Here is a 72,089-nt window from a genome sequence, read left to right on the forward strand (position 1 = left end):
CCCAGGAGAAAATCATTTCCCCACTGAGGCAGCAGTAAAATAAATCTTCTTTGCAATCAGCACTGCCCACAGAAGAGGTGCAAACTTTGCAAGCAATACTTGCCCACTTATAAAAATTGGACAAATATGCCAAACGTGCCTTCAAAATCCTGGGGAAAAGAATTCAGCTTGCAGAACACCTTTGTATACCCCTCAGTACATTACTGCAACCCACCTGCAGCATCTTCTTCCTACCTACCAAGATTTGTTCTTGAAGTATGGAGGTGTCAAGTGCTCACGTTCAAAAAAAAAAAAGCTCTCAGATCAGGATGCCAAGAAGTTTTACACCAAAAAGGTGTCATTGATTCTCAATAGCACAGAAGGATAAGAGAAAACAGTGAATTTAGGGTGTGTCTTGGTGTTGGATTGGGCTCTATTTTCTCACGCTCTCACTCTTGATGCGGTTTCAACCCCCTTTGATTAACCAGAGTCTGAACAGGAGAAAGGTCCCGTGCTCCTCTGATGGTCCATAGCTATTGGACTGGCAATGACCCAAACTCATCTCCCTCCTATTCTTGATAAATAGCTCTGGCTGCTGGGTGCAAACATACTGCTCTCCAGCTGTTTGTGGTGATGGAGAAGAAACAAAGGAAAGGCTGTTGTTAGTTCCCAAGTGGGTTCCTTGATTCGTTGTGTTTTTAATAATGTTTTACCACATTAAAAATAACAAATGATATTTACATTAACTACATTTTAAATTTTCCAGGTAACAAATGATATTTACATTAACTACATTTTAAATTTTCCAGGGGCTCAGGAGTCAGAAAAATAGTCAGAACTGAATTTGAGGCCACAAACAAACTAAAATCAGACCGAACAACTTGACGTATGGACCGTGTTTGGCACTAATGTAAATCTGACTGTAAACGTGGCGTCTTACTGGGATAAATACGAGTTACATTATAATTCTGTGTCCAAAGATGAGTCAAGATGATGAAGCCAACACCCAAAGTGATTTGAGACAAGGCTTTACAGACAACAAAGATGCAGACAGACATAAAATCTAAATGTTGGATTGAGGAGTTTATTCTCATCTACTACTAACAATGAAGTCAGTGGCCTCTCTGCGGCTTTAAATGTTTAATCATGGTTCTTGTTTCACGGTGATATAGTGGAGGCCGCTGGGTAAACGTTTGCTCTCAAGCTGTAAAATAGACCACGGACATTCACACAAACAGTGAAGGCAACAGGAGAACAAAAGAGTAAGAAAGAAGCTTTGATTCATACGGCAACAAAGATCATTTCCACTGGGACCCATTACTTCATAAACAAACAAACAAAAAACGAATGAAATGATCATAAAAATTTAAGTAAAACAGAATCCAGATAAATGCCCAAAACTATAAATTCACTGACTCCTCAGTAAAGTGACAACACTAAGAGAGAATACAGAGTATTGTCATTTTACATGAATCTGTGTGTGATTTAAGAAAACACAAACACTGAATAAATAAAATAGTATTTTTTTCTTTCTGTACAAAAAGAGAAATTACTAATAATTGTCATGGTATAATACTTAAAATAATAGTTTAATTTACAGACAGTGTCTGTAATTTTACAGAATTTTGTATATAAATAAAAAAACAACAACAGAAAACTACTGTAAAGAATGGGAGTTATTATTCACACTGTTTCCAACTTGCAAATGTTCATATTATTGTTTTTATCCTTGCGAGCCGCTCCGTCTGTAAAGCAACTTCTGTTGTTTTTAATTTATGTATAGTTTGCTTTATAATATATTTTTATTTTTTGTTGTCACTTGTCACTTTGTGTAATGCTGCTGCTGCACTATAATTTCCCAGCTTGGGATAAATAAAGTATATCTATCTATCTATCTATCTATCTATCTATCTATCTATCTATCTATCTATCTATCTATCTATCTATCTATCTATCTATCTATCTATCTACATGTGCTATATAAATAAAATTGACTTGACTTGACATTAGAAAAGCAAAACTTATTTTTTAAACTTAATAATGATCAGAATTGTTGCTCCACTTGTGATGAACTCTTCAAAGTCCTGCAGTGATGAAGAGTGAAACAAAGAGAGAGCGCCCTCTGTGAGTCAATCCTGAAACTGCACCATGATACAGATTTAAACTTCAACTGAAACTCTATAAATAAACGCATCACACCTGTGTGCGCCGTGCATTTCAAGTGTGACATTTGCAGTCCAGCCTGACATCAATGTGGAGTCTGAAAGAACTCTTTTATACTCTGAGACAAAGAGACAACATAACCTGAATTTACTAAATAAATAATAATTTTAGTCTTTCTTTAGTTTATTCTGGGATAAATAATGATCGAAACTTCAAATATCTGTCTGCTGTCGGTTTTCTTGCTGTGCTCTGATTTGGCAATGTGCGGCATGAGTGTCCCATGCAGAGAGAGAGAGAGAGAGAGAGAGAGAGAGCATGAGTGTCCCATGCAGAGAGAGAGAGAGAGAGAGAGAGAGAGAGCATTCCTCTGCAGCTCCAGGGTGATGAAGAGGTTAAGCCAGCCCCTCTTCTCTGCGCTCTCTCTGCTGCAGCTTTATATCACTCCCGCGTTGCCACCTCCAGCAGCTCCAAACTTTTACGCAGCGCAGCTCAGCTCAGACATGGACTCATCCAAACTTTGACTCCCAGCTCTTCTTCCTCCCGCTGAGGTCCCACATGAGAAGCAGCGGCCGCATGGAGATCTAATTTTTCTTTTTCTGTTTTCTGGCTTCAGTCTGTGGAGGTTGTTGTTGTTTTGCTGCTCCCTTTGGTTTTGGTTTTTAATGGTCTGCTCATGCGTCGGGAATGCCATGGCCACTCCGAGCGCACAGCAGCAGCACCAGGATTATTTCAGATCGGTGAGCAGCGAGTCCACCACCTACATGATGGTCCCGGCCGGCGCCCCGAACGGGACGAGGCGCCGGGAAGCGCCGTCCAAGATGTGGTTGGCGATGGTGGTGATAGTGGTGGTGGTGTTGCAGATTGCCTCCACCACGGGGCTCTTTCTCTACCTGAACATGTCCATATCGCAGGTAAGAGCTGGCCAACACTCACTTTAAAAGCTATTGCGCATTACTTTGCGCCACATGTGGGAAGTCTGTGCAGAAATGTGCACAGTGTGAAGCTTCGCTGTATCTGCTGGGTTATTCAAAGCTGCAGCAGCAACAGAAATATTAAAGGTTTATATTTTCAGTTTTTTAAAAGAGTTGGAGTCAAACTTTGCGTTATTTCTGGAGAATGCGTAACTTCGCCCCCGCTTCTGTCTCGCCTTTGGAAAACAAGCGCACTGGCTGAACAATGCAAACCCCAAATTTACCAAGCAAGTCAAGGCACAAGTCTGTCTGCCTGTCCCGGCAGCTTTCACCGAGCTTCACGGTTTAAATGGCGTGACTAAAAGGAACATGTTGTCGCCGTTTGTGGGGACGCGGGCTTGAGGTTAAACATGCGCACAGGCGGTGTCACTGGTGGTGGCGCTGGGCTTTGTTTGATCCGCTTTAATCCCCCTGATGATCACATCTGATGTAAGGAATGTGTCAGCTACATCAGTCTGTCTTAAATCATCTGCGGAGGGTTTGATCCTCGCAGTCAGCAGAGCTGCTGTCACTGTTGGTGAAAGTGAAAACTAATCTTTGTTATTACCCTGCAGCACATACACATGGATCTGTTAAACTGACTGACTCTTGAGGTTCCTCATTTGGCTCATGGACTTGTAGAAGATGTGAGACTTTCTAAAAGCCAATCACACACAAAGGGTTCATAGATGTGGAGCGGTCTTGGAGTGATGGGCTGCCACGTAGCAGCAGCAGCGCCCGTGTGAACCGGGTCAACTCCTGATACAGGCTGTGGTCACCTCACAGCTCCATTACTGCAGCAGAACGTAGCAATCAACCCAGAAGGTTCTCATCGAGCTCCACTGGACACCGAGTAGTCTCCGGGTTCTCGTCTGTTGTTCCCCATTGGTGGAACCGTCTTACCAGTTCCTACCAGATCAGGGGCGTCCATCTCTACCTTCAAAAACCTCCTGAAGACCTCCAGCTCTTCAGAGAGGACCTCCTGTCCAACACTACCAACAACTGGACATGATGAACACATCCTTGTTGCACTGTACCTCGATTGTAATGTGCATGAGCTGGCACCTCTTGAGTTACCGGTCCACGATCCGTACTGAGGTCCAAGCTGGACTTCTACCGTCCACCCTCCACTGAGCTGCTGCCGCCTCATGAAAAGAGGACGACATGCAGGTTTTTAATATGTGGCCAACAGAGAGAGGTGTTCCATGCGGCTTCATGGGAACTTTATCTATTGGTCTTTTTGAAAGATGAAGTGTGTGAAGCTCAGCAAGAGGCCGGTTTAGACTGTGACGCCTCTCTGTGAGCCAGAGGGAAGAGTTCACGCCTGTAACAAGGTGAGAAACCTCTCTGGAGGTTCACCGTACGAACCAAGGCGATGACCTACAGAGGTGTGCGTTTGTTAAAAACCTTTGAATCCAGGAACAGCGCTGTAATCGCTCTGACACGCACACACTGGGACTGCGAGGTGACGTGGAAACAAAAAAAACTGTTAATTTTCCAACATCTCCTCTTGAAAATAAGCAAGAACGGATGTTTTCTTTGCGCCTTTTGATTCGAAACAGGTGAAACTATTCACAAGACTTTTAGCCGCTGCCTTTTATCCGAAGTGACGCACGGTAAAGTGGGCCGTACGTTTATTCGAGAGGATCGAATCTGGGATTCGTTGGTGAGCCCGCGTAGATGAAATGTAACACAGGTTATGAAGTTTTGGTTTTTTATGTTGAGGTGAGGAAATCCTCGCCTTAAACGGCTAAACGCAGCACGATGGAGTCTTTTTCTACGCTAACGAGTCACGTCTGTCTGTCAAAAACTGGATTTCGCACTGCTTTGTGGTGTTGAGCAATAGCGGGGTAACATCTGGCTTAGAGAGCGACCAGTTTTCAGCCTTTTGTAGCAGTCAGAGAGACAAATTTGTGCAGGAAAGGTGAGAAATATTGTGTTTTCGTGTCAGGAGTCCTTGTACTTTTCTTGTATTTTTACCAAATTTTGGTACATTTAGTCCTTGTACTTTTCTTGTATTTTTACCAAATTTTGGTACATTTAATCTTCATGGCCTCCTCGTTCTCTGAGGAAAATAATATAAAGGCAAATATATGAGAGTTTTCTTCCAGTTGACTCGCTGGCATGAAAGCAACAGTCCTATATCAGCACTCGAATGTCTTCATAGACTGTGCTGATTAGATAGTGAGGAGATATAGACGGGTTAATTTACAAGTTCAAGTTTCAAAGTTTCTCATCTGACACGTTGGGGATAGTTTGGAGAAGATACTGGACAGAGAGGAAAATGAAAAACACAGAGCAATGCATCTCGCACGCGGGGAATCCCCCGGTTCTCATGCGAAGGCCAGCTATTTTTAATCTGGAAACAGGCCCGTCTTTGAATGCGCGCACACACGCTGGAGTTACACCCCAATGCCAGCCTGGGTAAGACAAAAGACACTTTGGAAAACAATGAGCGGCGCACAATGAGGAACGCACCAGCGTCGCCTCAGCGCTGCGGCATTCAGGACACAAACAAACACATGGAAACACAGGAGCGCTCGGCTGTATGAGCATTATGAGTTTGAAATGGACGAGCATATGAGGCAGAAATAAGCTGAGTCACAGTTTGTAATATTAATGATCAATGTCCAATTATTTCCATTTACTTATTGTTCCAAGTAAGAACGGAAACAGAATTGGCAACTTTTCTGATAACTGATTAATTATTTGAGTAATTTTTTAATCAAAAACTCAAAACTTTCTTTCATCCCATTCTTCTAAATTGAAGGATTTGCTCCTTTTATCCATTTTATGTTATAATAAAACAAACATTCTTGGGGTTTTGGGAACTCTTTTCTTCTTTTTTCCCACCAAATTAATTAAATATGAACCAAAGAAACACTCAGTAGATTAACTGCCACATAAATTTAATTTTTTGCATCTTTTATAGGAAAACAAGCTGAAAAAATAATTATTTCTAGTTTCGCCCATGTCGAAAACTGTTACCAACAACGTGTGGGATCCTCCGGCGCCTTCGCAGTCGAGACTTTCCGATCCCGAGTTGATACGTGTTCAAGAACATGTCTAAGATTAGAAATTACACTTCAGTTCATCGGGGATTTGGTGCTTTTGAGCGTTTGTTTTTGAAGTAATGGTTTGTTATATCAGGACGCATCTCTTTCTAATAATTAATATGATATGTTTAATGTACGATTTAATATGCTGTATTTATAGCTCACTGCTTATCCAAAGGTACATCTTATAATAACCCCAACACTGAATCAGATCTGCTCTTTGCACATTAAATAACTGTGATCAAGCATGTTAAACATCCTTTAATGTATTTCTTAAGCTCTTTAAATTTTAATATCTTTGTGGTTCATCCAGTTTCAGCATTAAAACTTGATTAAATTTCACATGTTTTATGACTTCCCCTGGGTTATATATGCGTACATAGATGTGTAACAGTTACAGTATTTTATTAAAACTATAATCCGTGTGAGTCTTTTATGAGTCGGTGTGTGGCGTGTCTGCACACGTGACTGTCGGAGATTTTAAGTTCTCGTGTCATTTGTGTTGATTTGTGTGAAATTTAGGGGGTTTTCTGTGAGTGTGTGTGTGATTGGCATTCCATTCCTTGCAACTCATTGGTCCACTTTATTATTGTTTGGGTTCACTGATAGGCTCTGAGTCACCCTTACATGCAACAATACACCCGGTGTGTGTGTGTGTGTGTGGTCTGATTCACACAGAAGAAGTTTGAGCTTTAAAGTTGATGTTTGTTAGGGTGTGTGTAGATGTGTGTGTGTGTGTGTGTGTGGTCTGCTTAGTCCCCCTCAAAAAATGCCAACTTTTGTCTTTTCACTTGTCTTTCGCTTTTTGTGTGTGTGTGTCTTATCTGTGTTTGTGCGATTTAAGTGTGTGTTTTTGTGTGTCTTTTATCTGTGTGATGACAAGATGACCTTCGGGGGCGTAGACAGAAAGAAAATCCTGAAAAATATTGACGTTTTTCTGACAAACAAAGGAATTATTTTGGGTTTTCGGTTTTGAATTGGGTTGGATTAGGTGTTACAGTTCGGCTACAGTCAGTTAACACTTAAAGTTACAAGACTTTGAAGTAGGTCGGGTAATCAGGGCCATATTCGAGGCCTTTATAACACGTCTTTAAATTTGTAAGTTTACTGTCAACAGGACTCAACTGACATGGATCATTTGTGCAGTTTTTCAGTAGAAACTGGTACATCTGCAAGCAGTCTGCTGCAGTTTTCTATAGGTAGAGCTGCAGTCAATCAATAGACAATTAATCTGCAACCATTGGGTAATCCAATTTCAGTCAAAATCGTTGGTTCCAGATTGCTAAATGTGAAAAATTTATTCCTTTGTGGTACATGATCAGAAACAGAATATCTTTGGGTTTTGGACAAAACATTTGAAGACGTTTCTTCATTAATCAAACAAGTGGCAGACTCATTTCTAATCAAATTGATGGTTATTTGGAGCCATAGATAGTGGTGCACATGGCGACTGTTTGGCAACTCAACTCTGTTGTTTAGGTTACCGAAGTTTTAAATATCCATTCTCCCTCCAGATTCCACCGATAGTTTGTTTAAAAAAACTCCAGGTAGCATCACATATCTACTCTATCTGTACGTCTAACAGTCGAAACAACACAAAACATTGTGATTTAAATGATTTCATAGCTGAGAGAAGAAAAAGAATCCGTACATATGCCAATAGTGCTTGTTTTTTTGTGGGATTTTCCTTAAATGTGGAGATAGAGAAGTCTTGCCACGATCATTTCTGTTTGAGATCCCTTCATCCAATTGTCGATTGACCACGCCATGGGTTTTATGGATTTTCTGACCAGTGTCAGTGGTCTGTAGTGTTTAGTGTCGACTCAGTTCACTTGGCACCTCACCCAAGGTGATACCAAACAAAACTACCAGAGCCGCAGACAGTCCGACAGTTGTTGACCCAAGTCCTTGGATAAACTTCCACCAAGAGCTGCTGTGCAGGAATTCTTTCCAAATTTGGAGCAGAAAAGGAGGTGGAGGACGCCCGGCATTTTTACGAGCTCCTCAACGAATCTTCCAATTAGCCACCACGTGGACCAACCACATGCCCTGACCAACTTCAACCACCAAAACGAGCCTGCCGGGTGGCATTCTGTGCCCTTTTGCGACATTTACCAGTATTTACTAGTATTTCTTTTCTTCTTGTTACATAAAGAACTCAAATTTTGACAACTGAAAACCAAAAAAGGCTGAGTTGAGCCGTTCAACGCAATGGGTCGACTGACTGGCTGCATACAAAATAGCGTTGGTAGGCTGTTGAAATCAGTCATCACAGACGGTTTGTCAGTCTAGCCGCCCTGTGTGGCCTCAGCTGTTGTTCCCAAGACATTTCTGACACAACCTATAGCGGCGTACAGAACAGTACAGTTGTTCCATGACTGCATACGTCTGCTGTATATTTACACCAGAGCTTCACACCGGATCGGGTTTTATTGGTGAAGGTCGAGTTACCATTGGAGAATCAATGAACGGGTTGTTTTGGGGTGAACATGCAACATGTGTGCTTTACAGTGGGCAAGTGTGTGTTCTGACGTTTGACACTGCCGCACACACACACACACACACACAAACAAAAACACACATAGGTGAACACACACAGACACACGTTCGTCATCGGTAACTAATTTGAAGTCAAATTGAATCCATCGCTCCAAATGTTTTGATTTAATTCAGAGCTACTAATATAAACCTCCCACACCAAGTCCACTGCCAAAATACACATCTCTCTCTCTCTCTCTATCACACCTTCCTTCTGCCTCTCTCTCTCTCTTTTACCCCTGCAGTCTCTGTGTGTTATGGTTCAAGTCCACGTCGGAGAATCGAGTTACAGTCAGTTTTAGGGCTCGAGGGGGGGAACGAATTTTTCAGAAGTGACACAAGCAGTTTTTTTTTTTTTTTCTTCCAACCCTTTTCTTTTATGAGGTAGAAGTTTAGAAATGAAGTGATTCTTTGGCAGTGGATACATGAGTGTGTGTGTGTGTGTGTGAGTGCATCCAAACAGGCCTTGGGCTCATCTCCAATATGGGTGTAACACACACAAAAAAAAGAACAAGAGAGAAAACAAGAGGCTTCAATGTGCAACACGCACATGGTTGATGGAAGAAGATATATTTGGCCTTGCTTTTCGACTCGTGTCTTCAGGAGTAAATGAAGATGACAAGGCCAGAATTACGTCAGCGGGGTAATCTCTTGAAGGTTTGCACGGTGCCCTTTTTCTGTCAAGAACGTGATGAAAACAAGCTTCCTGATTTGATTTCTTGTTAAGCCAAAAAAACAAAACAGAAAAAAGAAGCTCTCTTTCACTTGATTGGCCAGATTATGTCCACAGAAGTGCTCGCACATGTATCGCTGAGACTTGTATTTGCACAGACCTGCATGCGTGCGTGCTCTGTGTTTTCGTGGCCAGGTCATTTGGATGGAGATGAAAAGGAAAGCGAAGGATCACAGGGGAAGAGGAGAAAGTGGGTATGAGTTGAAAGAGATAAAGGTGAAGGGAGACGACGACGATGATGATACACGGACATAAAAGAGATTTTAGCATCGCCAAATATTCACAAATCCTTCGACTTACTGTTAACAAAGCTTATCTTTTATGCTACAACAAGAAAGTCCTGTGCAGCCGTGACGACCTCAGAAAACAGATGAAACAGATATGTAAAGACTTAGAGAGCATAATGGGTGCCCTTCAGTCTTTTCTGCTTTCTCTGAACCCCGGTTACATTGCCTGCTTACCCAGCTCCTGTTCTGGCACGACACCGGCTCTGCATCCAGTCAGCACTCCCCTGCGACCCTGGCCTGAAAACTTCTTCTTACCAGTGGTTCCAAAACGCCTCTGGTCCAAACACTACTAACAACATTTTCTCCATTCTCTCCAAAATCAGTGAAATAGTTGGTTGTGTGATGCCCAAAAAACCCAATTTTATTACAGAAAATACATCCGGTTGTGTTCTGAATATCAGGTTCTGGTTCCTGTTGTGTGTTTGAACCTCTCTTCCTGTTCATACCTGCTGATAACAGAAAGGCACTGCAAAGAAAAACTCTCCACCGCAGCCGTCACCCACTGCAGTACGACGAATGAGGGATCACGTATTTAGCAGTTAAGCTGTTATCAAACATGTCACGTGTCCTCACCACAAAGAGAGACAAAGTGTCTCAAAAGACACATCGATCGTTGGAAATGAGGAAAGAGAGCGGCAGAACAAGACGAACAGAACAGGAGTCTATACATTTCTGATATATGGTGTTTATATACAGACCCACCACCCACACACACACACACACACACACACACACACACACACACACACGTCCTTGGTTTAACAGCTTGACACGTGAAAACAGGATATTTGCGTTCCAATGTTGGAATGCTCATTAGGACGTGGCTACAGCTGTGTGTGTGTGTGTGTGTGTGTGTGTGTGTGTGTGTGTGTGTGCCAACAGCTGGTGCTGTGTGTTATCACTTTGTTTGCCCAGTCAACATGGCTATAAAGTGCTGATAAATGCTGTTCATATGATCTGGTGAGGGAATAAAACTCTTAAATAATAAACCTCTGCTGCATCTAGTGACTGATATCAGCTAAGTGTTCTATACACCTGGTAACAATATAATGTTTTCAGTTTGTGTATCTCTGGAGTCAGCTGGAACTGATAACACACCAGTAATTTGACGTTCTGTATACTCAATTATTTCTGATCTAAAAGGAAATTATCCTTTATTATCTTTTATTTTTCAGAAATGGAGCGACAACTAATGATTTCTCAGTCGATACATTGTCAGAGAATTGTGAAAAAAAGTCTTATTTTGTCCGACAGCAATCCAAAACTGAAAGATGCTTCATTTACTGCTAGAGAAAGTTCAAAAACTGCAGATACTAAAGCTAAAACACATTTCTGCATAAAAAATCTCTGAATTGATTACTTACATTGTTCATTTTTATCCTCTGTTGATCAACTAAACAATTAATCAAGTGCTCTAGTGAGAAAGTTGAGGTTCAAAAATTACAATGATTGATTAAAACACATGAAAATGAGGAAATAAAACAAACAAGAACACAGAAATATGTATTCAGTTAGCACGAGCAGTGATGGCCACCATGGCTGAACATCCAATAAAAAGAGCTTCCAAGCAACCAAGGAAAACATGCAAACATGTTCGATATTTGCCAGCTCTTACAACAATGCACCAGTCCAACAACTTGTAATTAGATGAATTAAATGTGGTATAATACCTCCTCCAACCATCAGTCCAGTCTTTAAGTACTTGAAACTGGACACGGTGGTGTTGTAGGCTTTTTTAGTGATGCGATGGAGCCAACGGGTTGTTCCCCTATAAAGTCTGAAAATCCCCCCCAAAAAACGATGCCTGCTCCAGAAACTATTTTACAATTTATAGAGTTACTCGGAAACAGATGGTTAAAGATGTAATGTACATAAATTTGAGACTGGAAGCTCACCTCCGTGTTGACCTCCTACGACGAAACGTCCTTTCCTCTCGTCTATCCATCTTCCCTCATTTCCGATCTCCACTGTAAGGGCACCATATGGCTCCCATCATTTGGAAACAAAATCCCTCCCAAACTTTCTATACATGTATCATATCAAAGGGACGGAGCGGAAAAGAAGCTGCTTTGCCCCGTTGGAACATGTCCAATGGAACCACGGCTAAACCTTGAGTTTGGTGGGGGGTGACATAAGAAGGAAAATGGGGTGAAATGGAGATATTTGAAGAGGAAAGTATAGAAAACGGGCTTTTCCAAAGCAGCTATGTGTTCTTAACATGCCTTACAAGCATCCTGGATGACTAAAAGCAATGTAAAGATTTTAGACAGAAGTAACCGATGGCAGATATTATACCAAGTGTCTTCAAATGTGACAATTTTCTTTCCAGAAGAAGAAACATCATTGGATTCTATTGAAATTCCTTCATGTTTAGCATCTCCAAGGCAACGCATACACACTCAGGATCCTATTCAACACTAGAGAAAGTAAACTAAACATGCACTTCCCACACATCCTGTAAAACTTGGAATCGCCTGAGTGCAGCACTCTAGGAACGAGAAACAGTTGCCTTGAGAAAATGTCTTATCGCAAAGTCCCTGAATTAATTTCTCTCTAACTGTTCCCACTAGTAAGTTGGTGAACAGATCATTTGGCTCGTCCTGGACCCAAAAATGACAAACTTACAGATTCCAACCAGTTTTCTGATTCTTTCTGTATTGTGAAAGCAAATTGGACCTCTTGGAAATGTTGGACTGTAAGTACAAAACAATGACATCACATTTGGTTCAAAAGCTGTGATGGTTATTTTTTAACTATTTCCGATGCTATGTGGACCAAACTATTAACCAATTAACAGAGGAACAAAATTCTGCAGATTAATCACTAATGGGAATACAGTCATTGATGGTTGCAGATCACCACAACAAGTTTAAATCTTGGAAAGTCAAATGAAACCTCTACTGCATGCAATATGATTGGCTGATATCCAGAATTTGCTAATGAGGTTCATTAAATTGGCAAACCAGCTCGTATGTTCAACCAACAGACAGTTTAAAACATGGACATCGTATCAGTGACGTCACTCAAAGGTTTCTAAAGAGCTGTTTTGTGAAGCTTAGATTGGCAGCACCTACCAATCAAAGCGTCCACACTCTTAATCCTGCATAACTTTAAGCCTTAATATAATGTGAACAGGTGAGTTGTATATAAATTCACCCTCAGTACAGTTGTCATGAACGGGGAAATTAGCTACAGAGACCAAAACTGTTTTTTGTACCAGGCTGTAAACATGTTTATTTCTGCTGTGAAACATGGGGACTTATGGAGACTGACTCACTTCTGGAGCCAGCCTCAAGTGGACGTTTGAGAAACTGCAGTTTTTTCCATTTCCACATTGGCCACTTAGTCCACCTCCTATATGTACCATAGGTGTGTACATTATATCTGATTGTGTGTGTTGATCAACCAGTGGTTGATTGGATGGAAAGTACTCAGTTAGTGTTACATGAGCTAACCCTGGGAATGGGCAGAAATCTGTGTCCTGGCACAAAGAGGAAGGCTTGTTAGTGTCAGCCGAAAATCCGTCTACTCCAGTGTTTTCCTGTCTTGAACACACACACACACTCTTGTTCTCTGTCTGATATCAGCATTGTGACTCGGTAACAAGACTCTCCCGTCCCTCCATCAGCTCTCATTTCTGTACCAATTAAACAACCCGTGAACTCTTTCTTAGCCGATGTCTGATCTCAAATAATCTTTTCTATCTTTCCGCCCACTCATGTTCCACTTCCACAACAGTTGTCTCCTGCGTAAACCTTAGTGTTGGCGGTCACTTGGTCTTTCATGACTCACTGACTGTGAAGAACACTGTGGTTTTGGCTTTTAATGAAAGCCCATCGTAAACCATCATCATTGCTTTTGTAGATGAAGAACAGCAAAGACATTATCACTGATGTTCCACTTCCTCAGCTTCATCCCGAGCTCCAGAATAAAGCTAATTTTTGGCTTAGTGTCTCACAACCTAACACTAGCTCATTAGCAGCTCGTGAGATCTCAGGTCATCCATGAATCAATGAATGAGCCGCTGAGCGTGGATTTGGCTTCGTCTGCCGCTGCTGAATGGAAAACCTTATTAAGAAAAGCTCTGGGGAAAGGGCTGAAATCATGAATCTGTCAGACAGGCAATCACTTTTAAATAATGTTGTCGTTTTTTGGTTGTAGTTTTGTCTGCTAAAAGTTGGAGGTGAGCTTAAGAGAGCAGATGTTGGCTCAACTGCTCGATTATGGCAGCGTAACAGTTATTTTAGCTGTCTAGGAAATTAACCTTTGGATGAACGGATCATGAAATTGATTGTGTTTACATCTGCATTAGAGCAAGATATCGTTTTATAAGATGTCAAAGCTTGGCTCTTGTCTGTTTTAATATCTTAGATGCCTGGAATTCAGCGTCTTAATTCAAGGCTCTGTTGTCTCTTGCAAGGATCTAAATCAAATACACTGAGACTCTCTAAAGAAATGCTGACATACCATAAGTACAAAAAAGCATAAATTTCCAGAAATAGCTCCCTGGATGTCTTGGACTCTCTCGTAAAGGAGATAGAAATCTTGCATGAATGTTGTGAAAATGTGTCTAGGATTGTGTTTCTCTGCTGATCTCACAGTTTTGCTGCTTCCAAAATATTATCATAACGAAGGACCATCGAGATTGTGACTGGGACGGTTTATTTTAGACTGAAACCACAAAGGCTGAATTTTAATTTCTTATCATTTCATGTTTTTGTCTCGAAAATTTCAATGTTTGTGCAGAAATATCAAGACAAAAAGATCCCTCTTGTATAAATGCTTACACCAGCATGCTTAACAAAGTTAACATCACAATATTTAGCAGGTTTTCACACAGGTTTTTTATGTATTTGACTGGGGAACATGAATGTCTGTACACAATTTTATGGCAATCCATCTGATGTCTCATTCTGGACCAAAGTCCATTGCCATCCAAAATTTCAGTGTTCCTCAAAACATTCAATGAAATGACACAAAGGCCTTTTTAAAATCTGAGAGCACATTTCCGTAACCCTGAGCTTAAATCACAACCGTGACCTTCTCATATGAAGGAAGGAGTTTAGTTGTCAGTAAGAGCTAGAATAGTTTTACTTTCCTGCTTTAGATTCTCGGAAAGGTGAAGGTATTTGGAAATAACATAATAGTAGTAAAGAATCCCATCAGTTTAGATCCCAAACAGGTTCTCTGGCCTTTAACAGTTGGCAAACGCGTTAGCTGGCAAGCGGAGGCGGCATGCAACGCTTCCCATGAGATGTTCAAGATGTTTCTCAACACGCTCCTCAAATGCATGGTGATGGCTTCAACTGAAGGTTGAAATTTGAGCACATTAACAAACAGCAGCCGCAGAGACGGCCGTTAGCAGTGTCATGCTGGTGTGGTTTTACTTGCAATTCATGCAGTGAATGTGGTTTTACCAAATAAGACAAAACTGATCCAAGTCATGACTGAAATGGGAAACACATTGCAAATAAAAATTTAAATTCTGATGGAAACCTGCAGGATCCATTCTTGAGAGAACTTTCCATCATCAGGAAATGCTAACGAATGCTGAACCAACTGCACACATGCTGAACTCTTAATTACGCATTTACCGACCTTAATGTGTTGTGTACTGCATCGATTCGTTGTAACACAAGTAAGCACATCAAAGCTAAGTAGACATTTTAACATTCCTGCCCTACCAGAGTCATTAAACCTGTTTGTGTGCTGTTATCAGGATTTAAAGCACACGTCTCAGTCAGCAATCTTCCTATGGGGCCTCTTATCAATCACAGTATTAGTAGTGACCGCTCATGATAACCTTTGACCTTGACATCAAGGAAAGAAAATAGTAATAATAATAATAAGCAGAGAGTCTGGTTGAAGATAAACTAGAGATAAAGTTCACATGTGTTTATTGTAAGTGTTATTTCCTAATATTGGCACGCTTGATAAAATGTACCTTTCCTTCTATTAAGACTTCAATTATCTGAGAAAATTTGGTAAAGAAAAGCAGATAAAGGTCTACAAAGTCATAACTGAACAACCAATGATGATAGAAATCCTTCAACACCAATGTTTCAGTAGGTGACCAGGTAGTCCATGTGCTCCATGTATCCACGTGCTACAGGGGCCAGGGTTTGATTCTGGTCTAGGCCCTTTGCTGCATTTAGAGGCAGAAGTCTTACATATGACAAGATATTGCAAGGAAGCACACACATAGACACAAAGGACTTGTGCTTCGTCTGAGAAAGGGTAGCGAGAACATTCCCAGAAGTCAACAGTGTGTTTATTGTGGTAGCTGCTGGTGACAACATCGAGTATTCATCTTCCAGAACGGTAGCTTCACTGGCAGACACACAAGAATTTATTACAGGAGTTACGGGCACGTCCACCTCAGTTTAAATCTGTAGTTTTTAAGAAAAGACGAAAGAATATCATTTTCCATGTTCAGCATTATATAAAAAGAAAGTGCTGTGGTTTGCGTTTGGGTTTTTCCCCTTCTTGTTCAGCCATATTTCTAACAATAACCTTTTAAATACTCCACCTTACCTAATCTAAATAACCTTTTCAACCATTCAAAGTGCCCACTTTCCTTGTTTCTTCATTCTTGTGGGGACCCCACCAGAGAAAACACAGATCAGCTACAGCTATTTGTACCAGTACAATAACACTTGTGAAGACTCCTACTGAGTCAGACTTACCCACACACACACACACACACACACATAAAAAAAAACACATTCACACACTTGCCCACCCATGCTGGATCTGCCCACCCACAGACACTCAAATAGCCCTACAGCTGCCTGCTGACCCAAACTTTGCTTCATTTATCAACTTCATTGTGCGTTCTTTGGTCGAGCATTTATCATTTTCCCGAATGCAATCCATATCGCAGTTATGGAGACATCATCATCTTGAATGCAAGCTGTAGCAGACATGCAAAGCTAAAACCAGCTGTTTAACCTGTCAGAACTATGGCAGAACTGAGGCTTCTTCGGGGTTAAAAGTATAGACCAGGACTACAGATTGTATCCAGCTGTCTAATTTAGATTGGTTGTCACGTAGCAACCAGTAGGCTCATTTTCAATTGCATCCCAATTTGGGGTTGGCATAGATACCCACGTCTAGACAGATTACATCAACAAATGCAGCTTTCTGTTGTCTGAATTTGGCCGACACAACAGATGTTTGTTTTGTGCTCCTCGGTATCCCACAATCCCTCATGTGCCAGTCAAATTGTTTGGAGGGTTGACAAGAATGTCATCAGTCATTGGTTAATATTTAACATGGGCTCGGCAAAGAACACCGTCCAAGAACGCCGTTGTTTGTTCTTGATATTAGCTTGGACGTTGTTATTTCTGATAAGTTTCCGTCGTGTGTTTAGGTTACATCTTATAAGCTGTCTACCAGCTGGCATTAAAATGTTGGTCTCCATTTGATGTGAACTTGCTGGTGATAAACTTGGAAATGATTCATTTCTCTTTCTTTTGAATCTCTTTCATCAAGTAACTCAGCCGCCCCCGGGCGTTTCCGTCGGTATGTGTGCACAGGTGACTGAGACGAACTGGAAAGTCCTGACCTCCTCTTGCTCTTCTCTCATTCTCCCTCGTCTTCTTTTTCTTTCCCCGTTCTGACAAGAAGCAGAAACTTAACCCTTCGACGAGAGGAAGAGCTTACGGTGACTCTAAATTCCTCAATGCCACTAACTTTAGATAACACAGACTCCCATAAACAGAGTTACAGTAAACCCTGAGAGTCCGTCTTTATCACAACTAATCTTAACTGCTCTTTTTTTTTTTTTACCTAAACACTCACATTCTCAATTGTTTAAAGGAACAACGAAGTTAAAGAGAAAGAAAGAAACAAGCAGAATATCAGCAGGCAGGTCCACCCTGCTTTTGTATGTCTTTAAACTTTATTTAAACTGGATGGAGTCCAAAACAGCAAAATTGACAAAGAGAGGTCACACGCAAAGGCTGGGAGTGGTTTTCTGCCGTCTTGCTGTGGGGTTGTGTACACTATCACGAACACTCTGCGCTTGCAAATGGGAATGCGAGCTTGTGCGATCGTGCATACGCGAGCAAGAAGGTGCGTGCATGGTAGATTTGCATGGTAGCCCGCAGGTAAAACAATAACCCATAAACACGCAAACACACCTGCCAGTATTGTCATCAACGCCTCTAAACAGAAGCTTCTTCTGGATTGATTTTAACATAGATTGGGTGAGAAATAAAGCATGTGCAGACCATATGTTCTGATGTGTTGGAGAAGCACTGCTACTTGTAGCTCATTATCAAATACTTTCATATGTGCAGAACCTCGTTTTGAAGACTTCATTGGCAAACATTGTACGTCAAACTCTTCAGACTTAAATCGTGTTTCTAGGTTTTTCCTGCCATGGAAAAGATTGTCCAGCATCCTTACAAGCGTATTTTCTTAGTTTGGATTTGATTGTCAGGTAGTATCAGTCTTTTCTGCACCTCTTTCCCAACATCTACAAGTTAAAACAACTCACCCAACGAGGGTTTTATTTTTCATGCCGCAGCTGCAGCTGTTGCTTAAATGGAAACCTTGATTGTTTGAATCAATCTTTCTTCCTTGTACCATGCATGTACTCGAGTTGTGGTCTCTGCGCCACACTTCGGTTTTTCTCGTGTGACGTGAATGTGATTAAAATCACGGTTCCCTCCTCGTTTTGAGATTACCTTTTAAAGCTGCAATCAGAGCGGCCATCGGTTAAATACACGCTCATTAATGTGAACAGAGCCCAAATCAAAGCGAGGCAGGAGTTAGAGTGAGGTCACTGTGAGAGAAAAGCAGTCCTGGATCAGTGAAATTTTAATAGCGGAGTAGGGATTTCCGGCAGAACTTCACCTACTTCCAAAGCAGCACAGAGGAGGGGAAAAACAAGTTTATTGTCAGACCAATGCACTTTGGCTTACGGCTTTTATCAGGATCAAGGCCACAAGCCAAAACGCGTTTGGTCTCACAATAAAGTCGTTCTTTTATTCTACAAGTGATGATGGAGTTACGACCTCATCAGAAAGGAAACTGCAATCAAGTAGAAATCAGTCAGATACTGAGTGATTTAACTTTAAGCAGTAATGATGAAAGAAATCTGACACACATCTTTTAAAATTGAACTTATCATGCATAAATCATGATGATTTCTTTATTGCACTCTGGGAGCGAGGGTCAACGAAATGTCTAAAATGTTGTGTGAATGATCAATAATTCACTTTTATTCAACTCATCAGAGGACGCTGTTTTTTGACCTTGACAAAGCTGACTCATCTCTATATTTTAAAAAAAGGCACCTGCTGCCGTTATCTGGGGAAATTTACAAAGACCAAACATACATTCCCTGATGACTGGCACTTTCAAGGAAAGACAAGTGAGCCATTGAGAAGAAAGAGGTAGAGTTCGGAAGTTGAGGATCAGTTTAACTTTAAGCCTGGGCCGGGAATTGCTCATGTTTCATGTGCACTTTTATTCAAGTGTGAATGTTTCGACTTTCTATAACCTTCACAAAATTATTTAAAGAGACTCAACAGTTCCCACCATGAGGACGCACTTGGTGACGGTGGCAAGGAAAAGCTTTTAGCAGAAACTTTGAAGAAACCAGCTGGATCGGCCTATTTTTAGATTTTAAATGTCACAAGCGATCAATAGTGAGTTGAACCCACAACATACATACACTGCCATTAGTTTGTTTGATAGACATTTTTTTCATTTAATGTCTTCACTTAAAAGATCTTAGTCTATTGTTTTGTTGCAAACTGAAGCAAACTGAAGCTGGCGTATGAGGCAAGGCCAGTACGAATGTGGTTGCATGAACCAGTGTTAAAAACAGCGGTTTTCTGTTCCCCAACCCTCTAATGATCGTGCCTTTGGCTCGGATTTTCAAAATACTCCCCTGAAAGCTGTTCTGTATGAGGTCTGGCAGCCCCTTTTTTTGTAAGGGAGAGACAAAAACTTGGCCCGCACCGTGAAGTGAAGTAGAAACTCATCCACTGTTCATGATCGAAGTAGCCTTTGTTCTTTTGCTGGTCAGAAATAATAAAAAAATAAAAAAAAACTCCTTGTATTGTGCCCAGACTGATTGCTCTTTACCGTGAATGATTGCCGAGAAAGCTGTTGGTCATTAAACAAATGGCGTGGATGAATCAGCTTCAAAAAATAAATCAGTTTTTGAACCATGTTGGCCGTCTGCCAGATACGCCGAAGCCCCGAGGGGGTGATAAACTGGGAAAGACTCACATAGGCTGCACACCGACCTGCACACATTTACGTTAACCACCATAACAAATCACGGATATAAACCCATGCATGCTCACTTCAAATCAAGTATATAAACGCGCACATGGGTCGGCAAATAAAATCTTAAATCGACACATTCTCACCCTCGCGCACACGTACCGCACCTAATTACCAGAAGCTTGTACGTTCATGCAAACACACAAGACTCCTGGTTTAGGTGACGCGCTGTTCATTTTTAATGATTGCTTTGGGCCAGTTTTCACAATAGAGAGTCAGAGTGCAAATGTCTGAGTGCACACAGACCTGCCAAAGTCTCATCTTTAACAGTCGACTAGTTGTTGCGTAAGGTTGTAAATCACCAGCACACCCACCTCATAATAAATACAATGTACCAGTGTTTATGACTTTATAAGACGTTCACTAAATCAGCTCGGCGTAAAGTTTCTTAACTCAAACCTTGGTTTGTATTTTAAAAGGTGTGAAAAGGGGCCATAGTGTTAAAATGGTGCACGCATACCGGACTGTTATTTACTCGTTAGCTGCCGGATTCCACCGGGGCGAGGCTGCGCCCTGTACGTAGCATATTTACTCATTGTACAAGCACATGAACCGAGAAAAAGAATGACCAAACATGAGCAAGTTAACAAAGTCCGGTGTGCAAAATGCTTATGAAACGCTCCTGGTGGTAGAGAAAGGGCGAAAACAACGTCACGATTGTGCCGTGTCCGGTATGGTCCCGGCATAAGAACTCAGAATTGCGAGTACATTTTTTGTCAAGACATCTAAACTTGTTTTAGCTCCTTTGATTAAAGCTGGGTATTATTTAAAAAACGACACCATTACATACCATCAGATGACGTGTGTAGTACAACCATACTTTTAAAAGATATGGTGGCATTTCGTCACGGTTAACCACCTACATCATTTCCGTCAAATCAGACTTCACAGGACTTTATGTAGCTGCTAAAGAATTGAGAACTGTGAAAAGAAAACACACAGATAGTATTTTTTTCTTGATCTGGGTATAATATGGATCAAATGAATGTATCATTTCCAGAAGTTTCGTTATGACTTGTCACGACATTTCCTTAAAGATATCGCGTACCCAGTCCTCGGGATGACCCTTCTTTTCTTACTCTTTGCCTGTGTTCCTGTTATTCCTTCTTTCTGCCTGAAGACACGTCTACGATTGTCAAAAGTATTGATACTTCGGTACTTTTTAGTGTTTAAAACAATACGATACTGTCATTTGATAGCGGATAAAGTTCCGTAGAATCAGATTTTCGATGCAAAGTTGCACGGATGCAATAGTAGTAATAAAGTTAATAACTCAACTATTTGTCTATTTGTTCTGTTTGCCACGGTATCTTAAGACATTTGGAGTTTCGAGCTTTGGGTCAAACTTCACACATCACACATTAACCCAACACATACACAGCCTTGTGTATATCTCTGCCAGCTCCCGCTTACAGTAAGCCACGTTACACAGCAGGGTGTAACTCAACATGATGAAGCTGGCTCCACCGTGTTCAAGCTCAGCATGTTTTATTTCACTTCAGGACTTGTGTATGTCCGTGCCTCTGTGTTTGGGTGAAGTTATTTATGTGGAGTGCCATTGCAAGCGAGGTCTCAGCTGTTATTTCACCCCCCCGCTCACTCTCACTCTGTCTTGTCTGTTTCATCACAATGTGGAGAAAGTATACTGAAATACAGCCAACTCTGTTCGCCGTTCATCCCCCCTCAACACACACATACACACACACATGATCCAGACCTCTGGCCTGCTGGATTTGAGTTACGTGGCCACCTTCTCCTCTTCCTAATCTCTTCAAATGAGAGTTTTGGACTGCCAAGGAACTCCCAGACCAGCACACACACACACACACACACACACACACACACACACACTAAATTGTAGCCGGGTTTCCAAGTGGCCCTCTGAGATATTCTTTTCAGGGTTTGGTGTCCAGCGAGGTCCAGCCAAACACACACACACACACACACACACACACACACTATCACTCTATTGTACCTACACACTGAGCGACAGGCCACACACACACACACGTAATACATATGTACACGCACGCACACACACACACATACAGTCGCACAGGGAGGGAACAGTGAAGCATTGTTCGGTGCTTCCTGAGAGAGCCGACATCGGGATCACAGGAGCTCTGTCAGCCCCGGACCCTTCCTCTCTCTCTCACTCTCGAGCCCAGTCATCCAGTTCAGTATGGAGAGCCATGAGAGACCACATGTCTTTTAGCTAAGAAGGGATTAAAAAAAGAAAAAAAGAGAAAAGGCACATTAATCACTCAGACTTGTGCATGTGTGTGTGTGTGTGTATAGACCATCCGGGACCATCCCAGTTTAGCTCCGGTAGAGTTTAGGTTCAAAGCCCTAAAATAACACTCTGACAGTTTAAGAAAGCTTCTGCGGTTTCATCACAAAACGATGTGGCAAGAAAAGATGCAGATTTGCAAGATGTAAATGCTGAGTCAGAGCTAAAACCCGAACTCTACTTCTTTTTTTGATATAGAGAGGAAATATCTTTTTGTTTTTTAAAAAGTGTTAAATACTGTCACAATACAAGAAGTAGTAAAAATCCTGTTACGGCCATATCTCAGGGTATGAAAAGCAGTAAAACCAGATTTTAAGGTTAATAAACAAAAGTTTTTTATTAAATGAAAGTTCAGATTGTTTTAAAACAAAAGGAGGTGAGGCAAAAGGGAACTAAGGGCGAGCGAGTGCTGTTAAACGAACAAACAAGTATAACAAAAAGAGAACTCTAACAGAGCCTATGATATCTAACTAGAAAACCTAAACGAGAAAGAAAAACCTCACTATTTAATAACCAAAAACACATAAAAAACAGCACTCCTGAACTAAAGGGTCTAACAGAAATCTTCTCAGGTGCAATCAGTCACTAAAGATCTAAACTAATCCCTGCCCAGTCCCAGACGAAATCCTCACCGTTTCCAAACTCGATTTTTGTAAGACAAAACGAGGCGAGCTCATAGCCATAATACAAAAATCAAGCCGCCACGATGCTCTGGCGACTGCTGCTTAAATGCCCAGGCTGGGGCAATTGGGCCCAGCGGATTGGCCGGCCAGGAGAGGATGCGGAGGATGTCGCAGCCAATCCCAATCCCCCTCAGCTTCCGGATTGGCGCCATCAGGACCACACCCTCTTAGTGGGGATCCAACCCCTTACCAGCCACCGCAGACCTGAATTTACACACGGGAAAGACACCACACACACATATGCGCCGGGGCGAACAACAACAAATCCATATAGAAGATATGAAGGGGGTTGTGACCAAACATCTGTCACTGAAGGTCATTTTCACGGACGCTCTCTTTCACCCATTCATCTCACATCTGAGCCAGAATCATACATACGCATTGAATCTAGTTTAACAACGCAACAGAGAGTTACATCAGATCTTGTGTGTTGCTGAATGTTTTTAGCATGTGTTAGCCTGAGTTTGGCTTCTGAAAGGGCCCGACGGACTCATTGCCTAAGAGCCCAGGGGGAAAGACAAGACATAGATTTCAACTCAGTGAGAATATATATACGCCACTCGGGGGGGGAAAGTTACAGGGACGACAATTTTAAGAGTTGCTTGCCAAAAAGGAAAAATGCCTTTTGCCAGGAATGTTGTATCGAAAGAAAAATAGTGCAGATTATGGTGGTAAGATCACGATTCCTCTCAAGACCTTTGTTTGGAAATGAAAAGTAATGAATCAAACCTTTGACAGAAGTCGCTTTCTATTGAACAGCTGGAGCTGACCTGCTGTCAGCGTATTGATTTGTTAATGTTGAATCATCAGGGTGGAGCTGGTTTTCTAAAATCATGGCTAATGGGGTCAGTTTTGCAACGCGCGGATATGAAGTGGAGTCTTGGCAAAGAGAAACTGCTATCAAGGGGAAGAGCGAGGGGGGGTATCCTTTTAAACTCATGTCCAAAACCTGTGGAGCAGTTCCAGTTGCATGCTCCTACGGCATGGTAATGATGTAGAGGCCGAGTCCCCCCACATCTCTGGAGGCCTGCATGTCTCTGCTGGCCTACAGAATCTCTCACATGGAAAATGTGAGCTGTCAGCTTTCCAATGGTTTTCCCCCCAAAAAAAGAAGCAAAAACACAATGAAGATCTAATTTGAGCCTCTTTGGGCCTCCAAAAAGAAGCAAAAGTTATTGCTGTGATGCAAATAAATAACAGGGCAATGTAACAGAGTCATGTGAGAGGAATGAAGAGCTCACTTTTAAGCCGACGGAGCTGCAGAATTTGGCTCGCAAGGGGTTTTTAGAAGGATCAGAAAAAAAAAAAAATAGATGAAAAATTAAGGAAAAGATCCTGCAGAGAGACCAACCTTTGAAGGCTTGGCTCCGCCGTGGTGCTGACTTCAAGTTACAGCCAGACAGCAGACTGTTCGATGTGGAGGGGAGCCATTACATTATTACTGAACACAGAAACAACAACTGAGCACGTTTTTAAAATGACCGTACGTCAGTGTTGACAAAAAACGTGTTCGATTTGATTAAAATCAAACTGAGGCTGGATTGGATGGCGACCTACAATTATTGGACGGATTGGCGTTAAATTTGGTGCGCATGTCCATGAATACTAGAGGATGAATCCCAGTGATTTTGCTGATCTGAAATTCCTCAACAAATGTTGAATGGATTGGCGTCAAAATTTGGTACCAACCGACACCTCTGATCGTCAATGGACGACCCAGTTGGGAAACAACCAAGAAACGACACGTTGGGTTTTGATTGGCGACTTGGCGCTCCCTCTGTTGATCATCGCAAACTATGTATACAAAAGCAGCCGCTTCTCTTCTAACAAGAGCATATGAGGAGATGCTGTTGGGTTTTTAAGCAGGATTTCTTTTTGGCAGGACCAATCAGGGATGTTTGATACAGTTTTCACATCACAGTTTAGGAAACAATCCGCAATGGAAAACCAATAAGAAAACAAGTAGAGTTGAGTCATATGTGGTGGAAATGTGGCTTTAGCTTGCGAGGCAAAGACATCGGACGCGGTAAAACGTTGAATTTGTTTAAAATCAGCAGTCTTGTTATTTCATTTATTGTCACTGGAAAATACAAGCAACATATCCAAAGAAAATGGACCCCGAACTTGTGGAAATGTTCTCTCACTTACGCCATACTGAGGGAGTCTTTGTGCAGGGAGAAAAGAAAGCACATCACAGCGATGATAATGTTTCTCTGCATAGCTTAGTTTAGCCTCTGGCCTTGCCTCCATATACTAATGGAGCAGAAAGTTTTCTTCTAATCTTTGTGCAGTGGTGTGCACAGGCTTTATCTCCTCACTAACATGGATGAGACACTCCCTAATGGCCTTGTCAAAACCTAATGGACATCCATGCACAAATTCACACACACACACACATGTGCATGCCCTGCTGGGACTAACCTTTTATTCTCATATACAAAAGACACTCCTCAATAACAATTAATCCTTCAACCAGAACCACCAAAGCGGGGAGTGTGTTTTGGCAGGAGGTGCAAGGAAGAAACGAGGCCGACTTTCACTCCATTTGTTGTTGATGAGCGAGCTCAGATCCACTGATCCATGTGTGAACCTCCCCAACACTTTTTGCCAGTGATGGCTGTCATCACACAGCCCTTTTGTCTCTGTCCAGACTCCACTGTCAGCAGTTTTTGTTGAGACGCGTCCTGATTGTATGCAGACGACCTACCGTGCTTCCTTCTCTCTCGTCGTAGCACTGAAAGACAATGAAGAGCGTCTGGAAATGTGAGTTTTAAAGATAAGCTGCTGCATTTCAGAGGGAAACTTTGTGCATTGTGCATGAAAATGTGCATCAGAGTCATGATTAGCTTCTCAAATATGAAGCATTATTGTAGATTAAACTCCCAAAGTAAATAAAGTAGTTACAATCTGCCTCAACTTGGCCAGGAACGTAAAAAACTCCATGACTAATGTGTCATAAATAATAGCGCAATATTGCGCCCAAACATTTCCCAAACTCAGCTGCAACTCCACCAGGTTCTATAAAACTGCTGCCTGTTGTGGAAGGAGCCAATCAAAACTACAGAGCCAGAAGAATCCAAAAGAAAACTGGACCTTTCTTCTTATCTTTCTCTCCGTCTGTGTGAGAATGCATCACATACTTCTGTGTTGTGTTTAGTTTTACTGGCGTGTTTTTTGGCTGCATGTTAACTTCGAGTCTTGACCTTTGATGACAGGAATGTGCACCGCCTGCTCCAATGACATGTGCATCTAATTAGACACGTAATGATTCGTCCCTGAAAATAGACACGCAAAGCCATTAAAAAACACATGAGTCATCCTTTTTCAAGGACTGTTAAGAAAGACTTTGCTTTTCCTGTGAGATCCCCCGTCTTTACCGCTTGGTTTGAACTGGTTTACCCACGTGCCTGTCTTCTTTAGGATGAGGGGAATCCACTCCTGCGTCGCTGTAAAAGTGGAATAAAAGCTCAGATAGAAAGACAAAACATCGGGTTTCATTAGAGGAGGAGGTCGAGCGGAAAGACATTAATAAAAATAAAGAGCCGGGGTGACGGAGTGCGGCTCTGTAATCTCTCTCTCTTCATCAGCGCTTGTTATAGAGTCATTAGCGAGGCTTTCAGACCGTGACGCTTACAACCTCCCTGAAGGGCACACACACACATTTACATGTGCACGACTCCCCAGCCTGCAAGCTACATACGCCTCCTTTGACATTTCCCAAAGATGTCTTATTCGACCCGTGCTGCCCGAAATTACATGAAAACATTGCTCTATTCAGATGGAAGTCGCTGCCAAACAGGAGGTGTAGCCAAATGGGAAAGAAACGATTTCCTCTTCACCCCCAGAGGAAATGTTGATTTAATTGTCTCTTATTAGATGTCCTGATATAGATATGTGTGTGTGTGTGTGTGTGCGCTCTATAGCGAGACCATGCATGCAATCGGTGTTGTTACATAAGGCGTTGTGTTTCAGCTGCCTAATCCCAGCGGAGCATTTGCCAAAAAAGGGATTCGTTCTCAGGTTGTTTCGTTCCCAGTTTCAGAATGGCTCATGTAACATCCCCCCCGACATGTTTCCTCTCTTTCGATTTCTTTCTACAAATCTAAGATAAGACAAATAAACTCCGTCAGCCAAGGACACTCACAATAAACAGCGAGATATGAGCAGGGTGGATAAAAAAGCTGCGAGAGAACAATAAAAAAAGAGCAGAAACATGCACTCCACACACTGACAGTGCAGCGTTCTTTATAAGAGAAGTGTGGAGGGAGTGATGGCTCACTGGAGAGCGGCTCGTTTGACTTAGCAGCAGAAATAAACGTGCGTAAATGTCCCAAGAGGGCAATAAAAAAATCTAAAGTAATGATGTTTAGATGAACTTTTAGGAGCAGTCCTTATAGGATGTAACTGATACATTGATACATACATATTCCCTTCAGTGTTTTGTGCTTTTCAGTTCTATGCTGTAGTGTGATATCTATAATAGAATTGTATGATTTTGATTTATAATGACGAGAGCCACCTTTTTGCCTTTGTCCTTGTCTAACCTCACCCACAGTAGATGGCAGTGTGTGTCGGCTTGCTCTAATTGTGTGACCGTGAATAAATATTAGCTGCAAGCAAGACAGTCTTTCATTCAAGGGCGACCGTGACAATGTAAAATCAGTTATAATGTTGAATTTTGGCGCTCTCGAAATCTCTGGAAACGCTGTTTCCACATACATTAGGCTGCATGGTCACTTATGAAGAGTTCACTGAACATTTTATTTTATGTCTGGGCAAGATTTAAACTGCAATGAAGAGTTTGGAGCCAACAAGCTGAGCTGAGGCGGGGAAATTAGCTACAGAGACCAAAACTGTTTTTTGTACCAGGCTGTAAACATGTTTATTTCTGCTGTGAAGTTTTGAACATGGGGACTTATGGAGACTGACTCACTTCTGGAGCCAGCCTCAAGTGAACGTTTGAAGGAACTTTTTGCACTTTCGCATTGGCTTCATTGTCGCTTGCAACCAGCAACATCTCGCAGAGATTCTTTTATCTCCCCGCCTAATTCTTTGTTTCAATGTGTTTGTTCTGCAGGTGCGTAGCCAGGGCGTCACAGAGGAGCTGAAGTGTCTCAGTTTACTGAATGCTCTGGATAAAGACCAGGACATCCCAGACCAGTTGGCCCAGCTCTTCGGAGAGCCTTGCATCAAACTGGCTGAAGGCATCAAAGCGTACATCTCCAAGGTATGAAAAAACAGAAGAAGAAGTACAGCACATGGAAATTAATTTTATACTTTCAAGTCGACCACTATTAATTCATGATGAAATGCCATAAAACATTGTAGAATAAATGGCTTTTGGTATCTGGGGAAAATTGGGATTTTCCCGTCTACAAGTTCACCAGTGTGGAAGAAACTGTCAGACACGCTCACATGAAGGAAATGTTATTTTGTAAAGCAGCTTTTTTTTTAAAAACTGGAGTCTGGATTAAATAAATTTAGTTGACGGAAAAAAATGGAGATGAAAAAATATAACTGTTTAAAAAGAAAAAAAAAGGTCAATTAAATGTTGCCACTCCTACATTCATAATTACTTTATATCTCCACAAATAAATGACTGAACCAAACTGTATATATATATATATATATTAACCCCAAATGACGTGTGTGTGCGGCCGGGTTCTTCTGACCCGGGGGTTAAAGACCAGATGGAGGTTTCGGCGTGAAGGAATCTGCTCAGTTACAGTGAGCCGAGAAACATCTGCAGCACTGGAACCTCTGGGTGCGACTAATTGGCCGTATTTGTCATCGTGCAGTGGAGAAAGATTCAGCTGGGGGAGCAACACCCATCAAACAAATAGAAATACAGTGCAGGGCATGTGTGTTGAATTAAACTGAGAAGGGCTATCGGGAAGACGTTTTTTTTTTCTTCTTGTTTTCAGCTCTTGAAGAAAGTTTGACACCTCACACGTGGTATGAAACAGCGAGTACGTGGTTGTTCTGAGGTTTTTGGACTAAACTCAAATTTTTTTATTATTAGAAACAGCAACACTGTTTTTAATAATAATGCTAATGGTGCGGGCCAACAGTGGTAGCTGAACTGGTAGAGCACGCACCCCATGTACAATGCTTTTAAGATGATCCAGAACACTGCGGCGTTTGGGCGTCAATCAACCCAGGGTTGCTCCACTCCACTGACTACCTGCTGCAGCCCACGTTAAAGTCAGATCTCTAATGCTGACTACAAAGTTCTCTCTACAGGAGACCCTAACCCTAACCCTACTTTGCTACCTCACGACTGTTGCGTTCCTCCAATGAACGACGCCTGGCTCTGCCACCTGTTCGCTCAGGGCGATCCAAACTTTTCTCGTCTGTTGTTCCCCATTGGTGGAACGTCCTACCAGTTCCTACCCTCTCTACCTTCAAAAACCTCCAGCTCTTCAGAGAGGACCTCCTCTCCAACAATACCAACAACTGGACATGAGAAATCTATCCCCTACTTGAGCTGTGACTTGATTTTACTCGTACTTATTCCTGATTGTACAGTCATTGTAAGTCGCGTCAGCTAAATGACTAAATAATTTCTTGCTGCAGCGACTTTAGGTTTGAGTTGGGCCTTCCAGATCCTGCTTTTCTTGTCCTGTCAAATTGCCCCCAACAATATAATATTACATTATATTAAAAAAGCAGGAATGTTTCCCACTCTTTGAATATTAACTTTATGGTCTCAATCATCTCATTTCATGCTGTGAACTTAAAGTGTACCCTTGAAACACTTAATAAAACACTGGTTATTAATCATATAAACGCATGCCTGTCCTGGAAACTGTACGATGGATTGAGTGAAAGAGACCTGTTATTAGAATTTGAGCTACAAGTGAGACAGCTCATTTGTTTCAGTTTTGTACCTGACACTGTCAACACAGTTGCTGCACCTCAGCTGGCTTCTCAACTTGTTTTTTGGACTTAACTGTCCAAGTAGCGGTGACTCACATGACAACACCCAACATTATTTATGCCAGTAGTTTGTTTCTGGGGGTTATTTTCTATATTTTTAGCGTAGGTGGTGGAGGTAGTTACGGTTGCCGAACCTGACTTTCGCCAAGTGCAAGTATAAACATGAATTTCTGATTCAGGCTGTTGACGTTCCAAACCAGTCGATAAGAACTACTGTACTGTAAATGCTGGAGGTGTGAACACACTGTCAAACAGAGCACAAACTCTTCTGAGCATGCATTGCCACAAGTTTATATTCATGTGCTTGAACTTGTGTATACATGGGTTTGTACTTGTAGAGAGTTTTACGCCCCGAGGTGTTTTGCAAAATAGACTTCTGATTGCGTTTACACGTGTTTGCACGCTGTTGGATTCAACCTACTTGGCTTTTAAAAGCTTTATCTATAAAACTGACGCTTGCTGAACACGTTCCAGACCAAATACAGTGTAAATAAGCGTGGGCGTCCACCTGCAGATGGCTGGATGTATTGCGACAAGCTCAAGTCAAGTGTTACAGTATTGTGTAACACTTGACTGTAATGTGTTTTGTGAGTTATCACTGTGAATTTTGATGCACAGCATTTTGAACTACTACAAAACTAAGCAGCACCTGTTGCTGTCTTTATGTTTGCCTCATGTTTCTCCCTCCTTGAGTCATTGGCAAAGTTTTGGGCCAGCTGTAGCTCAGGTTTTTGTTGAATATAATATCTTTAGACAAACACTTAAGCAGCCTCAGGGCGCTTACTCATCTGTCTGAAATGATTTCAGCTTCATAAAAACACCTGGTATCGCTTTGCATTGATAAGTGAGATGTAATCAAACCGATGATACTATGTTTTTCTATTTAACAATGTGTTTTTACGCCGAAGAAAATCTCAACACAATGCACAAACATCAATAGCTCTTGGCCGGACGTTGCAGACATCCTTCTTCCCAGCAATGCATTCCAGCCCAATTCCTCCTTGGGGATCCTGAGGCATTCACAGGCCAGCAGGTTCTGAGTTTGCCCTGGAGTCTCCTACTACTTGAAACAACTCAAACGAAAGGCACTCAGGGGGGCATCTTCCGATGCATGTCCAAGCTCCTTACCCTACCCGAGTATTTGCTTGTATTTGTGATGTTGTTCTTTCCGCCACTACTAAAACTCATGACCATAGGTGAGGGTTGGAATATAGACAGAGTGGAAAATCCGACAGTCCATCCCACGCTCCATTTTCCCATCATCTCGTGAACAAGACCCCCAAGATACTTGAACTCTTTGCTTGGGGCAACAACTCGCCCCCAACCCAGAGGGAGCATTCCACCGATTTCCATCGGAGAACCACGACGTGTGATTTCCTTTCCACACAGCTAAAGAAATGCTCACACATACAAACTAATCAAACAAGTCACATTTACTATATCGACTCGTGTATATGTCGAATCAGCATGAAAACACCAGTGAGGCTCCAGGAAGCTGTGGTTTGTGAATCCCCCCCGTCAGCCTCTCACACACCCCCACACACACAGTCATTCATAAGCCGTCTCACTCCATTGATATAAGTCATCCTCTTGAAGACATAGCCAAGAGGACTTTTCCCTCTTAGTCTAAACGTCTGGACGCTTACAGCAGTACATTTTCAGCCCCCTCATTTCTTACCGCCTGCGCACAAACCGCAGTCTGTCTTTGTTTAAGTCTCTCTTGTCCTTGTTGCTTTAAATTTATCTCTCCTTGTAGCTTATTTTATCTCGTAATCTGCTTCTTGTTTTTTCCTTTACCTCTCACCTCTTCACCCCCTCCTCCTCCTCTCTCTCTGTCTGCTCTGCTTGTATGATACAATCTGGAGAGCCCATGGCCCTGTGGTCCTCAGTGAACGGGAACAGGAATGTCTAGTTTTTCCACCGGTGTAAATGGACAAATTTACATCCAATTATTCTTTCTCTAAACATTTACAGACGCGTATTAATCCAAATCCCATTCATTTCCATGTCAGCACTTGGTGTGTTTTTCAGCTTTGACTGTGCATCTGCTCCAGTGGAGCGCCTTGGCTGCTAACAGTGCGTCACAGGTGTCCAGTTTTAGGGATTCGTCCAAGCTGATTTTTGCAAAGCAACATGTCAGCTTCACTCACCAGAAAAAAAAAAAAAAAAAAAGGAGTTGTTGAGTCGGAAAAGCCAGAATAGTGGTTAGATCGAGCTGGCAGACCAAGCAGGCGCCATCACTATTCTTAAAAAATGCTTCAGTGAAAGTCTTGGAGATCCAGATTTTAGACTGCGGCAACTATCTGTAGCCTTTTACACTTGACAAAGACGAATACTTAGACTTCATACCAATTATACAGTTTGAATTACTCCAGTTTTATATTTTGTTTAACTGTGCGTAACCTAGAAAACATTCAGAGGCATTCCTTGGCCTGCTCCTTGCCTTTTCTGGTTGGCATCTGACCATCGTAGGGGAGTGAATAACCTCGCTCAAAGGGAACGCTCCTGTTGCTACACCACCACAGGCTTAGTTGTTTTTGTTTGACTGTTGTAGACCAACAGGTCACAGGCATTTAAACATATCTGTCCCTTCAGAAGCTAAGTATCTCCTAGCCCCAGATTATGCTTCTCGTACAAGCATCGGTTTCTCTAAAAATAATTGTTCAGCAATGTTTGAAACACACAGAACATATTTAAAAAAAGATTCTCTGACCATCTGGATAAAAATGTTTTAACACGCTTCCCAAGTTGCAGTACCGTGTCTAATCCAGGTAGCCGGGCAGCCTGCCATGTTTGCTTTGACTTCCAAACAGATTCTTTGGGGATTTTTCATTCTTCAGTGATCATCTCTGTTTTTCAAACATTTCTGGTTAATTATTTTTTAAAGGAGCTGATTTTTACCCCTGGGCTGAACATCCCCTGGCTCCAGTTTGAAACTAAACAGACGTACATAAGAGTAGGATTGATCTTCTCGTCAAACTCTTGGCAAGAAAGCGAATAAACGAATCCCCCAAACTACCGGTGATGCTCAACGACGAGAAGTTACTCTGGACTCGCTGTGGTTACACTGGGCAGGTGTAAATGTTTAGCAGAGGGGTCACTGGGAGAACAGAAGCAGCATTCCTGAGGACGAATAAAGGTCAAGCGACTTGTAAAGGCCTGTTGCCGCAGCTCCGCGGTTTCTGTTTGGCATTCCAGCTGTTGCAGCTAACAGGTGCTCGCGGGAAAAAAATGTGGAATGAAAACCGATGAAGATATCAGATATCTGATGGACGTCAAATGTCAAAAAATCAGGATCAACTACCCACATTAATGCAATCAATCTATCCGACTCCTCAGCATCAAACACACTCCTGTCTTTGTGTCTTTTACCTCTGGCATAAAGAAACAACAGTCCAAAACAGATGTTTGGATTAAGTTCACTGATAGACTGTGCGGTTTGGATGCACGCTCAGCCTCATGCCGGTTGTACAAAAAAATGCAGCGAGTGTGCTGCATGTTTAAAAAAAATGAGGTGGAGAGAAAATAATGGAAAACTTTGAGGACAGAAGATAAAAAAAGAAGAGCGTTAGTGGCAGTTCTGGCTGCGGTTTATCTCCTGGAAATTGTTAGAATATGTGTTGGCTCTGCGTACAGATTCTTCCGTGGGCCACACGTGCACTCAGGCTGTATTTAACGGGATCAGCGAGTGAGTTATGATGGTGATGATGTGACAAGTACGTGTGCGAGAGGATGGCGAGGAGAAGATCGTGATGATAGCGGCGTGTTGGCGTGAGGTGATGAGGACGGTGAGAGGGAAGTGAAAGACGTCCAGGTCAGAGGTCAGGACGTACGATGCCAAACTGGAGTAAGAACGGAGGAATAATAGGAACAGTGTACATACGAGGAGGGAGGGAAAGGAGCTATTAACAGAGCCAGCTGCACTGGAACAAATAAAAAAGAATGAGATGAGAGAAGTGGAGGGAAAGAGGAGGAGATGAGTAACCTAGTGACCAAGAAAGAAAAGAATATCACAATGAGGTTTTAATTATACAACTTTCAAGGGAGAGAGAAAACATTTGTCAGGTCATAGCAATGTTTGTTTAACGCCCCCAGATGATATTACGAAAGTTCAGATTAAATTAATAACATGAGGGACCACACTGGTGGTTTTTAAATGTATTAGCTCATTATATTTTACATGATGTAAAAGCCAAATACGAAAAGCGATCAGTGTCAGACCTTTTTGATAATGTGAGAAAAGACACTGAAACTTTAAAACTGGGATACGCTCAGAGCTCCATCGTGGTGAGGGGTTTATTTTAATCAAGATTCTTAATTTGGAAGAACACACTTTGAAAGTTTTGGAATCAAACTCAACAGATAAACTTGTAATAAGTTGCATTTTTTGCACTTTAGACCAACAGGTCACAGGTTTGAATCCTAAGATTTGTTTTGGCATTAAAAGGAACGACGTCTTGTCCATCACATTGTCCACGACAACCAAGTTAGTTAGTGGTTCAGTGTCTTGCTCAAGGTGAACTGGCAACTTTCCAACTACCAGTCCATACTCCATGCTGTTGTCCGTGTGACTACATTTAGTAATTTAGACTAAATTTCTATATATGCCGATGATACTGATCTGTACATTAATGATTCTTGCATACATACAAATCACCTATACATTCTGCAGAGCAAATAAGCATTTAAATTGATTTGTAGCTCGTCTTGGAAGCCATTGGTTTTGGTTTTATTTTATTATAGTACACCTGAAACTCACTTTAGGTAGATTTAAATCGGTTACAACAGTTTTCAAAGACTTTCTTGTATCACATTCAGAATATGAAGTAGGCTGCAGAAAGTTAAAAAGAAGTTTGGCAGAAAAGCACGACAACAATGAAAAAATATACGATTTTAAGTCTGCAATAAAATGTTTCATTCTGCGCTCATATGGACTGAAACTAAAGAGGCGGAAAATCGATTTAAAAACACACCATGTATTGTAAAATGGTCGGGGATAATTCAGCTATGAATATAAACTATTTAAGGTTAATGGGGTAGACTGTGAGAAAACAACCAGCATGGGGTTTCAAAGACAGAAAAGAAAGAGGACAGGAAGAAGAAGACGACGCTGTGCTCTCCTGGAGCTTGACGATCTTCCCGTCTGGAGAATTTGCCCCCTCAGTCCTTTTCATCTTCCACCGGCTGAGAACATACATGAACGTGCCTTCGTTCTTCTGCACATGTGCAGTTATCGCGTTGTGCCATGTGAATGATGTAAAGAGCGTCAAGCGAAGCTACATGGAAGCGCAAGAAAGGCTGGAAACCAGCAGGGGGTGGGGGAGGAACGGCAAAAGGGGATTTATGATGGCATGCGTACTAAGCTCAGGTATTTGAGTCGAAAAGCTCTCAGCCCCAGTTGAGACCGGGGTAACGTTCCTCCGCTCTTCAACCCTGCTGTTCTTAGTTTAAGACACAGCACTGTAACATCTGCACCTGCTGAGATAAACTGACAACACGTCAGCCCCCCACTTCCAGTTGCAGTGATGGATAACGTTCAGAGACGGGGTCGGGGGTTAACACATACACGGCAGGAATTTCGATTACTGCTCACTCAGATGTAGTCTCCTGGGTCTCAGCTGTGGTGTATCCTCACAATTACACTTATTTAAAAGATCACTTTGGCGATTAATCTGCATGTATGCAACACGTACTGCGGAGAGACGCGGCAGTGGCTGAACAGCAGTTATTTTGTTTGAAGGGGACAGCCTCCGGTTGAGGTCAAAGGGTGAGAACCAGTTCCCCCCCGGCACAGAAAAAAGGGATTTACCTTTCCTTTCAGTGAGGCCGGGTGTAGACAAGGCTGAGAAACAGCAACTTAAACCCCAAACCACGCCCCCTTTTTACATCTATAGATGAACTCATAAAGACTTTTCTGTCTGCACATTTCTACCTTTCAAGAACCAAGATGGATAAATTCATTCCTGCAGCAAAACAATCTCAGCTCACGGTTCATTTAGCAGCAGCTGTTGAGGAAGTTTTTGACCGTATGACATGGTCTTCATCAGCAGATAAGAGCTGAACAGTTACAGGGATGAATAAAGAGTTCATCCCTGGACTCAGAAACAGCAAAACAGTCTAGACTGAACGTCAACTTAGTAGCGGTTTAGAAGCTTTTATCCATGTCACATGAGCTTCATCATGGGCCAACATGGACAAGGAGTGCTTAAAGTGCTCTGAACATCTATTTCTGTGACAAGCGGACAAAATCTACATTTGCTGGACCTTAAGGTGACACTTAACAAGCTGTGGTAGGAAAAAACGCTGTGACAAGTGAAAAATTAGCTTCTAAAATCAGAGGTCGTAGTTCAAACACTCTCATCTATCCCAGCTTGTTACAACAAGATTTTCACCGAGAGTTTCTTTGAATGGTTTCTTTTCTAGAGCTAGTCTTCAGCAGAACCAAGAACTATTTACGAGGTCACAAATAAATGCTTAACCTTCAGGAACAGAGGCTTACGTGTCCAACAGACCCACCTCGCAATCACTGGTCATCAGCAGCTACTGTTGGCAGATCAACACGATTAAAAATCTGTTAATTTGTGGTGGAAAATGTTGCTTTAACTACAAGGGTCATCAGTAAAGATGAACGAGAAGAGGCTGTTATACCGGTACTTCTGTCTGCCGTCATGCTCCAGCATCTTATTTCCAATCAAAGGTCAGTTTCTTTAAAGAAACAAAGCTCAGCCGGCCTCTCTTTGTCAAACACAGATGTATTGTGGGCGCTATATCTCTAAATCTGCCCAATGTCAAAGCTCTGATGTCATAGCAAATATCTGGCTTTTGACCGCTGATGCAAAACGGCTGTTTAGACATTGGCGGTCAGGGTGTGGACAGACACGTAGCAGGCTTTAAAGTTCGAAACCCTCAGAAAGCAGAGCGCCCTGCACTTCAGTGTTAAAATGTTCCTCGGAGCTGAATTATGTTCCTGCAATGAAAGGAGGCATTTGAACATTTGAGGTTCAGTTTACGGACATTTTAGTGCCACAGTATAACTCAATTGTTAATGAATAAAACAGTGTCTGATCCCTCTGCTCTTATCTAAAGATATATAGACTTTCTGTTCTTTGAATCTTTCCATGTGCTTGTCTCTTGTTTGCTACATGAAAGACCTCGTTGTGTGTGTTTTACAAGTGTCGGTGGCAAAGCGGTTCCTAAAGGAAAGTACCGAGATGACCCTGTACGGACTGCAAACCCGACGTCATGACAGAACACCAGCACCCACTGTTTTGTGCAATTAAAAAAATACAGATGTGTCTTGACGCCCAATAAACTGTCCCACTGACTGAAGTCAACACACAACAAGGGTACAGAAAAGCAGCTCATTTATCACATTAGAACAAAGTGCCCTGCAGGCATCAGTTAAAGTACATCAAACATCCCTTCACATCGAGACCGCAGATGGTACAAACAATCAACAGACTATCTGTGATGTCAACCACAGGTTTCAGCCACCATCTTGTCAGTCCTACCACAACCAAATGGGCAAAGACGTGGAGCGTGGGTGGAGCGGAGGCGGGTTGATTGACGCCTGGTTGCTCAAACAAGTCACCTGTAACATCTTGTACCAGTCGATCAAAGCTGCTATGCTTTATTTCTGCTGTGAAGTTGGATTTTTAACACGGGGGCTTATGTATTTTGTTGTTACCTCTTGTGCAGTTGGTGGGATCTATTTTTTAGCTGTGGATGGAAACATATTTGGCACCGATGTGAGAATTTAGTGGGACTGACTCAAAACTAACTACAGTACCCATGTTCATCCATCCATCCATCCATCCATCCATCCATCCATCCATCCATCCAGAGGCTTTACCTTTAAGATTTCATGAATTCACAAGACTGCTCTGATGCTGTGAAGAAGAGAGTGAAATTTCAGGCAACAGGACTTGATTGTAGAGCCATAAAACAGGTTCTTCATGGATCTAAAAGTTCAGTTTCCCCAGATTCAGCTTCCTCACAGACAAGATGAAGAAACTTTAAAACTCAAACTCATGTAACGTTGATGTACAGTGAGGTAGCTAGAGGAGCAGACCTCCAGCTACCTCACTGTAAAACCAGAACTGATCAAAAGTAGGTCATCTCAGTCTGTGGGAATGAGAAAGAGATGGAGAATGACGTAACCCTTTGTTATTTAGAGTGGCAAATTCTTGGGTCTGGTCTTGGGTTTGCTTCAAGCCAAAGTCGGCTTCTTTCTGAGCAGCACTTCCTTGTCTTATTCTACTCTATTCAAAAGCAAATGTCAATCACTGACACACACACACACACGGGGAGGGTGGAGGGCTGCAGTGTTGTTAGTGATTTCCAGCTGATACACAAACACAAAAGACTTCTGTGTCTGGCGTCAACCACCCTCCTTCTACCTCATTCATCCCTCAGGCAGAGTTCCCGTCCATCGACCCCCTGAAAATCCCTCCATCTTTACATCCCGGCTCCTGCACCATGCATCATATATAAACACACACAATACTTCTTTAGCTTCTTTAACACCAGCTTCTTGTTTAATAAAAAAAAAAACCCAGGACGATTTAGTGCTGTCACGATATAAGCATTAGATGCTAAAATGCCAGATTCATACCATCTCAGGGGAATTTCCCCAAAGCAGAAAGCTCCCATCAAACGAATTTATTCATCTCTTTAAAGTCTATACACAGCACATTCCCGGGGTACTTCCAAAGTCATATACTAAAGCTCACAGTCAGCATTCCTACTGCACCTGTGAAGCTTTTAACTTGTCCATAAAGCTCGATGAGTCGTCTTCTTCTTCGTATCAAAACTTTCCCTCCTGTCGGGGGCGTAAGAGATGTTTAAAAAATGCTGACATGCACCCATCAGATTCCACCCAGCCTTCATCTCCAGCTTTGTATTGTACATCATGTGGGAATAATGTATTCAAAAGTTCTAAAAACAAAGAAAATGAAAGTGTGCATTAGACGTTGCAGGGTTAAAGATCGTAAACCGCAATTAGAGTGAGAGGGGAAAAGGAGGAGACCAGATTTATATTTGAAACCAGCCAAGCAACAAAAGTCAACATACTTAGCTCACACCTGCTTAAGAGAAACCGAATTAAAGTGTCAGAGTTTCATTTCCGATACTGTGGGGAATAAGTGTGTGGAGAGTTTTATGATGATCTGATTTAAAAAAAATATATATACAGGAAACTCTGATGAAAACCAGCCACAGTGGAAAAGTGGAAAAGTTTTACCTCAGACTTGATTTGATCCAACAGGATCAGAGTTTTTGCACTGACTCCAAATTTGAGTCCAAAATTGAAGAAGTTATCGTTTAATCGCTGTGTTGAACCAACAACTTTTATTTAACCCTCCTCTACCTGCCAGTGATAGAAATACATACCTGTTTTAGTTATTTATACATATTCTGACTGTCATATAGCAACCAGCGCAGCAGCTTTTTATGAATAAATAAATGTATAAAATTTTTAAAAATAGTTGCATGTTCTTGGCTTTGTCGCAGGTTAGTGGTTAGCTCAGCTATCTCTTTAAGTTAACCCTCTAGAACTAAATATTTAACTTTCTGCTGCCTTTGATTCAGTTTAAATGGATCCTATAAAAGCAAACCACTATTTTATTTCACTGCCCTGTCTTATGATATCATCAATAATCACTTTTAATGTTTTGATTTTCGAGGTTCAAACAGGACACAGGCAGCACTGCTCCAAGCAAAACCCTTCTATGGATGTAAAACTCATCAAAACATTCACAGATTTGAACATGGAAAATTTACAGACCAAACATTGTTGTAATATCACAACTGGTATACTTAGCTTCCAGCATCAGTAAGTCTGTTAGACACACTGCAGGCTTTGTTAAAACCTTGAAAAAGTTCCTTGTCCTTACAGTTCCTAACAAAGTTCCTACAGTACACTCCGGCCGCAGGAAGCGCTTCTGTGAATCCTTAAACTGTTGTGCTCATGTTTAATATCATCTCTCGACCACACAGTCTCCTTGGCTCTGCCGTTTTATCTCTCTTTATTTTTAGTCGTTCCCTAGATGTGCGCTGACTTCCTGGGCTGCCTCCGCTGTCAGCTTGAAAAATAAAAATGGAAAATCGGGCATAAACACGACTGCGCGATAAAAGAATAAACACACAACCCCTATGAGGTCATCGCATTGTAAGCAGAAAGTCTGAAACCACGCTCGCCACGTTTGATAAATGGGCTCGTTTTGACAGTCTAAACGATAAGCGCTTGAGGCTCACCATCAGGTTTTGGAAAGACTTTTTCTTTTTCATAAAACATATTTCTTAAGTGCTTTTTCTACAGGTTAGTCAAAGGAAGCTGTGGTATTCAGAGATGATTTAGTGGAAACCACAGACAAGCGAGTACGGGCCAAACTCAATCTGAGCAACCTGCCAGATGCATGGTCCAATGGGTGGAGACATTGGACCAGGCAGAAAGTTCTGACCGATTTATTAAGTTATTTTGCAGATAAATCAGTGTTTTTATGGCGCTGGAACACTTTTATCTTGTCCATTTGCCATTTTAAGTCAAGGTGTAACAGAAAGTTTCCACTAGACCATGCAGAAAAAAATTAAGATTTGACAAACAGTATCTCATTGACATGCAAAATTAATAAAGTGATTTTGAAATATGATGTTTTAAAATTCCACTTCTACATAAAAATGAAAAACTGACTTCACAAAACGGAAATTTTGAATTACATCCTACTTTCTGTCCGTGTGCATCACCACTAAACTTAAATCATCAGATCATATTTGTCAGAAGATGCAAAGTAACAATGGACTTCGATCCATTCCACCCATTCCCTTCCATTTATCCGGCGTTCAAGACATCACTCCCCCAAGCAATGCATTCCAGATCCTCTTGGGAGGATCCTAAAGCATTCCCAGGCTAGACAGTTCCTCCAGCAGGTTCTGGCTCTCCTGCCAGTTGGACATGCCCAGAACACCTCCAAAGTAAGAGGTATCCTAATAAGATCAGAAACCTTTCTAAAGGATGAGCTCGTCCACCTTACGGACTGCTTGTGTCTTCAATCTTGTTCGTTTGGTCACTACCCAAAGCTCATGACCATGGATTGACGATGTAACGAAGATGGGCTGGAAAATCCGGAACGTTGCTTTTCCGACTCAGCTCCCTGTTCATCATAACAGTCCATTAGTTGTTCTGATCTGTAGCACGTCTACAAGCCTTGTTATGATTTGATCTTCTGACTTCTCTACATCTTAGGTTGAACCACATTCGTAATTGATACATGTAGTCTGACAAAATGTGAGCATTACTTTATAAAGTATGAGCTGGCCTGGTCTTTCCTTCACATGCAGATATTTAGATTTTAGACATCATTGCTGTAACTGCCGTGTTTCTTGTTGTGTCAGCAGCAACTGACAAGGACAAAGTTCATGCAGAAACAATAAAAGTGAATGCGATCGGGTGATAAAGTTGTCACAGAGGCCAATTATTGTGTTCATACATTTGCACGAGTATTGCTGAGGCAAGCGCTTAGGACGGTCTTGCTTCCGTGCCAATTACAACAATCTTTACAGGACTGTCTGATAGAAAACAAGAACTTATTTTCGCGTTTTGATCCATTTCGCCCGAGTTTTGTAGCGCGAATTTGATGTAAGAGGTCAATGCTTCCATTAATATCTTTGTTTGAGAACGAAAATCCAACAATAAAACTTTGATATCCCTCCAAAGAAACTAAAATATCTCATCTGTGGAGTTTGTATTGGACTACAGAAGAGAACACAGACGTCACAAAGGCATTACTTGTCTTTATTGTGACGTACTAATGCAGGTATTGATACTGATATTAGTATTTGTTTATGGGAAACGAAACTTACGAGTTACACAGAAAGTCCAAAGAATACTAAAGCTGTAAAACAACCCCGCCCCTGGCCTACTTTCATGCTGTTTGTGTCCTTAGGAGTAAAAACCATGTTGAGGAAGAGATTAAGGTTGACAGAAAGGGAGATAGAGAGACATAAAGAGGCATAAGGAGGGAGAATTAGTGCATTAGTCAGCGGTGTAGAAACTTCCTCCCCGACTACAGTTTTGCATTTGTTTATGTCTTGCAGAGGAACCGGAGAGAACAATATAGAAAGAAACACAAGCAAACACATATAGGCAAGCAAATACTCAGCACAGAGTGAGAACTGACTCCGTAATGTGCTGTTTGTTACCCATAAACAGCTTTATCCTGTTTTTGTTCTCGGCCGCGAAACCGTGTGCTGAAATCGATAAAAGAGTGAGAGGAAAGGAACCGAGCTAATAACCCTGAGGTCTCATCTATGGGACTGAAACTCAGAAAGGCAATAAAAGGGGTGATATTAATCTCTTGAAGTCAACTGCTTCCTTAGTTGTACACAAAACATTTGTCTGGCAGGAAACTCCCACAGCAAACAGGTCGGTTATCAGAGGCTGGCATCGAGTCGGCCACTGGTGCGTTACCTGTCGTAAAAACCTTTACTAAACCACTAATGAGGGATTCCTGTTTGGCCGCAGAGTGGGTAAACCACAGTCAGATGACGGCGCTGAACGCAACACAGTGACTGGCGGTATCCATCTCAGCTTCATGTACAAGATCCGTATGCTTTAGGGACGCGTACCACCTCAGAAGATATTCTGAAGAGCCGCTTTTCTGAAGAACCTCGGCGAAGAGTTATATCGTGTTTATCACGCGTGCGTGCAGAATCACCTGGGGTAAAAAAAAAATTCCACGGAGCTTGAAATGTCAGGCATCCGTTACTGCTCGGCCTCAGGGGAGATTTTAGGAAAAGAGAGAGAGAGAGTGTGAAAAAGTAAAACAGAGGTGTTTGGTTGACATTAAGCCAAATATACAGGGGAGCTTTCAAAACAGCGAGCTGTAAAACTTTAATTTATCACACAGGAGCTGGTGCCAGTTTTCTAGAAAGACGGATGTCTTATTCTTAATCAAAACTGCTGACTTTGACTCAACAGAAAGAAAACAAAACAAAGAGAAACACTGTGCACGTTCCTTTTTTTCTCCAGATCTACATACCAATCTGGTTTTGAACAAAGTCTGAGTTACTTATTAATCATCGACCCGGCTTTAAGAGGCAGCATTAGCCATTAGACACACAAACTATTAAGTATTTAGTCTCCGTCTTCGGTACAAATACACTCCCAGAAATCACATTTGTACGCACACCAAAACTGGACACACACACACACACACAGTAAGGAATGAGTAGCCTCTCAGACCAGATTAGGCTTGATAAGAGTTTGTCGCTGTAGCTCAAAGACCTACACACACACTGCCAGTCCAGGCCTGTCGGGGTCGAGCAGCATATTAAAGTATTGGGTTGCAGCTACTGCTAATCTGCAGAAGAAACGCTCCTTCATGTCCATACTTGTCCCTCTTTCACTCTCCTTCTTTTCCTCTCTCAATCCTCTCTTTCAGTCCTCCTCCTGTTCTCTTTTTTTTTCTTCTCCATACTTGTCCACTCTGACTCTCCTCTGTGTTTCCCCAACTTCATTCCACTTCTTCTCTTGTTTCCTATAATTGTCCGTCATTTTTTTTTGTGCTCGCTGGTTTTCTTCCCACCAACTTCTGATTTTTGGCACCGCGGGCCTCACTTAACTCTGCATGTTTACTCTTTATGAAATGATTGGTTGCTGGTACAACTTGTGCAATCAGAACTGTCCTGTGAGATAAGGTTAAATCCTTTCTGGCTTCATTTTACGGCTGCTGCTGAGCTACTGTAGTTGGTGTGTTCAGTGTTTAAAAGGGAGACTCCAGCAATTCTTAAGGTCATTTGAATTGGGGCGGCTGGGTCGTCCACTAATCAGAAGATCAGCGGTTCGATCCCCGGTTCAATCCCCTCCAGAAGTGTCCTTGGGCAAGATCCTGAACCTCAAATTGCTCCATCACTGTGTGAATGTGTATGAATGGTTAGCTCCTAAAACTGATGAGCAGTTGGCACCTTGCATGGCAGCCAATGCCATCAGTGTGTGAATTTACCATTTTTACCATACAGATTGATATACCACATACTGAAAATGGCTTGTCAAGTTAGCAGTGTGGCTCTAGGGTCGGCAGCGTTGGTCAAATGGTCCACCAGCGTGGTCCAGACTCTAATATTTTAACAACCGTTGGATGGATTACCATAAAATTTGACATTCATGATCCCCAGATTTCTGTAGCACCACCATGAGGTCGACATTTGTGACAGAGACGCTATTGAGTTGCATTGTGGGAGCATCTTGGAGCTTGGCCCATACCAGAGACTAAAAGTCATGTTTTTCCAGCATGTGCTGCTTCATGTTTGATAACTCTTTAAAAACACCAGCAGTGTGGGCTGTGGTGTACGTGGATAAGACCTGCCATGGAGGAATTTTCAAGGATTCACTCACACCATCTCGTTACTCTCTGCCTCGTTTTTCTCCCTCTCTCTCTCTGTCTGTCTTATTTTGCTTTCTTTTTTTAACTTTTGGCCAGACAAAGTTGTACGTGATGAAATCAGACAGTTTCTATCTCTCGGCCTGTTGTTTCAATCTGGGTTAAAGAGCAGATTTAAGATTTCCTTGTTGTTGCCATCGCAACTGGAATGCTTGACTTGCATAAAAAACATCGACAGCGATGTCCCGATGGCGGGTCATGCTGGCGGTGAACTTAAAACCTCGAGGCTTGTCACATCAGAGACCACAGGCTGATTTACAGAAAACAAAAGCGTTCCACTTAACGGGGGCAGGAGTGTAGTCTTTCACAGTAAACCACCACGTGACAACCGTTAAAACCCTCGTTAAGGGAAAAGCCCACAAACACATAAACATCACTAACTTCCCGGTGGCAGAAATCAGGCCCAGAAGCCTTTGCTCCACATAGGGCAAGAGTTTTTGATTAACCTCCTGGCAATGCCAGATGTGCAGCATTTATTGCCATGCTGTTTTTCTGGTTGTTGTTTAATGCTTATGGGTACGGTTAGAAAGTTGAGGTTAATGTTACATCAGGGTTTCATTTATGCAACAAAAAGATTCTTCTTACCCGACAAATATGCAAGAGTTTCTGCAGGATCATGTGTGGTGTCATTGTGCTACGACTTGCCCAAACAACAGTCACGCCACAAATCGTCCAAATCTGAAATGTCAACGATGGAGACACGGCGTCCAATTATGTCACATCAAATCTATGACGCATCTGGATAGTTAGGTATGAAAATTAAAGCATTCTTTGGGGTATTGTTGGGTTACTCATTATGCACACTGAGAAACATATTCCAAGGGCAAGTAAAGCTGCAGGAGCCCTTCGGTGAAGTTATCACAGGTCATCTTGGCGCCCCACGGTCCGGATTACGACCTTTTCAGCCTCTTCAAATGAGAAGCACCTCTGAGGCTGAGTGAAATCCTCAAACAAGAGGTGGATTAGTTTGAACTCGAAATAGAATCGGATAGTTTGGATAGCACTGATGGGAACGTGGGGAAAAGAAATCTAATCTTACATCTATATGCTGGTTCTTATATAAACATTGGGAGGGAGACATCTGACATACTTGACAGAATATAAGCGTCTTAACTACCCAGGGAGTCTATTTTGGCCAGGCGGACTGGAAAAAAAGATAGATTTCCTAAAACTCCTACATCTTTGTTGCAGCCAAATGATACATACTGCTCACCGCAGCCAAGAAGTAAATAATAATGACCTGGGTAACAAAAAACTCACCAGTTTAACAAACATGGCAGTCAGAAGATATTTGAATCCAGAGTAATGGTGAGGCCTGTACTAGTGAAGAATAATTGGTGCCAGTAGCAGCATGCATTATATGTATTTTAACCCAGAACACACATACATGCAATGTGGAGATAGATGGTGGAGCAATGGGCAGCCCAGGAGGTGAACTGGCACCCTCCGGCCACCCTCCGGTTCCCAAGCCAAGTCTCTATGGACTGAGCTACTGCCACCCCGAGGTTTGGTAGACGTTCCACCAATGAGGAACAACTTATCTAAACATTGGGAGGGAGATATCTGACATACTTGACAGAATATATGCAGACGAGAAAAGTTTGGATTACCCTGAGCATGTATAAGAATGGGCAGTGATTGTTCCCATGGATTGGATTTAAGGCCAGCGTGACCTCCTGTGGAACCTTTAATGGAGCTATCTGGCTCAAATAACACATTTCTGATAATTGAAAGCTTACAGTGTTGACATTTATTTTATTCAATGCATGCTGTTGTCTTTAGCAAGCTGTTACAACAACCTAAAGCCCTGATTACCTGGGATTATCCCATGATGTTAGCCGCAATTGACCTTTTCATTTAAAGGGGCGTAATAATGACTTCAAGACTCAAGAAGTTGAAGGGTACCAGCCGGTTGCTTTCATTGCAAATGTATCACGCTGAAACCACCTGTAGAGCCAAGATGTAATTGTGCTTTTTTTTTGCCAAATATCCATCCATTATCCACAGCTATTCTTTAGAGGCCCATGGCTGGAGCCAATGCCAAGTTGACAAGAGTACAGAGTACAGCCAAGAGAGGTCAATCAGTCAATCACAGGACGAGCACATTGGGCTATTCATGCACCTACGAGCAATTCACTACCTCAGTTGTCACATTCATGCCTTTAATTTAATGTCTTTGAGTTTCATTTAAAACATGTCGGACACCCCTCACTCGTACAAAGTGTCCCAAATACAAACCAGATGCGAACAGTGAGTAAGGAAACACCGTAAATGGTCTATAACTCTGCACGACGGTGGCGTTTCACCTTGAGACGTACTGTGAGCATAAATTATGCATGCAGCCTCTACAGCTGATTATGGCCATGCAGTAGTTTCCCATGTGAGCTTTTTAGGCGTTAAAGACAGCAGACGGGTTCGACTCGACTCTATTGAAAACATGCTGTTCTGGGGGTCGCCCTGACAGAGGACTGAAAGCTCATAGTGGGTCCAGTTGTCTGAAAAACACCCCCCTACATTTCTTGTTTTTCTTTGACTTTCTACTTGTTCAACTGCAGCCACATGCGGGGACGAAAATCTGTTGGCAATTTTCTCTCTTTCTTTAAGTGCGCGTGGGCGCGTGCGTGCGGGTAATTTTCTGCTTTCAGGACATGAGGAACGTGAGGCCGAGACAGGCACGCTACGCCTAGCGAGACGAGCAAGCAAGACCAGGCTGACACTATGTACTTTGCCGTATTAGGTTCCCCCTTAGGGTATATATAGGGTATACACATGTGGGGGGGCCCCATGTTTTGCTGTTCACACAGACGTAGACACTCGAGCGCGCACACACACACGCCAAACCCCAGAGCGATCATGTCCAATTTGCAGGTTGGGTTGAGTGTTTGGTGCAGGAGAAACAACGCCGCTGCCAAGAATAACACCACGGATGACCGTTAAAAACAGTGGTGAAATTAATCATATTCAGGACTTTGTGGGGATTTTCAGCAAATGAATCGGGGCGCTTTATACCACAGGGGGGCTTTAGTGCCACGCTTCGGGGGCGCTTTAGACCGGCCACATGACTGGTAACAGGTGATTTAACACGTGACCTTTTAGGTTAAGAGGTGAACAGATGTAGAGAAAAGGAGGTGAGACATAAAGCACAAGAAAATGAGGGATTCATGGGTGATCAAGTGACGAATGGGAGGATGAGAAAAGAGAGACAGAACGTTAGAGAAGATAATTAACGGCAGAGCAGCGAGACAAGCTGGACTGAGAATGTGCGAAAGACAAAAACAAGGCACGACTGTCTTGCCATACAGAAAGCATTAGCATGCCAGTGTGTGTGAGAAAAAGAGTTACTGAGTGTGAGAGTGAGAAAATGCATCTGTGTTTGTGTGTGCGGATGTGTCGAGATGAAACAGCGGACACTCGCCAGGGGCTAAGGATGACATGGCGAGGGCGAGAGAAATAAAGCAGAGACGATGTGTGCCGTCGGGAATAAAACCAGGAATGTTTATGGTTTATTACAGCGATGATGGAAGGAGAGGGGAGGAGGAAGACTTGGCCTGTCTTCCTACTTCAAACTCAACTTTCTCTAATTCACCCACAAGAGACTTTTAAAGCTATATTATGTAAAAATTGGTATTTTTTTGATTTAGCGACCCCGGTTTTCATTGTGCAATTCCACTGTGGTAAGGATGTACAGCTGTACAAGTGTTAGCGTACAGCCAAACATCACACGAGTTGCGACAACACAAGACACAGCAGCAGCTGATATCACTGACTAGTCCAGCAGCAGTCAGCCCAGCTCGGCGTCTTTCAGCCTTTTATTTCACCAACCACTAAAAGTCAGTCCCACGTTTACTCTTGTCCAGCGGCTTCTTGCTCGCTCACTCTCTTATTTTCTCTTTCTCTTCGTCCTCCTCAGTCTTTTCACCTCGGTTTTTATGCCCATAGAGGCTGCTGAGTCCAGTGTCATTGCCTGCTTGACCAAGCTCCTGTTCTGGCACGACACTGACTCTGCTACAAACACTAAGACGCCCCGGCATACCGGCTAAAAAACTTTACAAAAAAAGTTTTGTACTTGACTGATCTAATATTGGTCATTCTGATTCTTCGTATAATAGTTTTACTACTTCTCGTTCTGCCTTCTGAGGTTGAGCATTTTCTTCTCCATCGTCCTCGCTTATCTGCAAAGTTTTATATAATCTGAATCTTATACAATTTCCCATCGGGAACTAATAAAGTACATCTTATCCTAACTATCTCATCTTATCTTATCTGAATCGAAGCTTGTCTGAGGAGTGCTGCGTGAATAAAACTGACTCAAGTTAACTATTGAATAAATTACACTCATGTTTATGAGGATCATTTCAGTCTGCAGCCAGTATCAGCGTTCCGTCCATTACGGGAAAGTTAAAAAATAAAAGTTAGTTATTAACTTCACACACTCATGAAGGTTAACGTCAACATGAATGACTGCTTTAAAAAAAACGACTTATCGACTCCGATAGTTAATTTTTACTGGAGGGTCGGCGGCCATGTTAGCCACAGATGTCATCATTTGTTTGTTTCTTTGTTTCAGGTGACAGAGAACATCATCTCCAAACAAACCTTCATAGGTGAGTCTCACACACACACACACACACACATTAACATCACAACATAAAGACGTCGTTCCTGACTTTTTGTTTCCATTTCCTCCCCTGCTCTCAGAAGCGAGGACCATGCCTCGCAATTTCAACAACACAGGGACAAAGTTCATGACCTCTGTGGCCCAGAGGCCATCTGCCCACTTGACCCTCAGAGACACCGGCTCTCAAGGTGAGGCTGCGATTATTGCTTTGGGTTAAAGGCGTCGAGAAGGAAACCGAACATCATGAAAGTTTGTGTGCATCGCGTAAAAAAACTACAACTCAAATAAAGACACTAAACACGATGTACTCCTTTCCTATATCTCTATTTAAATGATGCAGACGTCTGGGAGGAACGAGCAGACTTTGTGGGTGGAGGCGGAGGACAAGTAACGAATTATGGCTTAGTGAAAATGTAAACGTTCCACAAAAAGCTTCAGTAGTTTTTCTTTAAAGAAAAGAGAAACTTTATTTATATAACATCTTTCAAAACACAGTTACAAAGTGCTTCCTTGCCACCGTCGCCAAGTGTTTGCTCATGATGGGACCTGTTGGGTCTCCCACCAAACAACAAGAAAATAAACTTAAAGCAATAAATCTACAAAAGGAATATAGATTTGTAGAGATGTAGATAGAGAAAGAGATGATGATACAAATTTTCTGTTGATTCTTTGGGGAGGAAAATTGCATTTTTATGTCGAAAAGCCACAGAAAAACAAAGTCTTTGAGAATCGCCCCCAAAAGATCAGGCCTCCTTGCTGCACGTAGCCCAAATTAACACATAAATCTTAAATCTTATAGGCCTGATCTCCTCAGGCGGGTCAAAACCGCTGTGAAACAATCTGTAAAGAGCTTTTTATTTTGCTAATTAACCAGATTTTGCTGTTGCTCATTCTCATTCACTGTCTATGTTGCTCAACCACTGCTCTCTCAATCAAACCAATCGGACACAAACCAAATTAAGCTTCTTTCTTTGCAGCATATATTGTGAGTCAGACTCAGATTTAGAAGCTGGTACATGAAATAAAGTCAGAACACAAGAGAGTTTAGAGTTTCAGTGACATTTCAGGCTGACTGTGCAGGTTTGACCAGTTTGAGCGTCTGATTGGCGGCTGCTCAAATAAATGGACAAATTTGGCTGAATCCTGTCTGAATTTACAATAAGCAAGCTGGAATCAATGATATGTGATCGTGTTTTATTGTCCGAGTCAAAATCCTGGCAGCAGAGTGTTTAAACTCTATTTGAAGAGATAAACTCGAGATCTCCCAGATCACTGGACTGTAGCCTTTAATCTTCCCTCAGTGTGTGCGAGCTGCTGACATACACCTTAAATTAATCCCGTATTCGTTAAGATGACGGCAGGCTACCGCACAAAATGAGGACATGCTATATAAAGGATCAAATTAAAGTGTGTGTCCTCAAAAAAAAATCACTTCATGTGTGCCGGAGGCTTTTTTCCAACATGCATCAGCGAGGTATATCAACGAGTGCAGCCGTAAAACAGATATTTATTAGGACAGTGCTGGAGATAGGAGTAATGATGAACACGTGTGCCATTAAACGTGGAATTTGAAGTAGGGCTGTGTGTGTGTGTGTGTGTGTGTGTGATCCAGACCTTCGTATTGTTTCTTCTGAGGCTGGCGTGCAAGCTAAAGGGTGTTCACAATCTGGCAAAGACTGCCTGATGTTATTTCCATTGAGTTGACAAAGGGCAAAGACGATGTCGTACATGCATGTGTGTGTGTGTGTGTGTGTGTGTGTGTGTGTGTGTAAAGGAAGAAGGAAGAGAGGGTGAGGTTCACACATTCTGCCTGGATTTCTCAGAAGGAAGTACAACAGCGAGCGCTCGAGGACCTTTGATGCCGTTTTCTAATAACACATCATCTTACTCATGAGAAACAAACATATGACATGACAGTGACGGCGACAGTTCCCACAGGGAAGACTTCTCGCCATTCCTACGGCATGTGCAAACATGCACATGCATGATGAAGGCAGGAAATGATGCATGATGCATGCACAGGAAAAGATGCTTGTTGAATGTGGAAGGAAAGCCCAAGACGCATTGGCTACTGACTAACGCCTGGGCTGGTTCTGAGCCAACCAACAGACGAGCTCGTGGTGTGTTTCTTTTTGAGCCACTGCCTTTTAAAGACAAAGAAAACGCTGATTGTCAACAATCATATCATACAAACGATTAATTTCAACCAAGTAAGTTCCATGAGTGCTGATATAGAGAAAGACTTGTATTCTGTAGCACATATTTTTATTTGTTGCAATAGGTACAAACATTTCTCTATCACTGGACTGTGCTAAGCAGAGCAGGGCAGCCAATCAAATGCTTGAAAGTTTTATTTGTCTTTGACTTGTCTTGAAGGATTGGTTTGATAGTTTGGAGCTATTTTGCTTACTTGCATGAAATTAGAGAATAAAGACTGACACCACCATCGTGTCCGTTCTTCTAAAGAATGGTCGCCATTGATCTTAAGTTGTAAAGGTTTTTCCACAAATAACATTTGTACTTAAACTATGAAGAGGACGAAGGGAAGGAAAGAAGTCTGGATACTTCAGCAAACTTTATACGACATCAGACAAATTAGGGAAGAGCAAAAATGAAACTAACTAGCTTTGAACTTCTCTCACTCGGCTAAGTCTCAGAAATATTAACGTCCACTGGGCTACGGTCATTTAGACTTAAAGATCAAAGTTGTCTGTTGTCACTTATGACTGTTAACTAAACTGATCCTGTTGTATAACAGTAATATCACACTCAAGGTCGTGCTGTTATACTTAATATCAACACACTGTGATTTTGTTTCCTTTGTGCTTCAGTCCTTGTGATTAACCCTACCATGGACTCTTCTCACCAACAGGGTTCCCCCAGTATCCGCTCCCCACGCCGGGTCTCCACCAGTCCTGCCGCCATGTGGTGCGCACATGGGCCAATCAGAGCTTTGGCGCTCACCTGCACAACATGACGCTGACAAACGGGAAACTGCGAGTGCCTCAGGACGGGCGCTACTACCTGTACTCACAGGTAAACCAGAGGAAAACTTACCTACTTCGGTTGGACCTACAATACTTTTATGAATGTTAACTGCTTGTTTGACATTGGAAGTTTAACCCAAATGACAAACTTGGTTGGAACAACCCTAATACTACCCTGCTTTGCCCTCTCTTGCCTCCAGGTCTATTTCCGTTATCCATCCCCAGCAGCCAGCGATGGAGACCAGCGCAGCGTCAGCCACCAGCTGGTGCAGTGCGTCTACAAGAAAACCTCCTACCCAAGCCCCATACAGGTAAATGATCCCTTTTTATTGATGTAACGTGGTCATGTTGGATTATAGGTAGTGTTAAATAACTTTCATACCTTCCTTTTCTCTTCTCTGAAGCTCCTGAAGGGGGTTGGAACAAAGTGCTGGGCTCCAGACGCAGAGTACGCCCTCCACTCCGTCTACCAGGGAGGGCTGTTCGAGCTGAGGGCTGGCGACGAGCTCTTTGTCTCTGTCTCTTCCCCAACCATGGTCAACGCAGATGACTCCTCAAGCTACTTTGGTGCCTTCCGCCTGGACCTCTGAGAGGAAGGAATGGAAAGGAGGAGAAAAAAAAGGAACAAATGGGATGATGGATTGATAAATGGGTGGGCAGGAGACTTTTGAATATCCGTTGATTGGAAAATGTGTCATTTAGACAGAGCTGCGGGATGTTTCCCCGAATCCTCAATGTTTGCTTGGACGGATACACTGAAGGATTGAGGTTTGAGGGCTTCGTTTGAGGGAACGCTTCAAGATGACGCCGTGAAAGGGAAAAAGAAACAGTGGATTTGTCGTCCTTACTCCCCATAAAGCAAAACCTAACCACTGAGAACAAGATATACGAAGATATAAGTGCAATCACGTGAAGATAAATGTGAGGATATCGATTTTCTGTTGATTCTTTGGGGAAGGGAAATTGCATTTTGGACGTCAAAAAGAGACGTAAACCACGGAAAAACATTGAAATCTTTGAGAATCGCCCTCCCCAAAAAAATAAAATAAAAATCAGGCCTCCCTGCTTTCTATTATCATCACAACATAAATTAACACATGAATCTCAGTGTATCCCGAACAGCCTTTTTGTGGGAAGACCCTCGGATTTGGATTCCAGACCGAAGAATGTACACGCAATAAAAACTCGATCCTCTGCATCGAAGATGTGAGGACGGATGGTGAAATGGTAGAAGTAAAAACACACACAAAAAAAAAAAAATCAAACCAAAGTCAATGATTTGTGGAATATAACTTTGTTTTTTAAAAGCGTGCCATGAGAGTACTGTACATATGAACGAGCTGAGAAGATTTAGATGATGAACTGTGGTGATTGTAATTCATGTGTATTTTACCTTGACTGGACTCAAAACCACTTGGATTTTGCTGAGGACTATCTACCCGCAACACTAGAACTGTGGATTTCATGCAAGGACATTTGTAATAGGAGGATAAGGATTGCTTTTTTTTTTAAAAGACTGTGAGATGCAACATAAAGTGCCTTTCGAACAAAAAAAGAGTCTGCAAGAACTGAAAACAAGAAGGAGGAGGGAGAAATCTCGTAAATGCCAATATGAATGAGCCGAGCAGAAGAAGATAAAAGGACAAAGAGAGAGAGAGAAAGAGGCAGAGGGTGGTATGCAGACCGACCGGTCTGCCTTCTCTTTCTCTTTCAGTTTTTCCCTCCTCGTATTTTTCACAGCTTGTTTTTTTTTTTTTTTTTCTTTTCGTGTCAAGAATTTTGATCTGTCTTGTCTTTCTCGTCTACCCTGTGGAGCTGCATTCACTTTTATTTTCCAAAGGATCATTAAAGCATCCGACCAGAAACAACAACAGAGCATTGAGAACAAGATGACAGACACACATGTAAATAGGCTAATCGCACACAAACAAAGACCGTTGGCAGAGTATGGTTTAGGTTATTTTCAGATCAAAAGCAAAAAAAAACAAAAAAAAAAGTCTAGGTTTTGTAGAAGTCTAGATTATGTAAAACAGTTGTTTCAACAGTAACAGAGCATATAACACTGAAGTATACTCACTGAAAGCACCAGTATGTGTAAAATTCTGACTTTTGTTCTTTTGCAAATCACCAAAACAAACTTAAAAACGCTGAAGGGCACTGGAGAGTCGACACCAAACACCGATAAAGATCATCCGGGTGTTGGAGTAGACTCACCTTACGTTAGCACAACACAGTTTGACATTTTGGGAAAGATTTACTGATTCACGTTACGCCGATCGTGTCATGTCCACAAAATGAGCTTCGTATTTGATTCATTAATTTGCAAACAAATCCCAGAATGTCAACCTATTACATAAATATGTGCAGCTACCAGCGACTTAATCAGATGAATCTGGTGCATTCGTGCTAAATCTGACACACCAACGCCTGTTTACCAAAAAACACACACTGACAAATCCATAAAAAAAACAAAAAAACATTTGTAAGCATGCAAATATGCAACTTCTGCAGCTGGAAAAACTCCCGTATGAAGTCCATGGAGCAAAACCAGCTCATGGAGCGAGCATAGAAAAGGTGAATTTTAGGAAAAACACAGACCAGATTCAGTAACAAGACACAGACGTACATAAAGAAAGATTTGGGAGAGAATATTCGCAGACATAAACCATGCACTGACTAGCACAGACTCAACCCCTACGTGTTTTTTACTCTGGCGCACACACACACACACACACACACACACACACACACACACACACCTTACTCCACATCCAGGCTAGTCTGTGCTCCAGAGACACACACATCATCCTGTGTCACGTCCAGTGTAAAGACACAAACACACTCTCGACACACACTCATTTATCTACACTGTCTAGCCTCCCCGTGCCATCTGGTAGTTGTCAGTGATCACTCGGAGGCGTGTAGCGAGTGTGTGTGTGTGTGAGTGTGTGTGTGTGTGTGCACTTAGAGGATGTGTTTGTTCAAAGGGCTTGGTTCACATGGACAATCCGTAAAAATGAGGTCAAACAAATGTACACACACACACACACACAGATTTCTTTGTTAGTGTACTCGGCTTTCAGTTTGTTTTGCCGCAGAGAAAAGGATTTATATGCTTCCACACACACTTTTATTGAAGTGACATCTAGGCTGTGCCCTTTCCTCTGGCACTGTGGTTCACACATACCTGTGTATATACTCTATTTACATTGCGGGGGAGCTACGAAAACACAACAACACATCCCGTTTATTTTTCCCGCAAAGCCCAAAATTGAAGGCCAATTTTCGGTTTGTGTTTGATTGCTGTCTTTGCGGCTTTTTTCCCCCTCCTCCGCCGGGTGGCATGCACCCGGTCACGTTTCTGTTGGGCTTTCTATGCTCCCATCACATCGCACATGCCAAGTTCACTTTCCCTCCGTCAGTTTATTATCCGGGGTAAATGATACGGCCTTTTTCTTTCTTGCACTCCAACCAAAACAAACAGTTAACAGAAACAGGTCCAGCGATGATGATAATGTAACGTACACACTCATACTTTAGCAGCATGAATCCACCCCCGGGGGCCAGCTGGGAAAACTTTTGCATTGAATGTGTCTGTGTTGGCGTGTTTCTACTGGACAGTTTTGTAGCTGTGAACATGTGTAGCACATTGTTGCTAAGGAAATAAATAAATATTTGAACTTTCTGTGTCCGTGGAGATCTACAGTGTATCGAGAGAACATCCTTGAACTGCTAATCTCAGCGTAAACATCCCTGTAAGCATGATTGCAGCAACTGTAGGTGTCTGAACCTGAAGACCGGCTGAAACCTGCAAAGACTGGACCCACCACACATAGAGAACTAGACAACATACTAAAATAAACTGGATGAACACCACTTGCAAAGCAAAGATGGATTGTAACCAACAGCTCGCACTGTTTATATACAGCGCAATTTGGACTAAAAAGGCCATAAAAGGAAGAAATAAGAGCAAAGTTTGTGTAATCCAGTGCACTCTCACACCAAAAGTGTTTACTGGGGCGACACTGCTTGCCAATGTCAATGATTCTTATTACAACATTCGTAATGTGCCACCTAAACTTCAAACTAGGATGAAGTAACCATTGTTTCAAAGGCATTTTGATGATTGTCGCTCTGCATGTAGTTACAACAACACAGCTCTATCGTAATTTGGATGCAGTCGAAACATTGGTTATTTGTAATCTACATGTGTGGTTCCCAACTTGCAATTGAAACTTATTTACAAAATGACAAAAATGGAAAAATGAAAGAAGAAACAACAAAGTTCTGCCAGACTAATTTCTTTTCTCCTATCTTTGCTTATTTTGGGAAATATTGGTTGAACTGCCGACAAGTTATTGATATCTAAAACTTGTGAAACACGTGAATACAGCTTGATTTTAAGGGGTCTATATGCCAAGAATCTTGGGAGCTACTGGTTTAAAAGTTGTTTTATCCTCAACTTCAGTTTCTGGTCTGCAGCTGACCCCTGACCTTTGAGGTCCCTTGTGTAGTAGTGGGCTAAGGAGACATGAGAACAACTCCAGAAATCAAAGTAACCAACTCTTGCAAATAATTACCAATTGGGATGTAGTCCAAACATAATTTTTCTTAAGTTTCTTTGCAGGAAAACAATTCATGATCTCCCGCTGGTTGATTCATTAATTACGTTTCCAGAGTTAAAATGTTTTTCATTTGCAGCGCCCTGCAGAGCGACTATGCACTTTGTGTTAGATAATTAATTAATAAGTCATGTGTGACATGCTGCTTTAGTGCCATGCTCTGTTTAGGATTTAAAAAGTCCCCCATAAATCTGCCTTCGCAGTGTGGAGCCATGTCATCCCAAAGTCTTGATAACTAGAGAGTTTTAAATCAAATCAAGCTGCTTTTTGATGCCTAAAGAAAGAGAAGATAATGTTGGTAAGAGTTTATAAGATGAGAGGCCAATTCGATTGTCAAAAATAAGAACAGAGTTTCAGCTTTGGCTCTGTAATACTCAGAAGATCGGTGGGGTTTGTGATGAAACAATGAGTAGGAGGTCAAATAGCTGAATTTTAACCATGTTGACCACATGTAACACTTATGTGAGAACAACTGAAAGAAGCAAAAAGAAGCTGACTGTCTGGTCTTATCATCGAGATGGTCGAACACTTCAGAGAGCCACTGAGTTACAAATATTTACCCAAATTACTTCATTCCAGTCCTTGAAAAATGTTGGGGATTATTTAGAAAAAATGGCAACAGTGTTCAACCCACGCGAATGTAAACACCCTCAAAGTAAATCTGAGCTGAGTCACTGTTTTATTTGAAACTCAATGCGCTGAAGTCCAACGTCGACGCACCAAAAATGTGTCACTGCACTCAACGTCTCAAGTTCCTCAAATTCAAACCATAGCGAACTTTCCCAGCCGTGCATGTTGGGTCCAAACCCGGAACTTTTTGCTAACCGCTGAGCCAACGTGGCGCCTAAAGAAAACATATGCAAACAAGGTTATCAAATTAGATTTTCATTCTCTGAAACACGCAGGTTCTGAGAGGAAAACAACTAATTAGCCAGTTAAAATGAGATCAGCTGGACAAGAGAGACGCAAGAGTGTGTGTGCATCAACATCTGAAACCAACCATCTTTGCTAACAGTCTTCTGTGAAACCAACCCAAGGCCATCTTGATCAATTACTTTCTCAAAGATGAAAACAGCCCATTGCTGTTGATCTTGGCAGTTCTGTTTTTACTATTGAATAATGTCTCATTTATGTAAATACTCTGTTCTCTGTGGCTCTGCCACAGAAATGGTTCTGGACAAAAAGTGCCTTTTGAGCTGCGTTTCTACAGTTTGTAGCGTCACATTAGAAATTGCCAGACCGCGAGTCGGACACATTGTCGATCATTTGCTCTCCATTAGACCCGCAGAAAGATACTGAGCTGGTATTGTGAAACGCAGTGAGCTCTAAACCTCACATAAATCAGCACAGAGTCCAGTTTTTCAGCTCCGGTCTCTGTTTTGAGCTCCCATCCAAGATCCATGCTGTGTTTATATTTTAAAATATATAAATATATTTTTTCGAGAATTGTTGGCTTGCTGAATAATTATATATTTCCAAGAGACGTACATCACAAGCCATGTTTCAGTTTGACAGACCGGTTGTCCAAAAGAAACAGTTTATTATTTTTTTTTGCTTAGGCTTTCAAAGAGAGGGTGGAAAAAGATGGTGGTGAAAGCGAATGCTCCAGCTGACTGATTTGTCCACCAATTCTTTAAATGTTAAAGGTCCGGTGTGTAAGTTTTAGGGGGCCCTAATGATCGAATATGGCAGAAATGGAAGATAATATTGATAACCATGTTATTAATACCATGCACAGTAGCTCAGTTTGGACAAACCAAAAGTTTTTTGTGGTTTTCTTGAGTTTTGTGGCCACTAGTTTCTCCCACACACCAATGGGAAGGTGAGGTGAGGTGTATTAAGTTGGTTGCAGCAGATCCTACACACTGGTCCTTTAAAAGGTTTTACTTTTTACCATCTCTTACTAAAATGTGCGTATCTTTGAAGAGCCTTAGTGACGGTTATAAATCAGTTTACATTTGCAAAGTTGATTTTTTGGTCCATCCCACCCAAAAATATTGTCCCATAGCGCTACAATCACTGAAAAAACTCTACAGGGAACATTCAATAAAGAACTGTTTGGTAGAGATTCATCATTTTTGTTAAGCGGCATGAGATATGACATGTCTGAGGCATTGTTTAAATTAAATCTCATCAAAAGCGACAGACAGACACAACAAATGCCACCATCATGAATGGATGATTCATATAATCATATTAGTTTCTGCCTGATGGCTCCATTTTCCCCATTTGCAAATTTTCCTCCAACTGAACCAATGAGATTATTTCTGCTTCCACACCCACTCTAAGCAACATCTGTGGCTTATAAAATATTTATGGTTGTTAAATAACGAAAAAAGGGGATAGTGAGTTTTGAAATCCAGCCCCGACTGTTGCTGATGATTAAGATGTTTGAACCGTAGCAAACACGCCGTGACATCATGGTGCTGGCATCGAGATGGATCGACATATCAGCCCATCGGGATCAGATTACGGGACATTGTTCCACTGACTATGAAGCGTTCCTGTTGCAGGTTTTTGTCCGAACATGACACAATGAAAAACATTGTAGTAGTAAAAATCACTTTTGGCAAATGTGCCAGTCGAACATGGTAAATGTAATCCAGACATTCAGCCCTCCAGATCTTTACATTACAGAAAAACATAATTGGATTTGCAAGACTACACTTATGAGGACTCCAACCTTGAGTTTAAATCACAAATATACCCCTCAGAAGAAGTAAGGACAGGATAATTGTCCTCACTTTGGAGGCCTGCAATTGTGATCCCATACAGCAAACTCATGTACAGTTCACAATGAGTAGGAACACATGCCACAGACCACACAGACGTGCCTATTAAGGCCTTATTTACCCATTGGAGAATGAGCAGCTCCACTCGTGTAATTAAAACCTCTGAGTCTTGATGAAAGACAAAGCAAAGCACTACTTTGTTCGATTTCCACCGCCTACACTTTCTCAGCTGTTCCGGGAATTTGAACAAACCTTCTGCTTACAGGGCAACTTTCTCCACCTGAGTACCCCACCTCAATATTCACACTTAATTTATTTACATCATAACTACGCTTACAATACAGCTTTTATATCGTTTTCCTGGATTACATTTTTTAAACGGTCTTTGTACATGTTATTGTTACTATATCAAAACACACATCACTCCTTAAAAACACTGTCTATGAATGCAGAAATCGTTCAATACAAATCTTTCTTCCTTTCTTAAAATTAATTTGATACCATTTGAGGAATGTACATGTAAAGCTGTTGAATGCCTTTTTAAAATTCATTTTTAAATGATGCTTTGTGTTATTTTGTGCTTAAATAAAGTGCCCATTGTCAGATGATCAGAGACTGTCAGCGTCGTGTCATTGATTTTCATCTGAACCTAAAAGAAAGTATGTCACTTGCTTTTCAGGTCAAGGACGCTAAGTGCAGTCCAGTCGTTAATGAACCAGATTTAAAGATGGATGTTTCTGTTTATATCAGCTTTCTAATTAAACTTTTAACATTGGGCTTTCTCTATTGTTAAAAGTCTATGAAATATTACATGTACTGCTCCTGAAGGCTGTGCCATCAGTGTGTGAACGATGGGTGAATGAGGTATGTAATGTAAAAGCACCTTGAGTGGTCGAAACACTAGAAAGGTGCCGTATAAGTAGAGCCCATTTACCATCAGAATGTTTTCCGACTGCACTTGAGACACTGACTGACCGTTGTTGGGCGTTTATTTTTTCCCAGCTGAATAGAGCTATTTACTGTACGCCAACAAATGACAAATGGACTGTACAACTCACAGCACTTTTGACATCTCATTCTCCCACTCAGTGAATGATTGGGTGACAAATGGGCGAACTCGCCAATTGGCCATTCATCCGTATTCATATATTGATGGAGTAGCCTTTAGGAGCAATTTGGGGTTCGGTATCTTGCCCAAGGACACTTCGACATGCAGTGTGGAAGGGCTCGATTGATGGGGATTGAACTTAGCACAACACAACACAACACAACACAACACAACACAACACAACTGATGGGAGTGGAAACATCTTCTCTGATCTACAAGCAAGTCCAGTTGCCTCAGATTTAACGGTTCTCAAAGAAAGATTGACGAGAACCTTCACAGAATTTTTTGGTTTGTTTGCCACATAATTCCATGTGTTGTTTGATGTCTTCAGTCTGGCAATAAATAAAAATCACTGAATAAGACAGTGTGTCCAAACTGGCGCTGTACATACAGTATATCATAACAGCATGTATACCAGCCCATTTCAGATCAAAAATGTATTCATTTTGGACCCAGCGTCCCAATCCCAATCTGGACAGCAGCTGTGATCGACTACAGATGCTGTTTCAACTCAAAGTTTGGCACCATAATCACTGACTAACACATGTACATTACGTGTGTTAGTCGATGTACAACTGCTCCCCCAAGCCGCTGAAATAACAAACTTCATTTTAATCAGTTTTCCAGGTTGAAAGGTTAATCCAGGACTGAAGCTCACCTTTGGTTCGTCTTGAGCCACATTCACGCAGGAATTTTATTACCTGGGGACGCCCCGGTAATTTGCAATAATTGCAGTGAGTGTCAGCAATTCTGACCCCTTGTGAATCTACCATGTCTGTAATTTGTCATATAAAAATTCCAGCACAAATTGCTTACCATAATTCTGTTAAGATGGAGGTCTCCTGATAATAATGATCTTTAGCAAACCGAGTCAGTAACTGCAGCCAGAGATTTGGTTCTTGGCAGGATATTTCAATTACCTTCTTGTGTAATATAGACGCAGGGGTGAAATTAATGAAGGACTTGTTTGTTTAAAGTATAGAGTTAACAAGACATTCCTTCATTACAGCGAAAACCTCACAACTGCTCAACGTCAATATGGACAGCAGTGAGGAAGAAGCCAAATCTCTGAACAAATAAATAAAATCTTAGAAGATAACAAAGTCAGGCACATAAACTCAGGATTGTGCCCATTTGTTTTATTGTTTCGTAATGACTTGGAAGCAAACAAAGTCTATGAAATGTGTTGCGAATTTCAGACTTGGCTTTATCCCATTTTTAACTATAGTTGCCAGAAGGTCGCATCATAAATATCCCCAAATAGCTCCGAAATACTTGTGCCCTCGGTTGTTTTTCACCCTTTATTTACAGGGTTATAAAAGAGTCCTTATGTGTCTTAGAAGGCATGATATATATCAGCAATTTAAGGATGTTAGGCCACACAGAAATTGCAAAAGTTGGTACTAGTCATGCTGAAGGGCAGGTTTTTTTTTTTTTTTTTAAAGAAACAACTGTCTTATGCAAAGTTAAATTTGGGTTGTTGGCTGTATGTCCATGGGGGAAAGATTTAAAAACAATATTCATGTGACATTCTTCAATATGGGATGATATTTTTTAGTAAAAAATGAAAATTACCACCCACCACCATCACGAAAAAGTAACAATTTGAGATTATACAATGCAGATTGACTTTCTTTATATGGCATTGGTTAAGAGGCCAAACTGCAGTTCAGAAACCTGCGGCTGACGTCATGGATACTACGTCCATGTTTACACTGTCTTTGATTAAAAATCAGCCAACAGAGAATGGATATGGACAAATAAAATATTCCGTTAAATAAACAGTTTCTTGTGTGTCATCTACAGATAAACAATGATGATTACTGGATGCTGAATCGCTCTCCTGAAATCTTCTACGCGTGTTGCAGGTTTCAAAACAAACGGTCTCAAAAGAAGAACAGCAGGAAGCAGCCGAGATGGAGACTTGGTTTGGTGGCCAGAACTATACAAACACATCTCCCTGTGAAACTCGATACTCAACCTTCTATGGATCCGATTCTGTCAGAGATTAAACCACCAGCTGTGTTTCCATGGACCGATGCTACAAACACATGTCCAGCGGTCTTAATAACATCGACGTGTTCATAGGTGTGTGTGTGGGTGTGAATGAAGCACCTTGGCAAAACCTCAAAACTGAAAGCATCTGTAAGTGCTTTGCCATTCACCACACATCACTCAATAAAGCTGCAATCTCTTCACAAACCAAGACAAAGCTGAAGCTGCAATCATGCGTTGGGTTTCCAGATCGTGTTGCCGTGAATTAATCCAGAATTAATTAATCCGGAACTCGAAGCCTTGAACTGTTTTAAAACGAGCAGTCTTGCTCGGTCATACTGTAGCTTTTACTTTTAATCCTCCTCGTGCTAAATCATGGTAACTAATCCCACCTGGAGGGTGTGTGTCATGGGAAAAATGTAGCAGTCACACTGACGATCCACCAGTTTCAGATGCATCTCAGATCCAGGTGATGCCTTTTTGACCCAAGTCTCCAGAGAGGAGGCCAAGGACAACATTCAGAGCCTCCGTTACAAATGACCTCATAAATTAAGAGCAACTAAAGTCAGCGGGGGGCCACCGAAATTCCTGTGGCGAGACCCACCATGCTGTATTTCTTCCAGTGGACTTGCCAGACAGCAGCAATTTACATAAGTGCTAGAAGAAAGGATACAGGCGGCAGCAACAAAAGGTATTACACCATCAGGATCAGGGCAGTAGTGTAATATCTTCTGTCTTTTTGAAACGTTGAACAGTTATTACAGAATAACCTCTCGAGCCCTGTCCAATCAGTGCAATGATTAAAAAGTCAGAGAGCAAAATTTGACCACAAGAAGGAAGAAAACATATCAAACCTTCTTTTTGTCTTGGTTCAGTCCACTAGCTCCTGAGAAAAACTCTTTTGTTTGCCTCGTCTTTCTCCTACTTGCACTGGGCAGCTTGCATGACTCATGAGCCAATACTTCATATTTAAAAAATATCTAAATAGATCGGCGAGATCAGGAGGCACAAGACGGACCACAACGTCAAACCGAGGATCTGAAACCCAGTCCAGTGTTTGGGATTTAGGTTTAAGTTCAACCATAAAACAGGACGGTACAATTTACACTTACAGCAGTCAGTGTTTTAAATTCCAAAACAATTCGATCTATAAGTGTTGGAATTTCAGTTTGTAAGAGGTGCATGAGTTTGAATTCATTAGATTTTGATTTAATTTGGACTTGATGTGCTATTTTGCAATGAAACAGTGGGTTTCCTTGGATGCATGTACTGCAGTCTACATTAAAGATAAGATTTAAGATATATAGTCTTAGCCGCGATTGCATCTGTTGCTTATTCATCTGAAGCTTCCATGAACCATCCAAGTGCTGGAGTTCAGACATTTCATGGGTGATAACAAGTCAAATGAGGCCTTAAAAACGACAGGCATGTCAGGCTGGTGATGGAATCGTCTCCCTTCTATACAGTACAGTACATTTACCGCCTCTCAGCTTCATTGCACCATAAATAAAAAGTCCACTGTGGACCCCCATACAGCCCGTCAGGGTTAAGCAAAGATAGTGATGTTGACGCGAAGCAAGCTGATTTAAAAGCCAGACAAAAGAGGGGGAATCGTCAACTTTGTTGAAACTAAATGCAAAAAGTTAATCCCCTTTGTGCCTTGGTTCTTTCCAGAGAAAAAGAAGTTCTCGTCACCAGCTGCTTGTTTACTTCATTGAACTGCTTTTTGCACTGGGCAGGTTGCAGCTTGTGAGCCAAAGATATCTAAGTAGATCTGTGAGATCGACCACAACATCAAACTGATAAAGGTTCAAGTTACATTGGTGTACAAGAGACGGTTGCACCACAAAGAATCATTGTCCATCCATCCATTTTCTTCCAGTTATCCGGGGTTGGGTCGCATTGGCAGCAGGTTTAGTAGGGTCTTCCAGCAACACAGTCCTGGGATCCTGAGGTGTCCCCAGGCTAGACTGGGTATATAGTCCCTCCAGTTCTGGGCCTGCTCCAGGATCTCCTACCGGTTGGACATACCCAAAAAACACTCCAAAGGAAGGTGCCCATGGGGAATCCTAAATCATGTGCCTCCATTTGACGCAAATGAGCAGTGACTCTGCTCCAAATGTCCGAGCTCCTCATCCTGTCTCTCTAAGGCTGAGTCCGGCCACCATGAGGAGGAAGCCACTTGTATCTGTGACCTTGTTCTTTCAGGCACTACCCAAAGCTGATGACCATAGGTGAGAGTTGGAACGTAGATGGACTGGAAAATCGAGAGCTTTACCTTCCAGGTATTCCACCTCAGCCGGCTCCTTTAAATGCAAAGAAACCACGGCTTTACTCCGAGCTCCCTCCGGATGTCTGAACTCCTCACCCTATCCCTAAGTCCTCCCGGTGGACGAAGCTGGACTGTGTTGCCGCTTGTATCAGAATAACTTTATACACAAATCCTGCTTGGGACAACATGGGATTTTTCTTTTGTGAAATATTGTTTTCATCATACTGTACGATAAAGTGACGGTTAAAGATATATGGCTTCCATCGCACCTGTTGTCAATACATCACACGAACAAATCCGAGCACTGGAATTCAGATATTTCATGGATTTAAAACAAGTCAAATGAGGTCATTAAAATGAACGATGTCGGGCTGATATCGAAATCATCTCCCTCGTATACATTTCCCGCACTCTCGGCTTCCCTGCTCTATAAATAAAGTGTCCAGTTTGGATCCGTATAGACTGTCAGACTGATCCAAGGACAGTAATGTTGACACGGTACATTTGAGCCAGAGCTGTAGTAACATCTGAGATTCACATTCAGTTTACATTAGCTCCGGCTTAAGTTAATGTTTTGCTGATATTAACAGCAGAAGCATGCACTTAAGAGTGCTTGCAGACAGAAAGACTAGAATGAATACCACATGAAAAAGATGAAATGATTACAGTAACCTCCAACTTAAAATAACAAACGGAGACAATCAACCTTAGTGGATGCAACACAATCGATACCAGGACGAAGAAACGAAAAATAAAGAAGGTTCAGGAAGATGCTGAACGAGTCATGCAGATTCCCTCGTGATTCGTAGACAAAGGGACAGTGTGTGTGTGTGTGTGTCTTTGCAAATGAAAGGAATGTTCGGTTTCAATACCCTGCAGAGGGAATGTGTGCAATCTAAGCACACACTACGTGCACGCGTGTGTCCTCTCTCTGACAGCATGTAGATCCATACATCAGCCTCCGAGACTAATTAAACATGATCTGGAACAAGGAAAGCGTGTGTGTGTGTGGCATGAGGAGGAAAATCCATGTGAGAGATGATACATGAACACAGAGCCACAGTCAAACGCTATTAACGTCAACGTCTAAGCACTGGATTATGTCTATGGTATCTCTGAAGGTATAAAATAAAGAGTAGTAACGCTTTACGGCACTAAGTCACCAACTATTTCACTGATTTTGGTGAAACTGGATCATATTTTATAAACTCGGGGAACTAAATCACAATGTTGCTTTAATTCGAAGACAAAAGTTCAATTGGGGCTGGGTGATATTTTTCCTCAAGCTTCAGGATGATTTAGCATTTTATTAAATCATGCAAAAGTTAATTAATTTGATGTACTGCATGTAAACTGCAACGTTACAACAACAATTTGAATTCTCCGGTTCTCTTTATCGCAAAAGGTCCATCAGACTTGAACTTTACCATTTCACTTAAACTCTGCAAAGAAACGATCATGGTTCAACGAGTTCTACTGAGCGTCCTAAAGGAAGTCTTGAACCTCAACAACGTTAAAAGATTCAGTCAAGTGAAGATTTAGTGACACCTAGTGGTGGATCTGCAGATCGCTACCAACTGAATACTCTCCCATGCCTCACCCTCTCCATCTACACATATAGGAACAAACTCTGGCTGCCAAAGTCACATAAAAAAGCAAAAGTCCATATCTAGATCAGTGTTTGGGTGGACTCTGTGGAAGAAGACCCACTTTCATTTTAAGACAACAAAAACAACGATTCTTATTTTCAGGTGAATCCAAACACTCTTGCACACTGGACGTCATGTCAGAGAAAACACTGTGTTGGGATACGCTGAAAGAGCTGCCTTGCATATGTTCCACAACATCATTTACCATCATAACGACATTTATCTTGACATGTAAAGTAAAGAAACGCTGCATGAAACTATATTTAAAATCGAATGCTGGAACAAAAGAGTCTTCAGGACCCGCGCTGACTTTCTGATTAATGAGGCCATCTGTCATATTTAAGACTTTATCTGCTTTTTTCTGACCCGCTGTGTTTTTATAGGAGTGTTAACAAAAGCTGTATTGGTTTTTTTAACCTGCCCTCCCTCCAATACAGAACCACCCTTCCTGACACACACCACCCGGTCACCTACATGCAACAGTTATCTGCATATCAGCATTCTTTTCATATTCCACTGTACTGCCTCCCTATTTCTCACACACACACCAACACACACCAACACAACACATCCATCACGGAGCTGCCACACACCCTTCATATCAACAGTGGCTGCCGTTTTCTCCACGTCTCCTGTATTATTACCCAACATACTCTCTGTTTTCCTAAGAGCCAGCCAGGAAATGAGTTTTATAAAGCTGCAAAGCATACACACACTTCTGCAAACACACACACACACACAGAAAAAACCAAAACATCCTGAAGAGACTAAGTGGGGCCAGACAAGCGTTCAACCTGAAACACACACACATACACACTTTTTAAGAGAACAATACTACTGTTTCAACTCCGCTGCCCCGACTACCGGTCATTGGAATTGGGAATTTCAGAATCAGTGGGAGCAGTGCTATCAGAATACCTTGCATGGCACCCAAAACAATGCAGGTTATTCCTGCAGTAGAGCAAGAAACATTATTAAGCCTTTGATAAAGGTCTGTAGAGCAGCTCCCATTGGCACACAAAGGGTTTTGTCGCAGGAAGCCGACGGGGAAACAACCCGTGGAGAATGAGAAAATGAAAAAAAGCCGTGTGGCTCGGAGGCGTTGCTTTTTCACACACAAACAAGACGAAGAAGGTTCGTCCGAGACGTGGAAATGTCACAGCTGATTTGAAAATGGAGGCCGTCGTCCGCACCGAATCAAAGATGAGAACCATGGAGTACATGGAGAACAGTTAATATATTAAACGGATCCTATCGTTCACTGATTGGGACCAGAAACTAAATATTCCCCTTAGAAAATTGTGTTCGAGTGAAACTTTCTAGTCGGAGGAAAACACCATAAATCGGCGAGGCGTCGATTGATGTGACGTCTCTTGTTAAGAGAGGGAGGCTGGGACAAGAGATCATTATCGAGACAAAGGCGTAGAATAAAGTGTGAGAAGATCAGCGGCGCTAATAAATCAAAACCCTTGTTATCTTATTACTGGTGTTTCTGTATCAGATTGTACGCGGGCCAGTAAATAACAAGAAATGGCAGCATGGAAATGCTAACGCGCCGTGAAATGTGCCAAATGTTGTGCCGAGCATTCCTGTGGTAACCGGGCGTTCACTCCCATCACCAAAAAGAACTGGGAAGTTGATTTTTCCAGTTGTAAAAACATCCCACATGTGTCAGCGTCAGATGTTTTGCACCGATCAATATATGGGAATTGTTATTAGCTGTTACTTCTTTCGTTGTTTTGATTTTTCAAACAGCTTTCCAGACGTCGCAGCCAGCTGTTTTCTACTATAAAAAACAAAACAAAACATTGTATGCTGCCTACCCAGCACCAAACAAGCAGAAAAACAAAAACCAGCAGCCAGCTGGAGAACATCGCGGAGCATTTCACAGCCGAAGAGACAAATATTAACTGCAGGAGTCGGTGGAGACCAAAAATGAGCTCAAAGGAGGCAAGATTGGACTGATTTTCAACACCTCCGCGGCTGTGAAGGGAAGCTAAAAACTGCAGTACTTTAAAAAGGCCACTTGAGGCTGGCTACAGAACCAGTAAGTCTCCATAAGTCCCCATGTTAAAATGACTTCTCTGAATTTGCCACGTTTTATGTGGATGTCCAATCAGTGATGTTGTACTTAACAGAGGCTTTAATGGCAGAGAAATAGCTGGAAAATCAGTTCTTCTTCCGGCACCGGCATCATTGTTTGACACGTGGTGATGTTCGTGGTTCCAAGGAAGAACTACGGGATATTTCAGCTTGGTCGCTTGGTGGTATCGACAGATCACCTCCTTGGCTGTGGACTGCAGTCCCTCAAACGTCCACTTGAGGCTGGCTCCAGAAGTGAGTCAGTCTCCATAAGTCCCCATGTCCAAATGTCCAACTTCACAGCAGAAATAAACATGTTTACAGCCTGGTACAAAAAACAGTTTTGGTCTCTGTAGCTAATTTCCCCGTTCATGACAACTGTACTGAGGGTGAATTTATATACAACTCACCTGTTCACATTATATTAAGGCTTAAAGTTATGCAGGATTAGGAGCGTGGACGCTTTGATTGACAGGTAGGTGCTGTTACAGATGGCTTGTTTTGAGCAACCAGCCATGAGGTGGTGGAGGCAGGAGCTTCAGAAACCTGCAAAATGTTTTATATCCTCCATGGTCAAAACACAACTTCAAATAAAAGCTGTTCTGTGTCTGCTGGTTGTGTAAATGGTTAAAAATATGACTTAAATATGATATAATATCGGCAGTGATCTCAACGATCCAATCTTGGTTTTGCTATAAAGAGAAACGAAGAACGTGGGAAGAAAAACTGCTCTGCAGGAATATTTTAGGAGTTATCAAAAACTCTCCAGAGAGAGATTCTGAATCACTTTATTTTACAAAAGAGAAAGACAGTGAGGGATTTCTCTGAAAATCAAACATTAAGTGAGATGAATAAGACGGATGCATGGGAAAGGTTCACGCAGAGACTTGGAATCAGACTTATACGACTGCACAGCACTGTAGACGCTCTATAAATCACATGACAGGTATAAAAATGCTCCATGAAATGGACTTCGGCTTTACTTAAACACACACAGAGTGTTTTGGAAAGACGAAATAACGTCCAGACTGAATGGGAATGGGATCAATATGTGGCGAGCATGTAGAAGTTTCTGTAGCGTGGCGTTAGGTATAAAAATAAACTTGACTGGAGGTTACCGCGATAGCGATCTGGGCCGTGTTATGGAAGCTGAGTCAATAATATGAAAAATATCTAACAATGCACGACTTTCAGCCGTAATGGAACGAATCAAGTCTGATTAAAATTCCTGTCAATACTTTGATGGATAGTTTTTATAGCATGAATGTGCGGTGTGTTCGACTGTTTAATGGATATGGAAAACATGGTGAGGGCAGCGCGGTGCCACACGTGGAGCCGATCAGTCATAGTGTTCATGCTCGCTGAGCGGCTGTATTCAGACGTACGTTCAAAACAGTTAAATATTTGGAAATATGACGAATGCTGAGATCAGTAAATAAACAATGATACGAGAAAAAGAAGTAACTCACATGTCAGAAGCTTAATTTACTCTTGTCACACTATGATTTAAAAGTCTGTGAAGTGAAGCCAATGCAGAACACTGCAGTTCCTCTAACGTCCACTTGAGGCTGGCTCCATAAGTGAGTCAGTCTCCATAAGTCCCCATGTTCAAATGTCCAACTTCACAGCAGAAATAAACATGTTTACAGCCTGGTACAACAAAAACACGTTGTAGGGCTGTTTCTGTTCTGATCTCAGTTTCCATGGAGATACAGAGTCTGACTAAGACCTGGAAAACAATCAGTCACAGCCGTGCAGAGCCTTAGTAATACATAAACACATATAAACAGTAAACTGCTTTGCTGGTTCAGTCTTGTAGTGACTAACATATCTGCTGGACTCGTTCGGCTCCTCGGTCTGTGAACTTTAATTTATTTTTAAACCAGGCATCATTACTCACCTGCACAGCTGATGGAGGACGATCCAAACATTTCCAGTAAGTCCAAAAGTCAAAATGTGTTGAACAAAGACCGATGGAATCAAAATGATGTTTTTATCTGACCAAATATTCCTCTTCAGTCCATATCAGTCCACCTTCAGTCTTTAAAAACTATATTTTCTCTGAGCTCACTGAACTGTTTGAGCTCTGACATGCTGCACACCTGTGTTAACGAGGTACACACCTGTGTTAACGAGGTGCACACCTGTGTTAACGAGGCTCCATAACAAACAGAACATTCGTTAAAGAAAGCTGAAATTGTAAATTCAGATGTATTACTTTATTAAAGTTGACTTCCAGTGTATTTGTTTACATGTTTTATATTTTCAGTGATGAGTCAGGTGTGCCGTCATGCTGATTTGAGCACATTCTAAACGTCTAGTTGACCAATCAGATCGCTCGGTCGGACCTACTTGTTGTATAATATGGAATAAAACACTGTCCTTAAACGTGAAATCAACAGTACTAATGTACTTTTATTATAATGTTGGCAAAGGTTATACCGTTTATTTCTAACGGTAAAATTCTGGCAACATGTTCATCTTACAAAACAACATCCAGCTCTTCATGTCTCCAAACCTGTGAACTTGGTTACAGGTTACGGAGAGATTTAAAGGTTTTCACTTTTCAATCTAATCTTTTTGCTGAAGGTGGAATGTTGTTGTTTTTTTGTTTTTTTCTCAATTGAATTGATCGAGAGGGGAAAAACCGGAGCAACCCGGAGGAAAAACCCCAACAAACATGTACTGTGACCAGATGGGAAAGTCAAGAAAGTACAGTTGTTGTTTTTTAAAATTAAACCCAAAAGGTGTGAATGTGATCAGTGTTCCTAAGAGTAGAGGAGCCAGCTGAGGTGGTTCGGCATCTGATCAGGATGCCCTTCCTTTAGAGGTGTGGCTGGAGACCCCCAAGGAAGAACCAGAACCCGCTGGAGGGACTTCATAGTATATCTAGTCTGGGAACGCCTCAGGAGGAGCTGGAATGTGCTGCTGTGGAGAGGAACATCTGGAACGCCTTGCTAAATAAACCTGCTGCCACCGCGACCCAATGAGCAGAAGAGAATGGATGTATGGACACAGCTAGCACTGAAAGTCTCCAGCAGGAGGATCTCATTGTTCTTGGTCTCACATAATTCCCAGCATAGCTCTGCCCGACTTTAACCCACGTAGACTCCTACCCAGAATAATTGAAAACACCTTGCTGGTTTGTGCAGGCCGCTTCTATCAAATTATGATTTATTAGCTGTAATGTTCTTACAGGAAAATTCCAATCAGCCGTCTCCAATTATATATATCTTTTTTTTTTTATATGCGTTACACCATAAAAATATAAAACTAATCCATACAGTAGTTCACATAAGAACTGGATTAACAGCCAGCCCTGTAATATGGTGTCTGTGTTTTTATGGCATTTAGGTAACATGGATGTGAATGCATGTACAGCACGTACAGGTTAGTACAAACATTCCTATAAAACTGAATCAGCACCCTCTACCTGCATAACACTCTACAGATGTTCCTCTTTAGCTGGTCACGTTGTGTAATGTATGTTTTATATTTGGCGTGCATCCTGCTCAAACTTTGACTGAAACCTTTGGGTTTTCATTAAATAACGACAATAAGCTTCACAGTTCCTTAATCTCTCTACATCTGCCTCTTCTTTTTTGTAATAACAAAATAAAATATTTAAAAAATGAAATGTCTAGCAGGGCAAGTCTGTTCCAT

At 41.9% G+C, this 72,089-nt stretch overlaps 1 protein-coding gene and 1 long non-coding RNA gene across 2 annotated transcripts; one reads left to right on the forward strand and one right to left on the reverse strand.

Moving 5' to 3' along the window:
- Nucleotides 1–2,522: 2,522 nt before the first annotated feature.
- tnfsf10l (TNF superfamily member 10, like) lies at nt 2,523–53,513 on the forward strand. Its single transcript, XM_019265693.2, has 7 exons — nt 2,523–3,053; nt 28,062–28,211; nt 48,929–48,965; nt 49,060–49,167; nt 51,852–52,015; nt 52,167–52,277; nt 52,371–53,513. Exons 1-7 carry the CDS (start codon nt 2,805–2,807, stop codon nt 52,554–52,556), a joined length of 1,005 nt encoding a protein of 334 aa, XP_019121238.1. The 5' UTR covers nt 2,523–2,804; the 3' UTR covers nt 52,557–53,513.
- Nucleotides 53,212–59,662, reverse strand: LOC113747633 (uncharacterized). The gene is made up of 2 exons (XR_003463746.1): nt 55,003–59,662; nt 53,212–54,725 (listed from the first exon to the last, which is right to left on the reverse strand). It is a non-coding gene; the product is annotated as an uncharacterized LOC113747633 (long non-coding RNA).
- Between the last annotated feature and the right edge of the window lie 12,427 nt (nt 59,663–72,089).

The sequence above is a fragment of the Larimichthys crocea genome, chromosome XIV, assembly GCF_000972845.2.
Source record: "Larimichthys crocea isolate SSNF chromosome XIV, L_crocea_2.0, whole genome shotgun sequence".
In the NCBI taxonomy this organism is placed as follows: Eukaryota; Metazoa; Chordata; class Actinopteri; family Sciaenidae; genus Larimichthys; species Larimichthys crocea.

Coding starts and splice junctions, on each gene's coding strand:
- tnfsf10l (XM_019265693.2), top strand. CDS start 2,805: ATGGTCTGCTCATGCGTCGGGAATGCCATGGCCACTCCGAGCGCACAG. Junction 3,054..28,061: donor TGAACATGTCCATATCGCAG/GTAAGAGCTGGC, acceptor TTTGTTCTGCAG/GTGCGTAGCCAGGGCGTCAC. Junction 28,212..48,928: donor TCAAAGCGTACATCTCCAAG/GTATGAAAAAAC, acceptor TCTTTGTTTCAG/GTGACAGAGAACATCATCTC.